Source organism: Miscanthus floridulus, chromosome 8 (genome assembly GCF_019320115.1).
Source record: "Miscanthus floridulus cultivar M001 chromosome 8, ASM1932011v1, whole genome shotgun sequence".
Taxonomy (NCBI): Eukaryota; Viridiplantae; Streptophyta; class Magnoliopsida; order Poales; family Poaceae; genus Miscanthus; species Miscanthus floridulus.
The window spans coordinates 180,961,743-181,033,831 of NC_089587.1; the positions used below are offsets into that span (position 1 = coordinate 180,961,743).

Below are 72,089 nucleotides of genomic sequence, written 5' to 3' on the forward strand. Positions count from 1 at the left end.
TTAAATGAAAGGGGAACTAAAATACAATAGCACTGTCGGCCCAGGGTGATCCACTGATGCAAAACACGGGCTGCGCAGGAAACCATGTGTGCCTACGGTGATTGCAATCTTATCATCAGCCGGCGAGACAACCTTTTGATCCACTCGGCGGCGTCGGCGGGGGCAGCCGGCCGGGCAGGCATTCCAGCGAGAGCTGACTAGCGAGCGGATCAGGTCGTCCGGCCGGCCCCGAAGAGCGAAGAGATGCCCGTGCCCCGGTCCCGGTCTTTCCACTTGCGGTTGGCTGCGCGAGCACCTACCCTAGGTAGCGCGGGCGCCGGGCGGGGCGGTCCCCCCGCGGCACCCCGCCGCACGCCCCGAGAACCAATCACGGCGCCCGCCTGCCTGGCTGCTCACCCCCCACCCGCTCTTTTAAGCCCACCACGCCCACTTGCAGCAGCGGCAGCACCACCAGTCCACCACCACGGCAGCACCCCAGTTGCCGGAGTTATTACGCGTGAACGCACGCGCGCATCTGCCAAAACCCACGTCCCTCCCGGCCACCGCGCGCGCGTGCCTCGTAGTCGTCCTACCTCATCCTCCCTCGCTCAGCTGACGACCTCCCTCTCCCCTTCCCTTCAATTCCCGGCGGGCGGACCCTTTTCACGCGGGGGCGCCTGCACTGCTACCCTCCCAGTCCCAGCTAGCAGCCCAAGTTCGTGCACACGGCCGGCCGCCGGGACGACTTATCCCGGAGTGATAGAGAGAGGTAGGGGTTGTTGTCGGCATCATGAGGCGCTTCCTGCCGGTCGGCGGCGGCGGCGGGGAGCCGTCCTCCTCCTCCTCGTCGGGCGGTCACCACCACCAGCAAGGCGGGCTTGCGGGCCAGAGGGCGGCGGCGGGCCTGCGGTACCGAGGAGGCGACATCTCGCTGGGGCACGAGAACGACGACGGACACCGTCGCCATGATAGGCAGACCACCGATGGGTCCATGGACATGCTGGCGCGGCACAGCAGCTCGCCGGTGGGCTTCTTCTCCAACCTCATGGTGGACAACGGTGAGTGAGATAGATACCACAGTTAATTACTACGCCGGCGTTCAATCGCCTTCATCAATTTCCATGTGCTTTTAGCGATTTGGGGGGGGCATGTTTTTCCGCCACGAATTGGTCCTTCATCATGATTTTAGTTTGTCACGCATCACACGGGAAGGAACGAACAATTTGGCTAGTAATGCCTAATAATGGCGACATTCATCCACCCAACTCTTTCGAGAAATGGCCAGTTTCCTTCCCCTATGTGGATAATGAAGAAGCAGGCCGAACCGGCGAAGGCGCATGTGGGTTTTGTTGCATTCATGATAGGCGCCGGCCGCCGCAAAGGAAATCTACTGGCCATAGTGCACCGGCCACTAGCTAACCAGTTGCTGCAACTTGTTCCGTGTCGTGCACTGCCCAACTTTACCTGCCGGTTTTGGTTGATTAAAGCGGAGAGCAGGTACCGAAATTTTGCTAGATGAGGCCAAGCCGGTTTTGCACAAACAGATGCGCGCGCGGCTTTTTGCTGGCTGCTGCTGCCCCTTGCAATGGCCCATGGCCCATGGAGGAGAGGGCAGTGGCGGCATCTTTTACAGTTTCATCGACTTGTCATAGTAGTTACTTTAATCTGTCTTGCATGCATTTAAGATGCCTTAGATTTCGGTCACATGTACTCTCTCACATGGTGGTTAATATGGATTAGCTTTTGTTCAGCATGAAATTACAGACCCTTAGCTACTGAACAGTAGAACAAAGTTTGCATCAAATCTCAAATCGTAGTATGCATATAACATGAAAACAACATGTTTAACCCTCATATGTTACCCTATTATACACATGGCCTTTTCTATATAGACCCCGGCCCTACTAACAACTTGCTAGGGGATAGAGAACTAAAGAGTTATATAACGGTGCGGTGGTTTTCTCTATTGGCGTCTCCTCGATAGTGAAATGTGGGGTCTGATATTTTGAAAGTCACACTTTTATTCTTTTTACATGTACTTTTGTATTCACATGTCTACAGTTGCCTCATTGTCTAATCCTAGTAACTCATTTTTAATTAAAGGTCTGTTTGCCACTTGCACACTATGCCGATGTGTTTTGCGTCCTTGCCTTCCATTTATATATCCATTCATTAATTTAGATCAGTTGTTGCAAAGTCATTATGCATGTACAATATGTCCTTTGGTAGAGAATACTATACACATATAATCTTGAATACATACTGGCCAGCTAATTAAGAAGAGTGTGAGTTGGTCAAGAGAGGTTAACTCTAATTTCTTTCGTCCATTGGCTTGTTTCTGCACTGGAGGATAAGAAAACCATCCATTTAATTTGCTGTTTTTTTAGAGTCAAACATATAAATACCTTGCAGGTTCTGCCAACCTACCACGTACAATTGTCCTTATTATACTAATGCCTATATGCTAATATTCATTTCACCTTAGTTGCTACTGAGCAATCTATACAAATATAGTATGATGGGAAATGCTACACTGTACATCATCCTAGCTTAACTAGAGTACTATATGTGGAAATAAAAAATAAATAAATATGTGATAGTGGAGGAGCACGACTTGATGTTGACATGGCCCCCTTTTGGCAGATTAGAAACAATCCACGATTCATTTGACGCCGGCCAAACAACTGCAATTTATACCCCTCAATATATATATATATATATATATATATAGGGAGAGGCTATTCAGCAGCCGGCTACAAAATAAGTTATTCTGTAGCCACCTCTATTTACCATAATTTTATATACTAATTTACCATAATGTCAATACATATTTACGATAGTTGGGTTACTATAACACATGGGAATATTTACCATAACGTTATAGTAAACCACTTAGTAAGGAGTTACTGTAAATCTCGTAAATTAACATAGTAATTATCGTAACTCAAAGTGGCTACAGAATAAGTTATTCTGCAGCCAGCTATAGGATAGTAGTTCTATATATATATATATATATATATATATATATATATATATATATATATATATATATATATATAGGGAGAGGCTATTCAGTAGCCAGCTACAGAATAAGTTATTCTGTAGCCACCTCCATTTACCATAATTTTATATACTAATTTACGATAATGTCAATATATATTTACTATAGTTGGGTTACTATAATACACGGGGATATTTACCATAACGTTGTAGTAAATCACTTAGTAAGGAGTTACTATAATCTCATAAATTAACATAGTAATTATCGTAACTCAAAGTGGCTACAGAATAAGTTATTTTGTAGCCAGCTATAGGATAGTAGTTCTATATATATATATATATATATATATATATATATATATATATATATATATATATATATATATATATATATACTATCCTGTAGTTGGCTGCAGAATAACTTATTCTGTAGCCACTTTGAGTTATGATAATTACTATGTTAATTTACGAGATTATAATAACACCATACTAAATGGTTTACTATAACATTATGGTAAATACCTCCATGTGTTATAGTAACCCAACTATCGTAAATATATATTGACATTATCATAAATTAGTATATAAAATTATCGTAAATGGAGGTGGCTACAGAATAACTTATTTTGTAGCCGGCTACTGCCGGCTACAAAATAAGTTATTCTGTAGCCACCTCCATTTACTATAATTTTATATACTAATTTACGATAATATTAATATATATTTACGATAGTTGGGTTACTATAATACATGGAGATATTTACTATAACGTTATATTAAACCACTTAGTAAGGAGTTACTATAATCTCGTAAATTAACATAGTAATTATCGTAACTCAAAGTGGCTACAAAATAAGTTATTTTGTAGCCAAGTACAGGATAGTAGTTTTTATATATATATATATATATATATATATATATATATATATATATATATATATATATATATAAAAGTGGTTTACTATAACGTTATGGTAAATATCTCCATGTGTTATAGTAACCCAACTATCGTAAATATGTATTGACATTATCGTAAATTAGTATATAAAATTATCGTAAATGGAGGTGGCTATGAAATAACTTATTTTATAGCTAACTACCGAATATACTCTCCCTATATATATATATATATATATATATATATATATATATATATATATATACACACACACACACACTCACATGTACTTAATTAGTTGGATTGGCTTATGCAACTTCAGTTTTTTTTCATATCACTTAAACTATCCTAGGAACACCTTATATATACTATTTGGGACATGGAGAATAATTTTCAAGAGAAAGAGAGAAACAAAACTTACATTTAAACTCTACGATGCAAATAGTAAAGATGTTTGAGGCGAAAACCGTCACACCATATATATGTGTCAATAGAATTTGTGTCCTCTAAATTGAAAAGCAGAATTTGCTGTCTATAACGAGAAATGGATGATGGTAGACATTGCTTCAGCTATCTCTTAGGGAAAGTAAGAGACTCATCCAGTATAGTATATATATAGATTGGCTGTATATATTTTAGGTGCCTGTAGCCATGTACACAACCTACATTAGTTGTCTACTAGAAAGAGATACTCCTAAATAAGAAACGACTTGTATTCTGTCTTTGTAGCAGTAAGATTTTGCTTTTGCGGATATGACTACGCTATTGGTGCGAGAGTGAGACAGCCAAGGTGGATTGGATGGCATCACCTACGGTACATGCCCTACCGATGCTTCTTTCAAACCGGTCAATGCTATTGCTACCCAAATGCGTCCCACATGGCAGGGTTGGCTGCTGCTATCTCTTTTTTTTCGCAAGCGCGTCCTAGCGACACGTATTTCATTAAACAGAAGCAGAGTTTGATTGGTTACAATTACAACATCCCCAAGTAATCCATAAATTACCATGGAAGGATAGAAGTAACACGAACCAAATAAACCTAACTTACTGCTATCTCTCGAGGGGCAAGTTGAACAAACACTCTAGATTCTGGTCTAGCTAGATTGGCCGGCAGTTGTGAATTATATGAGGCTTACACTAATTAATGGGGGTGTTATTAATTAGTGGCTCAAACCCTAACCAAGGCGGCCACTTGTCTTAATCAAAAGTAGGACCACAAAGGAACGCCCACTTGGCTGCGGTGGGCCCGGCGCTGTCTGCAGTCCAGGTTCAGCTGACGGCTCCACCGTGACGTCACCGCCGTTTTGCCAAAAATAGTAGCCTATATGCAAGTTGCAAAGTGGATTGGCGCTTTGTGCGCTCCGGCCTCCTAACGTCCACGCCGTATATCTGGCCGACGTCTTCCATTATTCTGGTCTCAGCTCCGTGTTTAGTTTGAACTTTGAAGAGCTAGCTCCGTGTTGCATATATAAAAGGGTTAATTGGATTCATGCCGTTACAAATTCTGCGTTTCTGAAAAATACCGTTACTATTTGTCTATGTGGAAAGATGTCATTATAATTCGTTGTCTACTTGAACCATGCCATTTTATACACTCGGGACGAAGTTGGGTCCACCCGCAGGTCACCATACTCTAGTATTGCCCAAAGTAACCCTTTCTTCTTCCTCTCTTCTCTGCTGACAGTGGGCCCCACCCGTCAGATCCATCTTCTTTCTCTCTGTTCTCTCCCGTGCACACTCTGCCCATGGCTTGCTCGCCGATGTGGGCTCAGAGTTGAGCTGGGGGCCACGGGATACGCTGGGGAGAGATGCAAACGGAGAAGGAGCTCACCACGACGCCGATGGTGGGCTTCTTATCGTCGAATGCTGACCGGAGAGGGAGGGAGCCGAGGCGAGGCGGACGACAACTCTGGCGAGCTCGCGGCGAAGGTGTTGCTAGCGTGGGTTGATGCGAAGGAGCAGTTTCACGGACTCGTAGTGCCTCTGCGAACTCGACGGAGGAGGAAATGAGGTCGGAGACGGTCATAGCGCGGAGAACAGCGAGCTCAAATAGAGCTCGGCAATGGCGGCTGTGCCGGCGGAAATGGGTGCTGGAGAGTGGGAAAGGGCTCGGGTAGTGGTGGAGCGGTGGAGGCGTGTGCTCACAGTGCCGAGGCCCAGCTTATATAGGGCAGAGAGGGAGCGAAGAGGAGCCGGTCGCGAGCTCAGAGGCATGCCGCCCATGGCGGCTGCGATTGGCGCGCCCGAGGTGTGCGGATGGCGCTGCGACTGCTACCAGGGTAGAGCGGGGGACGCGGAAGGAAGGGAGGGGGCCTGGTCCTCGCGGCGGGCGCGCTTGGTCGCGGCAGGAGCGGGAGGGGATGGGTTCCGCCATAGCCATGCCATGGGAGAAAGAGGAAGATGGATCTGACAGGTGGGGCCCACTGTCAGCAGAGACGAGAGAAAGAAGAAAGGGTTACTTTGGGCAATACTAGAATATGGTGACCTACAGGTGGACCCAACTTTGTCTCGAGTGTATAAAATGGCATGGTTTAAGTAGACAACGAATTATAATGGCATCTTTCCAAATAGATAAATAGTAATGGTATTTTTCAGAAACGCAAAATTTGTAATGGCATGAATCCAATTAACCCTATATAAAAATAGCTAGTTGCCCACTGGTTCAGATCATTCATTAACCATCTTGGCAAGTGGACAGTTTTTTAATCTCTCGAAAAAGTTGACAGTTTTTTAAACAATGCGCGGCTGGTTGGAATAAACTACTATACGCAGGGACAGCGTATCCACGCTCGAATAAAGCCGGAGGCAGTGGTGGCGGCGAAGGTCAGCGTGATCCTTCAACGGCCAACAATAGTAGTGGCAGCAGCGGCGGCCGGAAGATGAAGCCGTCGTCCGAGTTCAACTTCACCGGCGGGGCGCAGCAGGGCCAGCAGGGCGCCGCCGTGGGCCTGCACCGCTCTCGGATCTCCGAGGACGGCGGCGCCTTCCCGGGCGGCCTGATGGGCGACCGGGCGGCGGGTGGCCGCGGCTCTGGCGAGAGCAGCAGCGGTGGTGCCACGGCGGCGCGCTCGTACTCCGGCGGGTTCTCCATTGTTGGGCCGTGGGAAGAGTCCAGGGACATCATTACCACCCTCGGCGCATACGACCCTCAGGTATGGAAGACTACACATTTACGCATACCACAGCTATATATATATGTATGTTGCAATGCACGTTCTAGCTAGTAAGCTGCTTTGATTTTCTTTGCCACCAGTGAGTGTTGTTGTCGTCCCGTTCTTTGTGTTTGACGGATCTGCGTGAATAATATGCAGTTTAGCGGCGCCATGGCGGATACGGCGCTGGAGATGGCGGGCATTGACAGGTACATGCAGCTGCAGCAGGACCAGGTGCCATTCAAAGTGCGCGCCAAGCGCGGGTGCGCCACGCACCCCAGGAGCATCGCCGAGAGGGTGCGTTCGTAATTTCGTATATATGCGCAAACACGGACTTATATGAATCCCAAGATTCCTCTATCAGGTTTTTTGCAGCAGGAGCGATTATATTCACCGTGATTTACATATGGTGCAGGAGAGGAGGACGAGGATCAGCGAGAAGCTCAGGAAGCTCCAGGACCTCGTGCCCAACATGGACAAGGTAACTACGAGTTGTTGTTGATCTATGAACTGTGACGCCACAACTTACTTACATTTTCTTACATACATTTTACCACTCAGATAGATAGAATGATGACCATTGTGCAAAGCAGTTTCTCGATCCCTTAGGTATAGTTTGTGTATATATATATACCTGCACGAGGCAGCAATATGTATATAATAACTAGATTACTGAACACTACGGAGAAAGAATATTTAACTGATCAGTGATCTTGCTTATATATATATATATATGTGTGTGTTGATGCCACAGCAAACGAGCACCGCGGACATGTTGGACCTTGCAGTTGAGCACATCAAGGGCCTGCAGAGCGAACTGCAGGTAATTTACATTCCTGTGCATGTATACAAATATGTTACTGTATGCTTTTTCTATAGAGAATGCAATGATCTGAAGACGAATGCGTTTCAGTTTCTACTGATCACAGGCTGGTATTCTTGACAGCACACAAATTAAAGGCCATTTAATTTGATATCTTTCTTGATCGATCGTCAGGAATTACGTACATACTGACCATAGCTCCTATCCGCAGGCTCTGAAACACGAGCAGGAGAAGTGCACCTGCTGCCGAAAGCGATAGCGATTCACTACAGGGGGGCAAGAACAGAAACGCGTCCATCTTTAACGGTTGATACCTTCAGTTCCCTTGATGTGAGGAATTGCACATGGATGAAGCCATCTTCTTGTTCTAAAGATAACGTCTTGATTGTTGAGAGTCCTAATTTTAGTTATTAGCACACAATGGGAGTGCATTCGGCGCGGCCCATGGATGGAGCGTGCATAGTGTTCTACCATTTCCAAAGCAGTAATGATCCACATATAGCCGTGGTCAACTAGCTATAAGAAGTGCGAAAATAGGCAACCCTTCTGTTCTGATACTTTGGTTTCTTTGTTCTGGTTGATGTTCGACTTGAACTTTAGATTTCCTTTTAGGATATATCCGTAAACAATTTTGCTATTATTGTTTATACATGTCGCCTGATGTTACTTTGTGTTCTTAAGAAGAGGACATTGCTTTTATGCAGAAAATGATGTAATTCTAGTTCCATCTCTATAGTTAAACTATCTAATGTTTGACCAAGTTTATATAAAAAGTATCAATATTTATGACACAAAATAGATATAGTATGTCGGTATTTTGTGAACCGGCCAGTAAATTTAGCGCTGCGCTGCTCAAGGGAAATCGATGGTGGCACTTGAGACACAAGGAATTATATTGGTTCAGGACGCGAAGCCCTACGTCCAGTCTCAGAGATATTCGAGTTTGTGTTCCTCGGCTCAAGTGCTCCAAAGGCTTACAATGGGGGGTTCGTAAGCTAAGGTTCTACGGTGAGGAGGTTCGAGGTAGGAGAATTCGATCGTTCTGAATGAAGGCCGGCTCCCCTTATATAGTCTTGGGAGCCGGGTGACAATCGAGAGAGAGGGTTTTCCCCCGACCTGAGTGGTCAAGAGCCTGAAGGAGGGGGAAGCTGGCGAGCTTGGTCGGTGGGCCCTCCACGTCTTGTCCTTGCTTCTGTAGACATGTCCGAGTATGGTCACGGGCTTCTTGCTTCTCACATCAAGGCATGGTGCACCATGGTGGCACAGTGCGGGTCGTGGTTGTTCACCTACTGCCCTGTGCAGCATGTGAGCACAGCGTGAGTCATAGCCTTCGTCCTGGCACCCGTTATCCGCGGGGGGGGGGGGGGGGGGGGGGGGTGTAGTTGGAGTGGGCCACACCGTGAAGGAGTAAGTTTGTGTTCTTTGGAGAGCTCCTCTAACCGATGTTCTTCCGGTGGATATTAAATCTCGTTATCAGCGACGATTGTCTTTTGTGGTCTTCAAAACCTTGTTTGATGAGGGTGTACGCATGTGTCGCTTTTCTTTGTTGTCTTTTCAGTCCAATGGGCAGTGGACGATGAGAGGAAGAAGACAGCTGATTTGGTCTTTGACCTACTCTTATTTTTTTAGAGATCATTTTGTATCTTGTTGTTTATCTTTTATACTATCCTTTGGTTTCCTTGAGATATATTAGATCCGAAGCACTCTTTTGAGTGTCTATAAAAAAAAGTGACAATACCTTTTTATAAGATAGCGCAAGTTTTGCCGTGAGATTTACAGAACTAGAAAAAAAACAAATGATGGTTTAAGGAGACCGAAGTACAAAACCCAAACAACATGGAGAGCAGTCGAAAAATGTTACACACCCTAGCACCCACACCACCATGACTACCACTACTCAGAAAAACAACTAGCGCCAAAACACTCCTACACTTCCTACAACAATTAGCACTACTACAAAAAAAAACTTAATCGAGGCATTTTGCAAAGGGGCTCCGAGGCGGGGGGGGGGGGGGGGGGGGGGGGTGTTGAACCGCCTCGGTTAATGCCTAGGATTAACCGAGGCAGGCATTTTTATTTTTTATTAACCGAGGCGGTCACAATCATCCACCTCGCAAAATCGATTTACGAAGGCGGTTAAAAAATAACCACCTCCAAAAATCTATTAACCGAGGCCAAAAAATATCCCCATTTTCAGTGGCAGGCCTCTTATAAGGCCCGTCTCAGTTAATATGGTTGAGCCCACTAGGAAGCCCACTTGGCCCAAAACTCGGGCACAGTATATAATTAGTCGAAACCCTAGCCCTCTTAGTCTTCTCTCCCTCACTCTTCTCCTCAGCGCCGCGCGCTCCTCCCGCTGCTCGGCCTCACATGCCGCGCGCACCTCACCGGCTTCACTCTCTCTTCTCTCCCTCAATAGCCTCACTCTCTCCCTCTCTCTCTCTCTCTCTCTCTCTCTCTCTCTCTCTCTCTCTCTCTCTCTCTCTCTCTCTCCTCTCCCTCACCTCTCTTCTCACACGGAGTGGCGATGGCTCAGAGGCGGGGCTCGACAAGTGCGTGTTGGCGGAGCAGCGGCGCGGCCACCCGTCGTGGGAGGGGTGGTAGATCCGGCCATGGGCTCAGCCTCCTCCAGCGGCCTCTCTCCCTGGCTTGGATCCGGTCATGGGTGCGGCCTATCTCGTGATGGTGGCGGGCGGAGCAGCAACAGCAGTGGCCCGGGCGACGGTGGCTCTTGGCGGCATGGATCCACGGCGTCCGAGCTCCTCGGCGGCAGATCCATGCCGTTCGCGTGCCCCGGCGACGGATCCAGGCCGACCGAGCTCCTCAGCGGCGAATCTAGGCCGACCGAGCTCCCCGGCGGCTGTAACACCCCTGGTGTTACGAGCTTGCTTAGTGCCAAGATTAAGACCTAAGAAAGATTAGCAAAACAAGTTCGTTGGGTTTAAGAGTTTAAAACTTACCTGAAATGATAAACAAATTCTATGTGACTCACTTTTGTGGTTGAGAAAAATCAAAATAAATATTGTTAACTAGTGCTCTTGAGAGCCCAAAAATCAAATTTGAAGTTAAGATAAGCACTTTTCGTTAAGACGGCAAACACTTGAACTTACGTTTAAAGTACTATTTTTGGCGATTTCTTGTGGGCAAAATAATTAATTAATGCTTAAATATTTTGTTTCTATGGGTTAGTATGAAGTATGGACCATTGCATGAAATACTTGTGGGTTGGAGTTAATAGGGTTTAGGCCTTTTAAAATTTGTAACAAAAGTGTTAATGATTGTTAGTTCGAACTGAACCTTAACTTTTCTATGTATGGGAAAAGTAGTAAGACAATGCTATCTTGACATTTAATTTCTAACAAAAATGTTTAAACACTAGCTGCATGTTTAGGTATTGTTGATTGCATCAAAGTGAGTACTTGAGCATGGCATAGGTGGTTGTTGTGCTGGGTGTCACGTTGCTCTCGTAAAAATTGCCCAAACTTCGTTAAAACACGCTGTGAACTATGTCGTTGACGTTCTGTTCATGAACTGGCACTTCGGGATTAAACTCAGGTTGGCATTCGTTTATCTCCCTCCCTAACTGCTCTTTGATCTTGATGATTGCTTCGTTAGATAATCGGTAGTGTGGACTTTAGAGTAGTGAAATTGGTTTGAGTTACAGATGTGAGGATCAACGACTCTTGAGTCGCTTTAAAATGCGTACGTGACACCGGTGGCGGTCGATCAGCCCGAGTCCGCAATCACCACGCGCACACGTTGCCGATGCCTGGCCACTCTTGGCCACGATCGTGCTCGTGGTCGGCCTTGCTGGCTGTCGGCCACGCGTCGGGCTGGGGGTTGGTTGCGGTCACCTTCTGCGGCGTCAAGCTGCTGCTACGCAGCCGTCGCGTGCGCGCTGTCGTCCAGGACGTGCGTGGGCCAGACCGATGTCACGGCGGCCTTCGTCTAGCCGATGTGGCACTCTTTCCACTGCTCAAACCACCTACTCGCCGAGCCACTGCCTGCCTCCGTAGTCACGTCGCACTAATGTCCTTGTCGCGGTGTCACTACCCTCCCTCGCGTCGTTTTGTTGCACCGGCCCTATGAGACGGCCCCGAGCGCGATCGCTGCTTCACTTCCGCCGCCCGCGTCCCGCCATGGCTGAGCCGTCCCATCACGGCGCTCCACGACGCTCTCTCTCTAAGTCTTCCCCGTGCAGATGCCTCGCTTCATTAATGCAGGCTTGACCGAAGTAGGTACAGCCTTGAAGAGCTGTTGCCCCCGCCTGCCCTTGTCGTCGACAGAATTGCCCCTCTTCACACGACAAATACGTGCAGTTCGGGGCACCACACCTCAATTCGGCATTCCAGCAGTTAGACAGGAAAGCCAGCTAGCAGCCCGACCCTCACCTTGGTGCAACCGAGCAATACTGGCCACCAATTTGGCATTTTTCTCGCCTCCTCTAGGTGCGCCGTCGTGCTAGTGAAATTGGGGTAAGGTCCAAATGGGTTCAATTGTTTGTATCCACGAGCTCGCTTTGACCTCCTCTATCTGGTGCTCGTGCCATTTGACTAGGGCGCTTGCCGAAGATGTGGTGACGCATGGGTGTCCATCCCAGAGCACCTCCGCCCCGGTGGCTCGCACATGGCCAGGCCACCTCGGCACTCCTTCGCCTCAACCGTCACCGCAGCATGAATTCTAGTGAGCTACTGGTGCTTACCTGCTATCTCTACCACCCCGATAGTATCTTAGGCCGTCGGAACAGTCACGCCGCCGCACGGTTCTGCCCATCGTCAAGACCAGGCCTCGGTAGTGCACCGTTAAGCTCCCAACCGCCACCATCCTTGCGCGTTTGGCCATAGAGCTCAGTTGACCCCTTGGTCTCACCAGAGCGCCACTAGGTTGCCCGGCGTCACCGTTGTATGCCGTCGGTGAGCCATGCCATCGCGCGCACGGGCCTAGGGGCATGCCATTGCAGAGACGAGTTTTTATAGGGTGTTAGGTGCGAAGCGTGTCTCTTCTGCAATAGTGTGCATAGTGCCGCGTAATAACTTGTTAGACTAAGGACTCTTTTGCAAATGCGTCGGAGCGCTCGCGTAGCGGGCCAGTTGGGCTGGTTTGCTAGCGTGCAGCCACACTCCACACGGGTCGCAATGGGCTGCTGGGCCGAATGCTTGCCATCGGCCCATTTGTTTTCTAAAGCATTTTTCTAATTTAGTTTCTAAGCAAACTTGTAATTTCAATATCAATTTATGTACCTATCCAAAAAATTTTGAAACTAATTTGTTAGGTTTCTAAAATTATGATCTATCTGCTAGTATGTCTTGTTCACATAGTTTCATAGTATTTTTAGGGGTTATCTAATTAAATTAGAATGCTTAATATTATTAAGATATAAACTTGTAGGAATTTTTGTGATAAATTGGTAATAGTATTCGCTCTGAACCTTTTACAGTGAATTCCTACCATTATTAGGTGCTCACTATAATTTTTTGTAGCTCCATAATAATTAGTTTGCTAAGGTAGCTAAATGAGCCCTAGTTTATATATATATATATATATATATATATATATATATATATATATATATATATATATATATATATATATATATATATAATCAATAAAATACCAAAACACCTTAGGGTTGTAAAACTAAAACATTTTCCCGAAAATGAAGCCTTACTTGACAACGCGGATACGTAGCCTAGTATGTTAGTCATTAGAGCTAGCTCATTAGCTTGCGAAGCGTAATAGTGTTTTTAGAGTTGCGGGTGCCATTGGTTAATTACGTTTTCTATGCTGCATCTGCGAATACCATAATAGGAAAACGATGGATCTGGAGTCAATCGGAGTAGCAGGAGGATGATGCCTTGGTGATCGTGTCGCCACGGTAGAATGTAAATTCTTGGTTATATCTTGCTCAAGCAAGCTCCGGTGCATGAACCCTATTATTCTGCACTTTATTTTATGCTTGTGTATTAAGTTTTAAGAAGTTGAATGAAAACCACTTGCATATATATATATATATCCTACTAGTATGGCAGGATCGTGTAGATTGCTATGCTAAAGGATTTCGGTAGAAGTCGAGTGATTACCTGTCACTCGCGAGAGATAGAAAATATATTATTGTTCTTATTATCATATAACTATCACATGGAATATATATGGATGATAATTGGAGATCGAACAGGACTGTGCTTTGGATTTAGATTTGGGCTTGGTTAGGCAACTGAGCGAGGCTTCGGTTGCATTTGTCCCACCTGTGTCGATTGATGATAGTCCGTTGCTGTGGATGGTAGTTAGGTCACAAACTTATTATCCTAAGCATATACTTGCTTATGGGAGCGGAAAGACTTGTTACTCTCTTGTCACGGGTTCTGGCTCTTTCTAGACTGGCTTTTAGAGGTGGGTATTAGGTGGAGGTCTAAGCACCATACTGAGACTGGGTCTCAGGTGCTTAGAGTCCAAGTTTGGATGAGGACCTGGACCCCTTGATAGGAGTGGAATGGGTTGGTCTTATTTGTGCCTAGGTACAAACGAGGTGTGTGTTTCGGGGTGCACAGCTGGGATACATTGATTCACGAATTGTTATTTCTGTGAGACAGTACGACTTGTCTATGGTCTAGCACCGTAGTAAGAACTAAAATATGAAAGATAGTAAAATGGTTTTGATTGCTTACCACCTACTTAAAAAAGTAGCATAGGTGCTTACATAGAATGGTTAGCTAATGAACTAATGATGATTACTAATAAAATTGAATATAAGGATACATGTTTAGTAATGCTTCCTGCATATGCAATAATCCACAAGCCAGATAGCCTTTCATATCCTTGGATTTTTTTTATTTTCTTCCAGTCGGGTAAGTCTTGCTGAGTACAATCGAGTACACAGGGTTTTATTCCTCCTGTTGCAGATGATAGGTGGATGCTAGAGCTGACTCTTGTGTGTGGAAACCTCCTAGTGGACTCAGAAAGGATTCCTTTTACACTACGATCGTAGTGTTTATTTATAATCCTCACTAAAAGTTTTTAGAAGAAAAGTTTTATGATCTACCACCATAACTGCTTTATAAATATTCACTATGTTAAGGATTTACCATTAATCTTTATTTTCGATGTAACTCTGATCATATGTTGTTCTCTGCTGCAAGATAAAAATGTGAACCTAAAATATATAAACTCTTTTACATTTAAAACTATCTTAATTCTACTATTGCATTCAACTTGTTTAAGTACTCTAATGTTGTAATAAAGTAATGTAAGAAATTATTAAGAATGTTGTAAGCTTTATTCTCTTATTTATGATACTGATGGAAAAATATGGATTTTTGAGTTCTCCCTTAGGGTGTGTTCGACCGAACGACACGATTTAGTGTACTCTCTTGGGTACTTAGTATCTAATGAAAGATAAGTACTCTTAGGAGGACATTAGATTAGACGGTTCTGCCACAACGGCGGATCCATGTCGGTCGAGCGCCCCGGCGGCGGATCCAGGCCGGCCGAGCGCGGTTCTACCACAGCGGCGGATCCTTGTCGGTCGAGAGCCCCGGCGGCGGATCCAGACCGGTCGAGCTCCAAAGCAGTCGCTACTGTGGTGGTAGATCCAGGAGGCTACGAGGACGGCGAGGACAGCGGCGGCGCACCGGGTGCGGGGCTGCGGCAGTGGTGGCATTGGGCTTGGCGGGCCCATCGATGGGCTCAATGGGCTCGTCCATGGGTTTTTTTATTTTATTTTTTCTGATTTATTTGTGGAGACGGACAAGCAACCGTCTCCATTAAGACCTGATTAACCATGATCTTTGGTCGGAGGCGTTTGACTTGCCTTGAAAAATTGTTTTTGCCTGTCTGGAAAAAGATTTCTGCAGTAGTGCAGGTCGCTGATTGAGAGAGCAGATTGAGCACGACTATAGAACACTCCGCTGGACAAATCACGAGCAACTCTCGCTCAGATTAATTAGGACCCTGAGCACAACCAGGCGTCCTCTCTAGATAGCGCCCAAGACCGAGTTCGAGTACTGTAAGTTGTAGACGCGAGGAGGGACACACCGTTTACCTTTTTACTGTTTATTACTACTCTGACTACTGAGCACTCTATCCACTTGTTACGACTGTGTCTGAATCCTGGACTAAAGTTTTGTCATTGTCACGTCCAATATTTGGACCGTAACTAAAATGATTAGACATGAGCTAATTATAAAACTAATTACAGAAGCCCTAGGTTAATTTGCGAGACGAATCTATTAAGCCTATTTAATCCATCATTATCAAATGTTTATTGTAGCACCACATTCTTAAATTATGGACTAATTAGACTTAATAGATTCGTCTCGCAAATTAGTCTTCATCTGTGTAATTAGTTTTATAATTAATCTATGTGTAATACTTCTAATTTATATCTGAAAATTCGATGCGATAGGATTAAACTTTAGCCTGCTGGAAACAAACGTGTTAGGCTGAGAGCATGTGCAGTCGCCACCTCTTGGACTCGCACGCGCGACTGCACCTGATCTGATCTCTGTTCCAAATAGCATGATGCCTTAAAGCTGCCAAGTTGGAGGTCCGTCGGTTTGCTTGAACTGGGCAGGCTGATGGTTTGCATGCTCTTGGCCTCCTGCGCTGGCGAACCGGTCCAGCGCACCATGCAGCGTAGTCATCAGCGCACCATGCAGCGTAGTATAGAGCCGTAGAGTTGTTGACCAGGAGCGCGCGCCTGCTTGCACCCTGTGCGCTGTAGTTTCCGGATAGAAGTGGCCGGCTAGGGTAAATGGACCGGCACGTGGACCTTCTCAACTTAGTAAAAGAAAAGAAAAAGTTCATTTTGCCTTCTTTGACTATCACAAAAGTCAGTTTTTTCTCATTCAACTCAAAAACCGAAAACAGCTCCCCCCTCGTCTCTCAAAACCAGTCACTTGACCCATGGCCGTTTTTATGTTGGTTTTTCTTTTTTTTCTTTTATGTTTATTTTGGCTGAATTTTTAAAAATCATTGTAAATCACGGAAAAACTATAACATGTAAAACCTAATTGTGTTGCACTCCACATGAATACATCTACACAGTGAACATATATATGATAAGGTGTGTTTTAGTATAAAGTTTTTGTTGTAACTTTAGATCTATAATTTTCTATAATTAATTCAGAGTTATAGTTTCTCCTATCCAATTGTGGTTACATTTATATGGTAGGCTAATCATTGCGTGCTTGATCTGTAGTTAAAATTTCATGTTCATTAGACCATGTATGATTGAGTTATAGATTTATCTAGGTTTATGTTTGTTAAATTAGTTTTTAAATGAAATTAAATCTATAACTTAAACATACATGGTCTGATGAGCATGGAATTTTTGTTGGACTCTGATCTACATAGTGAACATATGATATGGTATGCTTTGGTGCAAAAATTCTTTATATCATTAGATATATGTTTTCTGTAATTAATTCATAGGTGAAATTTTCGTGGTTCAATTAAGACAAAATTTTTATGGTGGGCTAATCATTGCATGATTGAGATCGACAAAAATTTCATGATAATTGGATCATATATGACTGAGTTATAGTTTTATCTAGATAAACATAGATAAATCAATAGATAAACCTAGATAAATCTATAACTCACTTATATATGATTCAATGAGCATGAAATATTTACTATACCTCAAGCATGAAATTATTAGCCCAACATAAAAATTTCACCACAATTGGACAAGAGAAAGTGTATCTATGAATTAAGAGTTAAATACACCAGATATCCATTAACTTGTGAGGAGGTTTCAGTTAGGTCCATCATCTTTCAAAGTGGCTTTTTGGGTCCATAAACTTAGTATCGTGTATCACTTAGGTCCATAGCTGTCCACATTGGCTTCTCGTGCTGACGTGGCCTGCTGACTTATCCTTCTAAAACAACTATTGACGCTTCATTTCGTCAAACATGCTGTGGGCGCGCGAGCAGGTGAGCGAGGGGACGTGGAGAAGACGCTGGACGAAGCCGACGCGTCGGTGGAGGTGGCCTCCGCGTGCGCGCCGCCGGTAGCAGTGGCGGTGGTGGCAGCAGGGCATCGAATCGCTGTCTCCTTCATGTTCCTCAACCTGATGGCGTTAGAGCGGCTGCACGTCGGCGCCGACAACGACGTAACCGCGTACGTCTTCTTCATGGACAACATCATCGACTCCGCCAAGGACGTGGCGTTGCCCAGCACCAGCGGCATCATCCAGAACGCCATCGGCAGCGACAAGGCGGTGGCGCAGCTGTTCAACAGCATCTCCAAGGACGTCGTGCTCGAGCCGCAGAGCTCGCTGGATGCTGTGCAGCGGGAGGTGAACGCCTACTGCGGGAAGCCGTGGAACTTGTGGCGCGCCAACCTGGTCCACACCTACTTCCGGAGCCGTTGGGCGTTCATCGGGCCTGATCTGCCTGACGAGTTCTACCTCTCGGTCTCCCTCACCATCGGTAGTAGCTCATTATCACAGGAAGATCGAGATCATCGTAACGTGACATTTACAGGGCTGGTTCTTGGGCCGAAGGAGCTGGCCATGTCGGTGCTGAACGAGAGGTTCCCAGAGGTGGGCCTCACCGAGTCCGAGGTGTTGGAGATGAGCTGGGTCGAGTCGGCAGCACGGCTCGCCGGGCTGAGCTCGGTGGACGAGCTCACCAGCAGGGTGTCCAAGACCAAGTACTACGGCAATAACAAGTCCGACTACGTGCAGCAGCCCATCTCGATCGAGGGACTCCTTGGCGGCGATGCTCTGGTACCTCTCCAATGGGCCGCCGGGGGGGGGGGGGGGGGGGGGGGGGGGGGTACGTGACCATGGACCCCTACGGCGGCGCCATGGCACGCCTGAGCGCCACGGCGACGAATTTCCCGCACCGCGCGGGCAACCTGTACGCCCTTCAGTACGACGTCACCTGGGACTGGGACGCCGACGAGGCCGGCGGCGTCATAGAATGGCTCCGGTCATTTGTACTATGGGTACATGACGCCGCACGTGTCCTCCAACCCACGCCGCGCGTACGTGAACTACATTGACATCGACCTCATGGGCTGGGACGAGAGCCTCGGCCCGGTCAGGTTGGCGTCGTCAGTGAGCCATGCACAGCAGCAGCAGGACTACCTGTCGATGCTCGCGTTGCAGCACCACCAGCAAGGGAACCTGCAGGGGCTAGGGTTCGGCCTCTACTCCTCTGGAGTGAACCTGGATTTTGCAAACTCCCATGTCACTGCTTCGTCGATGAACCACTGCTATGTCAATGGCGGCATGGCCTCCTCACATGAGCAGCACCAGCACCATCAGCAGCTGCAGGATCAGCAGCAGCAGTGTGAGAATGAGACGCAACAGCTGCTCCTCCCTACCATTCGCCACACCAATTGCTTTCAATGGGTCCTATGAAAGCTCCATGAGGTCCTGCCAATGTCTTCTACAATGCCCAGAGCATACCATTGCATTAGAAAAAGACGGGGCTGAAATTTATTTACGTACGTACAGATGGATCATATTCGTACGTGACGACGACGATATCGATGGCGCCGACGACGATGACCGTGCCGCCGCCGGCGAGATCAGCGAGGCTGCTAGCAGTGGCGGGGCACGTGCGTTCGGCGAGCGTGCCGTGCCACACGCACCCGCTGCTGGCGGACGTGGACGACCAGCTCCTGGCGCTGTGGTCATGGACGCGTTGTCGCCGTTGTCCTTCTGCTTGCCGCCGGCTCCCCAGCTGCCGCCGCCGCCGCCGCGGATGGCCCAGAACACGTCCTCGCCCATGGCTCTGCGGTCCAGGACCCTGCCCACCGCGTCGACGAGGAGCGCGTCCAGCACGTTGTCAGCCGCGAGCATGAACTTTCGGGACAGCGGCCCGAAGCCGCCGCCGGAGATGTGTCCGCCCAAACCGATCGTGGAGCATGACGCGGCGGTGACCGCCAACGACCGGTTCGAGTTCGACGACGATGCGAGTGCCACCGCGTGATAGACCTCGCCTAGCGTCGCGCCGGACTCCGCCCACTCCGTGGCCGACGCGGCGTGGACACGGACCTTGTTCAGGTTCATGAGGTCGATCACGACGAAGGGCGCTTTGCCGTCCAGCACGACGCCGGAGACGGTGTAGGACTGACCCTCGTAGCTGTGCCCGCCGCTGCGCACGCAGATGGCTAGCGACGCACTACGCCCGCAGAGGACCGCGCGCTGGAGGCCGCGCCAGGAGGTGGGCAGCACGACGGCCTCCGGCTTGCGAAACTCCGGGGCTACAAAGCGGAGGTTCTGGATGGAGAAGTTGAAGATGGTGGCGTAGCCTGGAGACCCGGCCATGGAGAAGTTACAGACGTCGGAGGCCCGTAGGCAGGACGACATGGACCTGGCGCGCACGCCATTGTCGCGCGGAGATAGCGATTCAATGCCCTACTGCCGCCACCGCCACCGCCACTGCTACCGGCGGCGCGCACGCGGAGGCCACCTCCACCGACGCGTCGGCTTCGTCCAGCATCTTCTCCACGTCCCCTCGCTCACCTGCTCGCGCGCCCACGGGATGTTTGACGAAATGAAACGTAATAGTTGCTTTAGAAGGACAAGTCGGCAGGTCACATCAGCACGAGAAGCCAATGTGGACAGCTATGGACCTAAGTGATACACCATACTAAGTTTATGGATTTAAAAAGCCACTTTGAAAGTTGATGGATCTAACTGAAACATGCTCACAAGTTAATGGATCTCTAGTACATTTAACTCATGAATTAATTATACAAAAGCATAAATCTAAAATTACAATAAAAACTTTGTACTAAAACATACTATATCATATGTTTTTTTTAGAATACTATATCATATGTTCATTGTGCAGATGTACGGTCTATTCGTTTGTTGGTTTCAGTCAGGGCTTATCAGTCAGTCAATAGTATTTTTTTCTCATAACAAGCTAGCACCAGCCGGGCTTATCAGCCCAGAAACTAATCAGCGAACAGTCCGGTAGTCATGTGGAGTCTAACACAATTGAATTTTCTATTTTATAATTTTTTTTTATTTACTATGTTTTCTCAAAGATTTGGCCGAAATAAACATAAAAGAAAAAAGAAAAACCACGGAGGGAAACAGCCATGGGAGGTCAAGTGACCAGTTTTAGAAGATAAGGGAGGAGTTATTTTTTATTTTAGCGTTGAGGAAAAAAAACTGACTTTTGCGATATTTAAGAAGGTAAAATGAATTGTTTCCTAAAGGAAACAGCTAATAATAACCCTGGGCCTTGTCGCGGGCGTCGGTCTGGGCCTCGGCCACGCCGCAGATACGTTGGGGGCATTCCGTGTTGCCGGTGTCCAGCTGGAACGAGCTCTCTTCATGCATGTTCCTGCGTCTTCTGCAGTCTGCTCGGCTCCCGGCCACAAGTGCATGTCAACTATAGTCCTGTTTGATACAGATCAGAGCATCTCCAAGAGTTTTCAAAACTCACTTTCAATTTTGATTTTTCGGTAAGATAAAAAAAACTACTCTCCAACAACTGTCAATCATTACGCACTTGAAAAAATCAATCCAATCATGTGGACGCACACGTATCGTTGGGCCAACTTGAGGTGGAGGGCGTGAAGAACAATAAGAAGTAGGATATGATTTCTAATGTAAATATACAAGTAAGAAATAAAGTATAAAATTTGTTGGGTGAAGAACAATAAGAAGTAGGAGTGAAATTTTGATATTTGTTGGAGGACTAAACAAATATGCTTTCAATTTTTTAGCCACTTGGAAAACTAATTGATTTACCAATTTTTTAGAACCATTGGAGATACTCTTATTTGGTAAATACTCTCTGGGTTTCAAAATAAACACACTTTTAGCATTTAAAATTTATCCCACAATAAGTGCAGTTCTAGGCATAGACCACCTAGGACTAGTACTTTTTGCTATTTTCTCTATTCGCAACGTGCAATTATTACATGTTACCTTACCTTTTTTAGGTAGGATATATATGTAATTTTATAGTGGTATTAGTTTCTCCCCTCAATTCAATTCTAGAAGTACACTTATTTTGAGATGGAATGGGTACTTCTTAAGTAAGCTATACAAATAAAGTGAAAACATGATAAAAAAAAAGTTGGGTTTTTGTTTTTTATATAAATGAGGGTAGTGTGAACAAGCGTGTCCAAGCTATAAAAAATTGTATCATTTGGCTATTGGTTTCAGTTTAATTTAGCTATATGTAGTTTATATAAGTTGTATCGAGCAAGCCCTACGTCTACAACGTCAGCTTTTTTTGAAGGTAAGGGGACTAATATTAAATCTTGGCACAGTATATCCCCAAATTACACATGACAAAATATAAAATAAAAGATACATAATATTATATCCAGATTCTTCCATCGTCTTCTTCCCTGACGGCTTTCCTCGAACGCAGGAGCCAAAGTGCAGTCCTTATGCCGAATCCAGTGGCCAACCCCAAAACATTGGACATGCCGCAAGATCCAACGCTTCAGAACCAGTTCAAAGCGCATCTAAATCGCTGAAAGAATATTGACAGTTGCACCGTCGGGTACGACATAGTATGTAGATTCATCACCTTGAGACCTTGATTTTCTCTCCGTGACCATCGACGATGAGATCGATGACCCGAAGTCGCTATCCTCGTAGGGGCTCCCAGAAGCACCCCTCCTCTTGCAAATAAAGGCCACAAATTGGCCGCCTGCTGATGAAATCACCGCCTGCAACGACGATCTCATCGTGGCAATCACCGAATTCATCCCAGGACACACGATCCTGGCCGAAAATCACCGAAATTTCATTTAGACTCAATTCTAAGACACTAGAAAACTTGGGGAAAAGGATGGGTGCCCTCCCTTCTTGTCTCCGGCTGACGCGCCGGAGAGGAAGAAAGAGAGGAGCCTTGGACGCGACGGCGGCGGTGGAGCGAGGAGCGGGCAGGCGGCGGCGGCTCTACCCAGCGGCCTGCAACGACAGTTCCTTCTACATGCAGCGCCCCTCTGCTATTCCGTGTAATTCTTTATGAGATAAGAGCATCTCCAAGAGACTATCCATATCCTTCCTAAATGCTATGAATAGAGATTTTGATGAAAAACTGCCCTCCAATAGCTTATCTCAATGGTTATCCAAATATAGCCATCTTCTATTCCGTATTTTTCGCTAGCAAAAAATAGAAGACAAGAATGACTCTCTATAGTGCGCATGAGATATAGAAGAACCGTTGGAGAAGAAAAAGATGTAAAAAGCGATTTTTACGCAAATGACTTTCCAAATAATTATTTAGATAGTGAGATTTAGAAAGGCTCTCGAAGATGCTCTGAGAATGTCAATTCTATCCCTATCCCATGCATGCATACAAAATCTACATGATGCACTACTTTTTGAGAGGATAATTTATCTGCTCGATTGTGAAAGTTTTGCGGTGCTGGTGTCAAACTAGCAGCGTGATTCCAAAGAAAAAAAATCTCAATCGAGTATAACTATATATGCATGTGTGGATAGCGTATATATGTTCCATCGACAATACCAACAGGGATTGGATGGGTCCCCATCGACGCTGACTAGGAGCATTCGATCACGCGTGACCGTTCCAAGCTGCTGAACTCCGTAGAAGGTAGCCGGACGAAATGGGCTATCCAGATGCCGCATGGAAATGGAAGGGGCTAACGGGGTTGGGCGGTTTGGCCCGTTGGCCGTGTCGCCTTTGGTTTAACCGGCGCAACACGACGTCGTCTTGGCATAGCCGGAACATATGAAGAAGAATCGACACTGCGAAATTCACCGTCCCTTTGGTCCAACATGTCGTCGGCCTTCACCGCGAAGGTGTCGTCCCCTGCCATTGTAAGTCCCTGTCGCACAGACGAGCAACCCCAGTGGGAAATATATACGGATACGGGGTTGCGTGCGACCGTGCATCGCTCACGTCGTCCGGTGCAATGCAACATTCTCACCGTTCCGTCGCGTGAGTCCGTGACATTTTCCCAAAATGTCTTGGCTGGCTGGATCTGCCGAGGCCTAGCTAGCCGTTGCTGTCTTGCTGACTTCCTGTCTGTTTCCCCGCTATCGGCAACATTTGGCACGCAGCCGCCGCGTTGGCTGCTTGCTTGCACAGCGTGGCCGCCCGCGGAGGCCCCCGGACCCGAGCGCCAGAAGCTTCTCGTTTTCCCCGCCGCAGCCCGCACCCGCAAAGATCGGATAGGAACACGCGTGCGGCCGCGCTGTCGATCCCAGCCGGTAGCGGCCATGCAAGGGGCAGCTTTGTTCCGCTGGCAATTCGCCGTGATCCAAAACGTGCAAAGGGCCGGCCGCTGTCGCCGCGAGTTCCCCAACCAACCGCGTCTCCCCTCTTCGATATAACCCAGCCCCGTGCGCGGCCACCACAGAACGGTCAAATCCGGAAGCACAGCACACACACTTCGTTCTCCCCTCGCAGTCGCAGCTCACACCAGCTCGATCATCTGCTTCTCGCTTCGCGGTCGCGGCGCTCTTCGTTGCTTCCTTCCAACCCCTGCCTCTCTCGTGCGTGAGCCAGCCGCGGGCGGTGTTCAAATGGCCGTCGGAGCAGGAGTGCGCGTCTCGCCGTCGCCGTCGTCGATGGAGGTGTGGGGGAGGAGGAGGAGGAGGACGGGTACGGTGACGGCGAGGCGCGGCGCGGCGGTGGCCATCAGATGCAGCTTCGTGGGCGAGGCGGGGGTGGGCGCGGCCGGGGGCCTGGCGGAGGAGCACTACCGGACGCTGCGGCTGCGCCCGGGGTCCACCCGGAACGAGGTCAAGAAGGCCTTCCGCCGCCTCGCGCTAGTGGTGCGTCGTCTATAACCATAACCTCCGTACTCTCCATTGATCCAGCGATCAATCAATTGCCATATCCACGCCGAAACAGCTGATTGCGTGTTCCTCTGTCTGACGAGTTCGTTCGTCTCCCCTGTGCCCGTGCAGTACCATCCGGACGTTTGCAAGGACAGCGACCGCGACACCGGCGTCGAATTCCAGAAGATCAACATCGCGTATCACGTACGTGAGCTTACTACTACTACTCCTACTAAACATTTTTTTGGTTTTTTGTTTCTGTTTCTTGACCTCACGGCTGACGCAATCCGTCATTGGGTGCAGATACTGATGAACAACATGAGAGAGGCCGAGGAGCGGCTCGAGTACTGGCGGCTCAAGTACGGCCTCACCGACCAGGATCTCGACAGGTACAGGTACTTCCTCAACGAAGACGACGACGACGACTGGCTCGACATGTGAAGAAAACTGACGATCGATCGATCGATAGACACGGATTTTTATACGAAGCGTGTTTATCCACATTGACCTTAGTGGCTTACCATACCATCGATTAATTCTTGTTGCCATGGCAGAGGCAGCAGCTAGCACTGTATGTATGTATATATATTGAAGCGTTGTGATGATGTGTACTTCTCCCGTGTTTTATAGTGGGTGAAGGGATACACATATAGACCAAAAGTGTAGTGACACTAGTGTTATATATATACGAAGATTTGTGCCAAGAGTTATGTTGGTAAAGAGGATTTCTAGTTTGGTGTATGTTCAGTATGATAACATATATACTACTCCATATATTATAAATTATAGTTGTTCTGACTTCTAAAAATATATTGATTTTACTATATGCTACCTAGACTATCTTATATACATAATAAAAAAACTATGTATTTAGAAAAGTTAAAACGACTTATAATTTAGAATGGAAAGTATATAAACATGAAATACAAATTGTTTAGCATCTCCAAATATTACCTAAAATCAATTCCCAAAACTATTGAAAACAAACAGAAGTCGTGTGCTCCAATAGTAACCTAAAATCATTCGTAAAATTCCCACGTGCCCAATCCATCTGTCATCACTCACATATTTGCTGGTTCTCAATGCACCCAATAATCCTGAGCATAAAACTATTAAAAAGTTGAGTAATTAGTAACCTATATGTTTTACCTTAAATATTAATGTACACAAAGTTAATATGATTATTGATATATAATTAATTTGACAATTAGTATGACTATATAGGTTTATTATTATTCATTATATATGTATAATAGAAGTTAGTATGTTTATTATATCATATTTCAATATCTTATTATATAATTTGTTTTTAAAAACTATTGGATAGACATTTATACTTAACAAAACTAAATGGATATTCAAATCCGTATCGGACAAAAAATAAGGTAATGATGACATTTACATATGCAATTCTATACGTATTTGATTCGTTTCCGTCCAGGGGTGTTCCATGCCGACGCCCCGCGCCTCTTTTATGGATCACGCATGCAACAAAATGAAGTGGCACAATTTTTAAGTTTTTGGCAACCAATAACGGAACTGTACGTGTTCGAGGACATTTTTTTCTTCTTAATAAACTATTTGGCTAGCTTCCAGAATCAGCCTTTTTATGTGCAGATTCTTCCCTTCCTCCGACATCTGTTTTTTTCCCCTCTAAAAGGCCATTTGGCTAGCTTCCAAAAACAGCCCTTTTATGTGCAGATTCTTCCCTTCCTCGGACATCCTTTGATGCCTTCTTCTCTTGATACTGTTTGCTTGCATTGCGACGGATCATGGCCGCCCTTGCCGCTGCCGTTCACTCCTTCGCCGGCGGCGCCCCTCGTCGCGCCGCGCCTGCCCCTTCTGACGCTAGTGTGCGCGCGTCTGGGAAGAAGCCGCGGCGCGTCGTTGCTCCCGCACGAGACACGTCGGTTTGCCACGCCGGGGTCGACAAGTTGTACGTGCCCAGCCAGAAGCGCAAGATGACCTGCAACCGCAACAACGTCGAGACCGCCGCCGCCGACACGAAGGTCTTAACCGTCGGCGGCGAGATGTCAGCTCGGGAGCTCCTACAGAAGCGCCTGGCGTGCGAGCTCGATGTCTTGAGCGGTCTCCTAAAGAAAGCAGAGCTTATATCCCGGCGTGGGGCATGCAAGGGCGGCGCAACAACTGCCGGCAAGAAGGAGCGGTTCTTGGCCTCCAAACAGCGACCGGAGCCGTTGGTGGATGGTGGAGGCAATTCGCCTTCGGTGAAGAGGAGGAAGATTTCAACTCTGGTGGAGCAGAAGCAGATACGGGCGCCGTGGATGTCGCAAGAAGAGAGGAATCAGCTTGCTGGTCGCCTGTCCTCGCTGTCTGAGGAACTGCCAGGGCACATCTTGGAGTTCCTGCTGAAGCACTTCGGCGATGCCGATACCCGTGGTGAGATCGAGATTGACATTGACTCTGTGGAAGACTCTGTACTGTTCGAGCTAAAGACACAGCTCGACAAGTTCGCCCAGGAACGCCCCATCGTCGTGGATGTCCTCCCGGAGGAAAAGGATGAGAAGCTCGCTGAGGAGAGCAAAAGCAAAGGCAGCAGGCCAAGCTCAAGAAGCAGCAGTGGTTCAGACACGGGCAGTTACTCTGATCGCAAAAGCGACTCCGATGAGTTCCCAGCTCTACGGGGAGCTCTCCCCGAGCAGATCACTGTGACGTCTGCGCAGCCACCGTCGGAGCCGGCATCAGGGACGGCGCAGAGTGGTGAAGCAAAGAAGGTCAAAGACGTCCAGCGTGCCGCGCCCAAGACTGTTTCCCTGGCCGGTCTGATCTACAGGGCGAAGGTTCGCCGAGGGCTGATGGAGATGGAGAAGGCGGTGCTGCCCGACGAGAGCATCCACCCGCGGGACCTGCAGCTTCTCGGCATCGCCGAGTATGGCCATCCCAGCATCATGCGACAGCTCGGGCTCTTCCTCAAGGCCGACGACGCGTAGCGCGCGGCGAGCAGAAGGAGAGGCACGGTAGCTGTAGATCGTAGAGCGTAGATGGCGTCATACTGTCATGCACTGATGGCATGTATTTTGTCTGTGTCAAGTAACCTAAATAAAAAAAGGGTAAAGTACACTTTCCAACCTCTAACTTGCACTGAAGTTCGATTTTCAACCTTCAACTATGAAACCGGGTAACAAACACCCTCCAACTATCAAAACCGGACAAATTTGGTCCTCGGCTGGTTTCAAAAGCGGTTTTCTATTTTCGGGAGGCGCCGAAATTTTATATAATTTTTTGGAGCCTCTTAACGTCCTCAAATGAAAAAACTCAAAACTACAAAGTTGTAGATCTCATTGAGAGCTACAACTTTGGTATAAAAAGTATCTTCATTTGACTCCATACAAAAAATATATTATTTTTCTAATGCGGCAAGCACTATTATGATGCTGAAATTTTATATTATTTTTTGAGCGACTTAACGTCCTCAAATTAAAAAACTTAAAACTAGAAAGTTGTAGATATCATCGAGATCGACAATTTTTATATAAAAATCATCTTCATCCGACGTCGTATTAGTCCATTTTTATATAAAAATTATCTTCTCACATGACAAAACAACTTTCGAAAATGAAAAAGCTTGTTTTATATATAAATGAACTAATACGACGTCGGATGAAGATGATTTTTATATAAAAATTGTATATCTCGATGATATCTACAACTTTCTAGTTTTAAGTTTTTTAATTTGAGGACGTTAAGTTGCTCAAAAAATAATATAAAATTTCAGCATCATAATAACGCTTGCCGCATTAGAAAAATAATATATTTTTTGTATGGAGTCAAACAAAGATACTTTTTATACGAAAGTTGTAGCTCTCAATGAGATCTAAAAAATATCTTCGGTCAGGCAATGTGCTTAAGTGGCTGACCAAGGCATTTTTAGTTGTTTTCAGCAGTCACACTGAACACTTCCAGAAAAATATTAAAAAAAAAAAAAAAGGTTATCCACCTGATCACTCGCGCCTGATTGCCGCCTGCAGAGAATCAGCTAAGCAATGGAGGTGCCGCCTACCCCGAAACGACGCAACTCTTTCTTTTATCTGGTGTAATAATCGGTTTCACACCGGCATCTGTGGCATTAATATATCAGGCGGGGTTATTTAAAACCCCCCGTCGTTGATCTCAAAAAAAAAAAAACAGATCACTGACATGCAACTAACCACAACAGCTAGCAAGCTTCCATCAAGAGACCGAGGCTTGATTCATCTGCCATGAAACAGCTTCGACAGGCACTTGTGATTCCCTCGCCTTCAAGCAATCCCTCTGCGTGCTGTTTTCAAGTTCATCAAAAATAGATCAGAAACACCTGAGCAATAGTTTGACAGGAGAATGTCTAGGAGCACGCTGGACTGCCCAAATCTTGGTACGTTGTGTCAGGTACGGGGTGGTTATTTATCACTGCAGATCTGTTTGGCCTGAAGCCGACTGCAACGGTTGCCATCCGATGCTATGAAAGTAGCGAGGGAACAAAATAGCAGCCGAGCATCCCCATTCAGGTAGGTTTTCTGCAATATCTCACGTTCAATTGATGGCTCTGGTAAACCAAAGTGTTACTAGTTTTACAGATGATCACTAGTTAAGCCAACTGACTCACCAACCAGAGTCGGTTTTAACAAGCACATAACAAATCTATACCAGAAGGGACAGAGCAAATTGGTTTCACAAACCAAACAAGAATGGCAATTAGCAGAAATACTAGCATAATCTTATTTTTTTTACACCTTGATGGATGATAGGATTCTTCTAATATGTATATTGTATCTGCTTCATCGGGGGTGCTGCAGACTTGCCGTCACCCAAAATTTCCAATTTATTTCTCAAATCTCAATAGATGTACAAAATGTGTAGGGATGATGTACAGTGTATGCTCAGTTACTGCATTGTGTGTTTCGCTTTACAAAATATAAACTACAGACTAGGCTACAGGCTACTACAGCCTACAGCCCTACTCCTCGGCAGGAGGATCCACCCATCGGCCATGGTCCTTGATCAGCTGGATCAAAGCGTCAGTGGCACCTTCCATAGCAATGCCGCGCTGCACAACAGTCTGCAGAAACAAAGATGCATTGTTTTTAGCAGGATGGGAACAGCAGCTTCGGGTATCGGGACAAGTAACTGCAGATCAAAAAAGCATTGTTCTATCACGGGCTCAGCCGCATTTGTGTGCCCTCGGAGTGCTAACTGGGCCAGGCAGCTCTGGCCAGTAGCAAACCTGTTTGGCCCAAGTGTTTCTGAGACCAGCGAACAAACAAATCCGAATGCACAGCTACTGCTCAACAACATAGTAAAACTTTCCATTTCATATACATGATTTTGGCAACCAAGCAATGGAATTGTTACCTTGCCAACATAAAGGTCGATCTTTCCAGGAGCGCCTCCAACGTACCCGAAATCGGCATCGGCCATCTCTCCTGGACCATTGACAATACAACCCATGATAGCGATCTGCCAGGCAAACATGTATATGGTTGATCAGTATAATTGATAGAAAAGAAGGAAACACATATATAGTTTATCTTTTTTTTTTTTGAAAGAGCCATATACAGTTGATAAGACCATATATATTTGAATCAGAAAACTTACCGAGACACCTGGCAGATGAGAGGTCTTTTCTCTAATCTGAGCGCTGATTTCCTGAAGGTCAAAGAGTGTTCGGCCACACGAAGGACAAGACACATATTCCTACAGCATTCATAGTCAGAAAATCACTTTTCACAAAATCTATTCTCATCTCAGAGAGAAACATCAACAGTTATTTTTTGTTTGGCTGTTTCTTTTCCCTTTTTTCTCTTTTTTTTTACTACAACTCTGCAAGTAGTGGTATATGCTGTCCACTGGATATACAGACAGAGATAGCCATATCATTAAACCAAAAAGAAAACATGAACGTACAGTTTTTGTGTTGCGCATCCTGCAACCCTGGAGCAAGTTGAAAGATGTGTCCCTCAGGAACTCAAATTCCTGGTCAGCAGCTTCAAGAAGTACACCATCACCAAGACCATCGACTAGGAGAGCACCAACGTTGGCCCCAGCACCAATGACAAGACCATCTCTGCACATAGTGGGATTAGAATAAACAAGAAAGCCACGACTCACAATTCCAAGGGGAAGAAAATACGAATATTGACAGTCACCTGTCAATGGCTTTAGGGAAATCTATGTGATGAATTACAGGGAAGTTCAAGCCATTGGCCTGTAAGTACTCAAATAACCTGCAAGACATGAAAAATATTAAATATGTTAAACCTCAAAGGACAAAATAGACTCACAGTGCTGTTGAGCATGATGGATAAATAAATCCTAAAAATCTCTCGTTTCATAGCACATCTTAATCGACCACTGTGTTTTTTTACCTCCTAGCAGCATGCACCCTGCCTGTCTTCTCCACACCATATGGAACATTATGTAACAACATTGTTATATCATCAACATCCTTAAGAATATCTAGCTGCTCGTATGATTCATCACCATGAAGAGTGACAGCTAGTCTAGTGCCTATACACACCATAAAAAAGGACAATTGATGAGATTAGGCAAAACAACATACTCCCTTCGTTCCTGAAATGTAGGTTGTTTTAGTTTTATCGTAAGTCAAAACTCCTCTAACTTTGACCAAGTTTATAAGAAAAATAAATTAACATCTACAGAACCAAACTGAATTATCAAGATATATTTCATGGTGGATTTAATGAAACTAACTTGATGTTGTAGATGTTTGGTGCATTGTTCTATGAACTTCGTCAAAGTTAGAAAAGTTTGACGTAGGACAAACTAGAAACAATCTTTATTTTGGAACAGAGGGAGTACCTTTTCTTCTAATCTGAACTAGAAAGTTCATTTTCTATGATTCTGTCTTCGCAGTGAAATATTTGTCCTTAAATTATTAGCAAAGAAACAATAATGTCATGGTCTAATTCAAATAACTACCTTCTGGCAAAAGTTTGTGTGCACCACTTGACAATTCGTACGAGGTTGACAAGTACAATTGCATGTGGGAGTGGCTTTGTCAACTGCTCCGATAAGGGGGTCAGCACGCCCATGCTGATGTCAACTAATCTTTTCAGTGCAAGCCTCTGTACACATTCACAAAAGGAATAAAACGATTAACATATGCACTTGAGAGAGGGATAGAAATGTAGCTGTAACTCACAGCTTCAGCATCTTCTACAGGGGGGAGCTCCCTCAAAAGAATGGAATCTACAGTAGCCAGATCCTGATAGCCATAGGAGAAATAATTAACTTCAACTAAAATCCATCTAAAATTAGTCGTGTACTAGCACATAAAAACCATAGAACAGACCTTGAAAGGCATGCCAACCACAAGCTTTGCTGCAAGAGACCTATAAAGGAGCTCAGGAGCCTGGCAAATAAAGGGAGCATTCATCACTACAGAGCACATTTATTCAGATGGCTAATCAATAAAGAGTGGACGAGTGGTCACTGCAACGTTTATTTGGAGTAACAACCAATTTTTAATAGAAAAATGCATGGAAAACAACTGGTACTGCTGAACAACTACTAGGTGTGGATCCTAAATCAAAAACCCCGTGCTGAAATCCCTTTTAGTTTGTTATGTTATGTATTCCTGAAAATTCAACAAAAAAGAGAAGAAAAGGTGCAGATTACCTTTAATTGATCCAGGGAAACTGACATCAGTACAGAACCATCACGATGCAGGACATTTCTGTAGTCAACATCCTCACCCTGTCATAAGAGCATGAGCAACCGATAAGAAATATAGCATTAGTAGTTTTTATGATCATACTGTGGAATTATTTTTAACAAACCTCCTTCTGCAAAGGCAATTGACCACTCCTACGCTGGAAATCGAAATAACGCCTGTGCTTTTCTTCAAACGGGGCCTGATAAAACAATACAAAATCCAAGAGAGTTAAATAAATGCTTGAGGGAAAACACAAATAGTAAGGACTTGTATTTACTATATGGTAAGTGGTAACTGGAAAGTATGGAAAGTGAAAGTTCATTACCACCCCAATTTGAAGGTTTGCAGCCTGTGCCCCAAGATTTGCCAACCTTTGGCAAGGATCAATCTCTTCTTCTGGTGGTTCTGTGAGGGAGACACGGATTGTATCACCCAAGCCATCCTGTAATAGAAGACACAGAAGATATAGTCCATGTTTTTCGTAGAACTTGCCAGTTTCCATAATTCAATTGATTTACAGGAAACTGCTAGTCTTGTACTTTATTATGTGTCGTAGCATGGCAAATGTCCCAATCAGTTAATCCACAAGAAAAGTTTAATAATCTTAAACACATATTTTTTCCAGTCAGCTATTTGATTGTAGGTTTTTTTGTTAATTTGGCATCATAACATATCATGCTGTGGAACTGACAAAATTTATTTTAAAAATATTCATCCTCAAAGCTTCCAGCTATAAGCTCCAAGAGAAGCAAGTATTCTTCATCCCGAGAAGAGGCTACCATTTCCATGTCATTTACGTCGTTTCCAGATTAAACATTTGAAAGAGATTTAATTTCATACAACATAAACAAGTAGTGAAGCAATTACCATTAGCAGTGTCCCAATGCCAATAGCAGACTTCATCCTTCCATCTTCACCCTCTCCAGCTTCTGTAACACCCAAGTGCAAGGGATAATCCCATCCAAGGTTATACATTTCTGCCACAAGCAGGCGATATGCTTGGACCATGATAACAGGGTTACTAGCTTTCATCGAAAATACAAAGTTGTGGAAGTTCAACTTCCGACATATCCTAGCAAATTCCAAAGCAGACTCAACCTGCAACATTGTGCAGAAGATGTCAAACTTTTATATACTACTATTTAAATATATCCTCAGAATTGAGATAATCACCATTCCCCGTGGAGAATCACCATAGTAGCTCATTATGCGGTCAGAAAGACTGCCATGATTTGTTCCTATACGCATTGCTCTCCCATACTGCTTGCATTTCTCAACTAATGGAGAAAACACCTGAGACAAAATTAATATGGCTCTGTAAGATAACATGCCATATGTTCACATTGATTGAAACAGAACTAAGAGTGACAATTTTTCAACCTTCTCAATATGCTCGAGCTCTTTTTGGTAGTCATCATCAGTATATTCCAGCTTTTCGAATTGAGCACGACGATCAGCTGCCAGTACAGTTCTCAGCATTTCACAATAATAAAAACACGACAGACTAAAATGAGGGATGTCAAGATTTCACTCACCAAAATTTCCTGGGTTCACACGAATTTTGTCAAAGCATTCTGCCACCCTTAGAGCTACTGTAGGAGCAAAATGAATATCGGCCACTAGTGGAATGTTGTAACTATACAAACACAGTGAAAAGGGTGAGGACGCATGCATGCGAACTCAGTGAATGTGAAGAAAATGACACCTTACTTCTTCTGAACCAGAGTGTTCTTGATCTCAAAGCAGGCATCAGCTTCCTTCCTACCCTGGACGGTTATTCTAACAATATCAGCTCCTTTATCTGCTATCCTCATCACCTGAAATGGTGGAAGTGATATGTTAATTAGCTAAATGCACACAAAATAGAAATCATCTGAAAAAGGCTGAGTAAAATCTCCCGCATTCAAACTCTGTAGAGAATACTAAGAACAATCAACATGAATTTCAGATGGGATGCACCTCCTCTACTGTTTTTGCAACATCCTTGGTATCAGAAGTCGTCATGGTTTGAATCCTTATGGGATGATCACTGCCAAGTGGCACATTCCCCACCATCACGGTTCGAGTTTTCCTCCTCCTCGTCTGGTGTATTGATTCACAGTACTTTTGCCTGGGTACTGAAGGACGCAGAAAGGATAGTTCATTCAGTTAGGAAAAGAGTGCATAGATTAAATCTGGGACAGATCCCTTGCCTTGAAAAATACACGTGCAAGGACACAAGAGCATGCAAATTATACCTAAAAGTGGGCTTCCTTCTGAAGATGGCTCGAGCTCCATGGTCTCCGAACCAGTACTTGAGCTCTTCGCCACGAGTGCCCTGCCTCTGGAGGAGCTTGTCCTCATCGTGCCAGCGCTGGGAGCAGACAAGACCTTCGCAAAGTCGACGCTTCCTGGTGAACCCGACGCCACCATCACGCACTCTGACATGTGGGAGAGGAGCTGGAGCCACACCGGTGGCCATGGCTGTCCTCAAGCAGCAGGAGCTCACCTACGCAATCCTATAAACACCTGCAAAGCAACCAACACAAGTGGTGACTGGTGAGGTGAGCAGTGGCTGCTGATCCTGGTGGCCTTTAATCGGCACAAGTGGAATATACCCTATCGCTGGAGGAGGGAGAACAGGACAAATACGGTGTGTCAGTGTGTGCTACTAAACCAGAGCATTTAACAATTCGTGCAACGAAATTGACAACATAACTCATGCAGTGAAATTGACAACATGGTTTGCATAATAAACCACATAAAAAATTCAACAAACTCGAATCAACCGCCGTTCCCAGGGTGAAGGAAACAAGGAGGGGGAAAGTAAATCCGAAGACGAAAACGGCCTAGATCCTTATTGGCAAACGAACGGGAGAAATGGCCGGCTCAATATCGTCCTAACCCAAAAGAGGATTCTACTGAAATCGATGAAGCTGCAACCTGACAGATCGACTGTGGCAAATCCTCCCATCGACACAACACAAATTCCCCAAACCAAATCCAAGCAAGCATCCACAGAACCAGCTAGTGTCCACCTCTGGCTCAGGCGTTCAGCAACATGCCCAGGCTGAACGGGAGAATAATCCAGCTAAACCAAGCACGAATCCCGCCCCAGCCACATAGCACGACGAACGCGATCGGACATGGGAGGCAGGCAGCAAGCTAGAAATTCTCACCGAACCTCGCAGCTCCGTGTGGGCGACACCTCGCCCGCGTCCCCTCCCTTTCGGTGACCGAACGGAGCGCGCGAGTGCGCGAGTTGTCTCTCTCTTTTTTCCTTTTTCCAATTAGCGGGGGGCCGAAGAAGAGGAGCTCGTGGCAGTGGCGCGCTAGTTCGTGGTGGGTTTTCTACTGGATAGCCTTTTATCTCCGAGCCGCAGGGGCCGCCCGTGCCGCCACGTGCACCAGGTCTATGTACGCCGCTGGGTCCTTGTGGCACTGACGCTTCGGCCTACGACTCACGGGTTGTGTGGACCGGGTGCGGGGAGGCGCGGCTGCTGAGGGGTGGGAGGTGTGGAAGTGGAAGGGTGCGTTTATGGATTCTCATACGGCTTCAGGTGCTATCTGAGAGCTCCAAATCCAAACGGCCTGCCAACCAACAGCTCCTCGCACGTAGTCCCCGATTTTTTTTTTGTTTTTCAGTCCTTTAAAAAAAAGATTTTCATAAATACACTCTAACAGTATCTTTCAAAAAAATAGACTCTGATCTCGGCGCCGTGACAATTGGAGCCGAGCTTACATGTAGGTCTAGGGTCATTTTCTGCGTGTCGTTGACGTGGCGTGAACATGGCATGAGTTCGGCGCCGAGCTCGACGCCAATTACTACGGCGCCGAGCTATGTAAATTGATAAATTTTAATTTTTACCATGACTTAGAATTGAGAAATATGGCTAACTCTAGATTTTTTACAGTGACTTGTTGTTTAATCATTTAAAACAGTCTAGAAATACTTAAGATAAAAAATGATCTAGGGTTTATGTTCATGAACTAGCCTAAAAATATTTTTAAGTGTTGGATCAATAGCTAACTCTTTTTTTCATGATGCTGTTTTGACCAAGGTAAAACTATAGTTTCTTTTCTAAATATGAAGTTTGACCTTTAATAGAAGTTGTAGTTTTAGTTGAGCACAACAAACTTTGCTTTTGGACCTAAACCTAAATCAGTCTTTAATATTGTCGAATTGTAACGTTGTTTTGGTCTCTCCAAATCTTTCTAATTCCCTTATCGCCGGCGACATTTTATCTTCTAAATTTGTATATTTCCAATAGTTGCATGTAAGTTTGTGGTGCAAACAATTTCAAAGACATCAAGTCGTAACCCAACGAACTTTAGCTCATCATTAATGCATATACGGAGCGCATCATCTTGAACTGGTTTGATACAGAGACGTTTATGGGCCCATTGGTACGATGTACTAAATGATCCTAGGATGACCTGTATAGTCATGTTGTTCCTGTAAGGTTACCTCAAGGTCCAAGTTTTGGACGTTCGACAAACTCCTTGATCCAGCTGCATGATAGGTAGTATGCTTATATGCCCGTGCAGCTTAAAGCAATAATTGAGGGTCTTTGGCTGGCCGAGCAATTGTATCATCTAGAGAAGGGAAACAGACCATCCATGTTCTTATTGAGTCGCACTGACAATGACTCCAGATGGTTGAGACACGAGATGGCACAAAAGAACTCCCACGAGATGGCAGAAAAGAACTCATGGATGTTATCCAGGTTGGATATTGAGAAATGTAGGCTAATACTAGAGTTTTTACGATGACTTGCTGTTTAATCACTTAAAACAATCTAGAAATACTTAAGATAAAAAATTTGCTTGACCAAATGGAACTACAGCACGTCGGGCGACACAGTACAGAGCTCGGCTCCTGCACTACGGCGGGGCGATGTAGGGTTCGGCTCTATGCGTCTATTGTATTGCTAATCGGAGATGCATCAGGTGCATGCAACGAAACCGTACGTGCATGTGTAGGCATGCAAGCACGGACGCAACACACCTCACCCGGAAGCACGTCATGACCTGTAAGCACGTGGAAATATGGCTAAATCTAGAATTTATGACCAGTGGCTAAGTCTGATTTTTTACCGTGACTAAGTCCAAACTTGACGAAATTTGTTTTGTTGTTATCTCCTCAAAGAGTATTCAAACTCGTAGTATGACATCAAATTGAGTTGCTATATAAATTTGGAAAATAAAATATCACAAACATGTCAATTCACTACCAACGATAAGGGAATTAGAAAGATTTAGAGGGGCCTAAAACAACGTCACAATTCGGCCATGTTAAAACTGATTTAGGTTTAGATCCAAAAGCAAAGTTTGTTGTACTCAACTCAAACTATCACTTCTATTAAAGGTCAAACTTCATATCTAGAAAAGAAACTATAGTTTTACCCTGCTCAAAATAGTATCATGAAAAAAAGGAGTTAACTATTGATCTAACATTTATAAGCATTTTTAGGCTAGTTCATGAACATAAACCCTAGATTATTTTTTATCTTAAGTATTTCTAGACTGTTTTAAAGTGATCAAACAACAAGTCACTGTAAAAAATCTAGAGTTGGCCACATTTCTCAATATCCAAGTCATGGTAAAATTAAAACTTATCAATTTCCATAGCTCGGCGCCAAGATCTATGGCGCCGAGCTCATGCCACGTCCGCACCACGCAAGCAGCCAGGTCAACGACCCGAAGAAAATGACCCTAGGACCTCGGCGCCAAAGCAATTGGCGTCGAGACGTGTAAGCTCGGCGCCAAGCAATTGGCGTCGTATCACGGCGCCGAGGTCAGGGTGTATTTTTTGAAAGGATACTGTCAGAGGCGTATTTGTGAAAATCTTTCAAAAGGGTTGAAAAACAAAAAATTCCGGCACGTAGTCCCGTGATTTGCAGCTGACTGGAGCCGATTTGAGCGACGGGAGCCGAAAAATCGAACTTCACCCGACTCCTCCTCGTCTCTATGGACCCATCACATGGCTATGGTCCACTTTACCCTAGGGCACGAGGAGAAGGGCCTCCAGGGCGGCAATGGCGAACGCTAGCGCGGTGAGGGGCGTAGGCAGCACGGGGAAGGGAGGGGCGAAGGCGGCCGGCGTGGGGAGGAGTGGAGGCAGCGCGGCGTTGAGGAGGTGCGGCGCCGGCGTGGCGTTGGGAGGAGCGAAGGCGGCTGCCGTTGCGTGGAGGAGCGACGGCCGTGCGGCTTTGGTCGTACGGCTCGAGAAGATGACAATGAGAGATGCGTGCGGTGGGGATTGAGCGGATAAGGTTAAGGAGTGAAAAAGAAAAGAAAAAGAAAAAATAAAGGCATTGTTGACATTTCATCCTTTTGGACTACCAGATAAAGTTATTTTACCAAATGGTCTAAAAAACTGTTTTAGCTCTTTGAGTGAATCTACTTCTAAGACAAAACTATAACTAAATCTGTTTTAACCGGAGCCAGAGCTTTGAGTTCCGCCTCGCCCAGCCCGCCATGATTTAATCGTGTCCGTCGTTTTCCCATGCGACACGAGCCATTATTTTTACGAAGAAGAAAAAAAAACTCTCTCCTCCTACACAGGAATGCGATGGAACCTTGTTTTTATCGTGTCCGTTATTCGCTCGCTGCTCTTGGTAGATGCAGATGGAATCTTGTTTTTCTTTTCTGGAGTATTGAATTTGCTTTGTTCAGGCTTTGATTTTCAGATTATTTCTGCGTCTAGATTTATTTTTTGTTTAATTTTTCAATTTTACAAGATTTTGTGGCGGTAACTCGAGAATTACCTACTCTAAACTAAATAATCCTAGTACTGCTTCGGTTGCGTCACGGCTAGCAACAGTTGCGCTCGTGTGGTCAGCTGTCAAGCCCACATGTTCAAGGTAAAGAAGAACGTGCGCCACTAGTCATCCGGTCACCCCCATCGAAGTATCGAATGGGCCATGGCGCTACAGCCTACGGCAGGTGTCGTCTGCAGCTGTACGCCGGACGGAGACCAGAAGTTGCCTCGGCGAGTCACGCCACATGTGTGGACCCAACAAAGGTCAAAAACACGTTACGTGTTGTCACCTGTCCCGTCCAAACCACCGATCGCATGTGGGAGAAGATTTTTGAACACATGTTTCGCAATTGGGACTTCCAGGACACGAGCAAAGACTGACCATGTATATTCCGAGTACTGAAGTCGGTCCTCGTCCTATGGCATGGGCGCAAAAGAGCCATGTTTTTTCTTCCCTCAAAGCTTCAAGGACATGTCTGGGTATCTGTGAAAATTAACCTGTGATCAGTTTGGTATAGTCCACGTTTAGTCCAAGTTTAGACGCCTACTCAGGATGTTCTTTGCCTCCGAAAGAACACAAAACAGTACAAGAAATCGCCTCCTGGTTGCATCACTCGGGAGTCAGCAGGCAGAGCTTTATAGGACGATGATATCGATACCATGACAGTGATACTTCATGGAGCGGTGGAGCTGCCTGCAGAAGTGCAAGTGCAGATATTACTACTGTGAGAAGATGGGCTTGGGGTTGGGCCAATTATGGCCTAGTGGCGTGCATTCCATCCCAAGTAGGGCGAGCATGAACCCACAGATGAATGCAGCCCATACTCCTCGCATACAGGCCAGGGCCAGGCTACGAAGCAGCAGCGAGGAAAAAGTCTCTTCTGCGGTTCTACCACTTGAACTATCACCACTAGTCCAGTCGCACGGTTTAGATTTTTTCCGTATAGGCTAACTTTGTGATACTTAAGCAATAGAAAACCATGTTTAATATATATTTAAATAAAAACTACTTCATTCAATTTACCTGAAATGATAAGAACTTACTAGGTTTCCTAGAAATAATAGTGAAGCTGAATTATTTATCTACATCATCTCTGAATTGTTGATATGTGCACCAAAGAAAATATAACATAAGATGATGCTTTTTATGGAGTACTTCTTTGGCAAAAGTTCCATCACTGTCTAAAAGTTCCATCACTATCTGAGTTATTTTCTACTTCGTTTAAATTAAAACAAACAAAATGAAGTTAGGTTAGTTTTATTACATTGCTACAGGGAGTTAAGTCAAATAAATGGGTTTAAAAAAAGAGGAATACAATAAAGTATAATATTTGTTGGGGGCGCGCCCCGCCGGTGGGCACCCTATATGGCTCGATAGCTGCCCCGACTTCTCGCAGGAGCGAAATAGCGAGAGTTGGGCTCCGGCGCACGTTGCATTTCGCTATAGCAACAAGCAAAAGGGCTGGCCATGTGTGGAAAAGGATGCGCCCGGCCCCCTTCTCGCCTCAGCAAAGTGAAGGCGGCACTTGCCGTCCCGTTCTTAGACATTCCTTTTCGCCATAGCGAAAAGGTGGATTCTGCGGCCAGAACCGGACTGGGCCAAGCTCTTTTCCTTTCGCACTAACGACTGGCTCACTGACGCTCTCAGCTATTCGCTCAGGCGAATAGTTTTTAACGATTTGGTTAGTAGTTGTTGCAGGTTCCATCAAACGAGGGCGCGTAGTCGGTCTTGGCTATTCGCTATGGTGAATAGTTTTTAACGATTTGGCTGACAGTTCTTGTAGGTTTCATCAAAGGAGGAATCGACTGCATTCGTGTGGCAGAACCGTCTAATCCAATGCCTCCCAGGAGTACTTGTCTTCCATTAGACACTAAGTACTCAAGAGAGGATACTAAACTACGCAGTCCCGTCGAGCACACCCGAAGGAAAAACTCAAAAATCTATATTTTTCAATCAGGATCATATATGAGATAATAAAGTTTACAACATTCTTAAGTCATTTCTTACACCACTTTATTACAGTACCAGAATATTATCTCAATTTATTATAACAGCGGAATATAACAATGTTATCAGAGTTATAGAGGAAACATGATTAATTTAATGACATGGTGGAGTATTAACATAACGAACATTTATATACAAGAGATGCTAACAGATTTTTACATCTTTTCTTATAAAAACCTTTCGTGAGGGTTATAAATAAACACTATGGTCGTAGCGCGAAAGAAATCCCCGTTGAGCCCACCAGGAGGTTTCCCCACACAAGGGTCAGCTCTAAGTATCCTCCGATCACCTGCAACAAGGGTAATAAAACCCTAAGTACTCGATTGTACTCAACAAGACTAACCTAACAGAAGAAAAATAAGAGACTCCAAGGATACACAAGGCTTATTTGGCTTGTGGGTTATTGCATCTGCGGAAGCATTACTAAACGTCCATCCTTATATTTAATTTTATTAGCAGTCATCATTAGTTCATTAATTAACCATTCTATGTAAGCACCTATGCTACTTTCAAGCAGGTGGTAAGCAATTAGAATCATTTAATCACCTTTCGAGTTCCAGTTCCTACTACGATGCTAGGCCATAGCCAAGTCGAACTGTATCACACGGCGATTCGCGAACCGATGTATCCCAGTTGGGTATCCCGAAACACATGCCTCGCTTGTACCCTAGGCACAAGCAAGACCAACCCACCACTCTCCAGCCAAGGGGTCCAGGTCCCCTATCCAAACTTGGACTCTAAGCCCCCACTCCTGAGTCCCGGACTCAGTGTGGTGTTTAGACCTCCACCATCCTTGTCTCTAATCAGTCGGTTCGGAAAGAACCGGAACCCACGACAAGAGAGAAACAAGTCCTTCCCGCTCCCATAAGCAAGTGTGTGCTTAGGATAATAAGTCTGTGACCTGACTACCATCCATAACAACGGACGGTCCTCAATCGACACAGGCGGAACAAAGTGCAATCCGAACCTCGCTCGAATGCCTAACCAAGTATAGATCCAAAGTACCATTCCGCCCGGTCTCCAATTATCATTTATATATAATCCATGTGATAGTAATATAATAACAACAATAATATCTTTCCTATCTCTCGCGAGTGACAGGTAATCACTCAACTTCTATCGGGTCCTATAGCATAGCAATCTACATGATCCTGACATACTAGTAGGACTCATAGGATAATGATATATATATATATGCAAGTGGGTTTCATTCAACTCCTTAAAACTTAATGCACAAGCATAAGATAAAGTGCAGAATAATAGGGGTTATGCACCGGGGCTTGCCTGGGTAAGATATAACAAAAAATTAGCATTCCATCATGGTGACACGATCATCAAGGCATCATCATTTTTGCTACCTCGATCGACTCCATGATCCATCGTTGTTCCTATTATGATATACGTGGATGCAACGCAGAGATGTAAATAATCAACGGCAACTACAACTCTAAATACGATTACGCTCCGCAAGCTAACGAGCTAGCTTTAATGACTAAATACTATGCCTACATATCCACGTTGTTGAATAAGGCTTTGTTTCCTAGAAAATATTCTAGTTTTAAAATCCCAAGGTATTTCGGCATTTTATTGCTTAAACGCATATTTTTGAACTAGGGCTCATTTAGTTACCTTAGCAAACAAATTATTATGGAGCTACGAAAATTACAGTGAACACCTAATAATGTTAGAAATTTACTGTGAAAGTTTCAGAGCCAACACTATCATCAATTTATCACAACAATTCATACAAGTTTATATTTTGACAATATTAAGTATCTCAATTTAATTATATAACTCCTAAGAATATTATAAAACTATGTGAACAAAATATACTAGTAGATAGATCATGATTTTAGGAACCTAACAAAATTGGTTTCATAATTTTTGGTTAACTACATAATTTTATACAGAATTTACAAGTTTACCTTAGAAACTAACTTAGAAAATGCATAGAAAAGGAAAAGGGTCGGTGGCGACCATTCAGCCCGATAGCCCAGCGCGGCGCAGCTGTGCGCGTGCATCGTGGCGGCCCAGCACGGCCCAAGGTCGGGGTCATGCGCGCTCGCGTCTTGCAAAAGAGGGCTCGGGTTTTTGAATAATCACGCGGAGCAACGGAACACTATTACTATAGACTCACACTTTGCATTAAAGACCCTAGAATGTGTTGCCTTTGCAATGGGGCGGTCCTCGGCATACCGGCGCGCGGCGGCGCGGCACACCGCTGGCAACGGCGGTTACACCGGGCAAACTAGGCTTGCTACGACGGCATTATGGGGCTGACCACCATCTACAACTAAATGTGCAAGGATGGGTGGCAGTTATGGACTCGGAGGCGCACTGTCGTGGCTGCAGCGGCGAGCGACTATCCGTGGTTGTGGCGCGACTGTTCCGATGAACGTACATATGCTTGGCAGAGTAGACGTGGCAGATAAGCATCAGTGGCGCACCGTGGTATACGCCCTACTGATGGTTCAAGCAGGGGAGCATTACGACGGTCTGGCTACATGCGACTGAGAGAGGCGGCGGTGCTCTACGATGGACATTGTCGCGTCACCCCACCGACGATGAGCACCCTGACAAAATAGTGTGAGCACCGAATAGAGGGAGTCAAGGCGAGCTTAGGGTTATGAGCAATTAAACTGCTACCACTCCTACTTGCCTTACCCCCAACCCTCGAGTCACGGATGGTGCACATGACCAGCGGCGAGGAGAAACCGAAATTGATCATTGGTAGACCATGGCTAGGCTCGATGAGAATGCGACACCTAGCTAACTTGCTAAGCTACCCACTGGTACAAGGAATTGGACTAGGAAGCCTCGGACTGGTGATTAAGAAAGGGAGAGGAACAACGGTGCACTGCCACTATCACATCAGCGGGAAGCAGTCCCGATAGAGATGGCTCAGCCACAACCCGATGAGACATGGCAACGTGGGGATATGATCGCTCAAGCGAAAGGAATAGGCGAGCGTGTTAGTTAGCGCTAGATGAAGCCAAGAGGTGTGCCCACGTGCGGCCACGCTCACTGTAGCAGCACAACGTTGCGATGCAATAACTACTGTACGACGTCGAGCTCGGGTTCGGTAGGTGGGTTGTGTGGTTGAGGGCGAGCGCTGCAGCAATCAAAACAATAAGAGGACACTGACGTAGCCCTGCAAGGTGCGCTTGGACAGCGCCACGTCGGACAGCGTCCCATGCACAGCGGAGCATGGCTGTGGCCACGCCTGGCCCAATGGGCAGACGACGCCACTCGGCTGGTCAGCGGGACAGCGACCACGGCCATAGACTACGCCAATCAACGCGCAGCGTAGCACGTGCAACAACAAGCCGTCAGCGGTGTAGGTAGCCCATGACTGGCATGACATCGGATGCGGTGACCGTGTCCTCAGGGCCCGAACAGGCCGAACCACGTGTGAAGCATGAATTTTAAAGCTTCAAAATCAACCGCTTAGAGCCTAGTTGAGATTAAAACAAGAGTTCAAGATTCTAGTAGCCTACTAAGTGCTTCTCGTCTGAGCAACGAGCATGGTCGAAGAGTGAGCATCGAGGGAGATAGAGAGGTGTCAATAGGAGCTCATCGCGCTGAACACTAGTTCACGAACCGAGCACCGAATTAGGGTTCACATCGCGTTCTAGTGAAGTTAGGGCAATTTTTGAGCGGACAACGTGACATCCAACACAATTTCGACCTATGCCATGCTCAAGCACTCACTTTGATGCAATCAACAATATCAAAACATGCAACAAGTGTTTAAACATTTTAGCTAGAATTTAAATGTCAAGATAGCATTGTCTTACTACTTTTCCATACTTAGGAAAGTTAAGGATTTCAACTGAGGCTAAGTACCCATTAACTCTTTTGACGTAATTTTTAATAGATCTAAACCTGGTTAACTTCAACCAACAAATACTTCATGCAATAGTCCATACCTTATACTAACCCATAGGAGCAAAATATTTAAGCACCATTTAACTATTTTGCTCAATATAATTCACCAAAAATAGTATTTTAACAATAGTTTAAGTGTTTGCCAACTTAACGAAAAGAGCATATCTTAACGTCAAATTTGATTTTTGAGCTCCCAAAACACTAGTTAACAACATCTATTTTCCAAAAGTTAAAGTCGCATTTCCATCTGCTAAACTTGTACTTTAATTTTTATTGAAGTACTAAATACAAGTTATGTTTGATCCTTGTTCCTAGAAATTGTTTTTTCGCCTCACGTGCGTTATAAATTTTTAAAACCTAGAAACTTGTTAGGCTAATCCTTCTCGGACCTAAATTTTGGTGCTAAGCAAGCTCGTAACACCAGGGGTGTAATTCGCATGGTCAACCCGCCTGGTCGGTCGAGCAGGCGACATAAGGCAGAGCCGGTCAGGCCTCTCCAAGCCGGCGTTGACTAAGGCTGGCAGGGTACTCCAAATGGCTGAACGAGCCCAAAGTAGCGAGGAATATTCCCCGAATTTATAGTAGTTGAGAGGGCATTTACGTCCTATGAACAGCCTGCGGCCGTGTATAAATAGCCCCGATTGAGGGAATGTAAAGGAAGGGAACAATTTTTGAAGAGAATCATTCTCCTCATTTTGTTCAGATCTCGCTCTACCCATATTGCGTGCTCGATTTCGCTTGTGCAACAACCTGTGTTCGACGACCTTGGCCTAGAACCACATTAGCGCCCACTGTGGTTGTTGCTCGAGCTTATTATGACACCAAAGAAGCAAAAGATGGATAAAGCAGGAACATCTGCGGGTGCAACCGTTGCGGTGGCAGCAGAAGCAGCCGCGCGAGATGACAGTAGCAGTAGCTATTGGAACCACCTACGCTGCAGTCGTAGATGGTTAATACCGCAACACTAGAATAGCGAGAGCAAACGCTAGAAGGTGATCTCCAAGAATTCGAGATCAACTAAAATGGCAATGAGGTCACAGAAGACAAAGACAACGAAATCACCGAGCAAGCAAGAAATATGAAGACACTAAATCAGTACCAGCAAGACATCATCAGACTCTAGAATGAGAAGGAGCAGCTACTCAGGAAGGCCACCACCCGTAACAGAGCCGAACAGACGTAGAGGGCAATCAGGGAAGCTAAAATCCATAAGCACAGATTGGTGAGAGAGATTCAAGGACTATAGGGAGTAGGAGCAGGAGGTGACATTCGCGCTGGCGAAATCATTGCAATACCAGCTGATAACCTTCTAGAAGAATACAAAAGTGCGTATGATCCCACCTCACCTTTATCGAAAGAACTTCAGCTATATCCGTGGCTGGTTGGCTACAAGCCTCATATTCCGATTTTTGATGGAAAGGCAAACCTGAGGAAGTTCCTTATGAGCTACGAAACAGCGGTAACTTTAGCCGGAGGAGACGTCCAAATCCTCGACAAGTCACTCATCATGGCGGTCAAGGACATCGCACATGACTAGTATACCTCGTTGAAGCCCTTATCCATTAGGTCCTGGGGCCAAGTCAAAGCAGAGCTAATGTCCACCTTCCAAAGATATCATCCGAGAACAAAAACAATGAGAGACTTGCTAAATTGCATTCAGTGAGACGATGAATCTATGTTTGAGTTTTTGGAAAGATTCATTCAGACCAAAGCTCAGGTGCCAAACATGCAAGAGGAGACGGTCATAGCAACAGCCATGGAAGGGTTGGCCATAGGCTAGTGTGTAGCTCATTTCACCAGAAATTACCCTACCTCCGTAAGGGAGCTGTTCGAGGTAATGAGACAATACGCAAGATCAGATGATGACTTGAAAAAGTGAAATACGATAAGGAATTCATGGAGGTAAGTAGGCAAGGCCCCTAGGCCACCACCAACCCTAGGCCAGCGAAATATGAGACCATTCCATGCAATCAATATTCTACAAGAGTAGCTAGAGCACAACTCGGTGGAACCAAGTCTCCAAGGGCCATCGCCTAACCAACAATACAGAAGTTTTCATCAGTCTCCACATGGCGGGAAAGGAGGATGAACTTCCTATGGTAGACACGAAGGTAGAGGGAGGGGACGAGCCCCAAGAACACCCTATTGTGTCATTTGTGGCGAAAACAAAGGATATTTTCACAAAAGACTGCAAATACAATAAAATGGCCAGAGAACTTAAGGAGAAAGACGAGGCTGCATGAAGTAGTGAAACATCTAATAACATGTTCCACAACACTAGTCACAAAACAGTAAACAACTAGGGTTACAATAGTCACTATTCACTAACAAACAATAACGCTTTCCAGCACCCTACCTTTTCACACGGATACAACCAGCATCCATACATCTGGCAGTTGCCATCATTTCTAGTATACCAGCATTTTGCCTAGCTACTAAGGTAGTTGGTAGTTGCATCCTCGCCAATTCAACAAGAGCAGCAACATTCAAGTTAGCCTTAGCCTGCAAAGCAAGAAAATACCCAAGAACATCAAGTCATAAACAATATCTTACCATTACAAGGCCATATATTTGTAATCACTGGTGGATCAAACCAAGAGCATGAAAACAAGAGAGCCATAAGAGAATTTGAAAGAAGAGTGCATACCGTCTCGCCTAGGGTATCGCTCAATAGGCCAGTGTGGTCCATGGTGCCCATCACTTTTGACGAAAATGACTTTTAAGTGCGGGATTTTCCACACACAGACGCTTTTGGAGCAACAACAAATATAGCTAGGTTCACTATACATAACATCCTTACTGACAATGGAAGCTCTACCGACATCTTATTCATCATGCCTTTCAAGCAGACAAACCTTAACAAGTGAACATTGGAACCAGCCGGGAACTCGCTGTTTGGGTTTGGCAGGAAAAAGATAGACGCCTTGGAAAAGAAGGCAATACCGGTCTCTTTTACAGAAGGCGAAAAGGTCCGCACAGAAACTATAATCTTTGACATAGTCAACATGGATTATTCGTATATCACAATTTTTGGCAGAGGAGTCCTAAGTAGATTCGAAATCATAATAAAGCAAAGCTACTTGTGCATGAAGATGCCATCCCCTTTTGGCATTATCACAGTACATGGAGATCAGGCTGCATCTAGGCGAATCGAGGGCAAACCAATCCTAGGCTATAGCATCATCAACAAAGTTTCCAAAAAATCGCCTAATGAAGAAGCAAACAGTGAAAGCAAAGTTAAACCAAGGGCAGTAGAAGCCGAAGATACTCAAAAGGCCCCATTGTCAAAACTAGCACCAGAAAAATATGTCCACGTAGGCTCCGATCTTGTAGAGGATGAGAAAGATAGGCTGTTGGCTTTTTTACATGAGAATTAGGACATATTCGCCTGGTCGGCAAAAGACCTACAAGGTCTCAGCCGTGACCTCACGCAGCACAACCTGAACATGGCAAAAGGGGCGAAACCCAAAAAGCAAAAACCGAGGAAAATGTCCGCAGAGAGAGCGGATGCAGCGAAAGCAGAAGTACAAAGATTACTCGATGCTGGCGTCATTAGGCCAGTTCAGTGCCCAGAATGGCTAGCCAACATTGTAATAATGTGTGTTGATTTCACCGACTTAAACAAGTGTTACCCAAAAGACCCATATCCACTCCCAAGAATTGACAAGTTAGTTGATATCGCCGCTGGGTGTGAAGTGATGAATCTGTTAGACTGCTTCTCTAGGTATCACCAAATCTGGTTGAACCCGGATGACGAAGAGAAAACAAGTTTCATCACCCCGGGAGGAACTTATTGCTACCAACGAATGCCGAAGGTACTATGAAACGCAGGGCCCACTTTCTCTAGGATGGCAGATGATGTTTTTAACAAACAGAAAGGCAAAAATCTCATCACATATGTCGACGACATCATGGTCAAGAGCGATAAGAAGGAAACCCATATTCAGGACCTTCAGGAAACATTCAAAAACCTAAGAAAGGCTGGCCTCAGGCTGATCCTAGACAAATGCATATTCAACATCAAGAAAGACAAACTGCTTGGTTGTCTAGTATCGGCGAGGGGCATCGAAGCAAATCCTAAAAAAATAGCAGCGATAGTAAACATGAAACCACCAGCAAGCAAGCAGCAGGTACAAAAACTTATGGGAAGACTAGTAGCATCGAACATATTCATCTTGAGATCAGATGAAAGGGGCGTACCCTTTTTAAGAATTCTTTGAAGCTCAAACCATTTCGAATGGGAGCCTAAGTAGCAGTAGGCTTTTGACAAACTCAAAGCATACTTGACCAAATTGGCAACATTGTCTAAGCCATCGCCATCGCCATCTACAACATTGATGTTATATCTAGCAGCATCACCAACAATCGTCAGTGCGGTGCTAGTCGAAGAAAAGGAACATGAAAACAAGATGAAGCAGTTCTTAGTATACTTTGTATCAGAAGCCCTATCAGGAGCAAAGCTCAATTAGTCTGAACTAGAAAAAATAGCATGCACTGTGGTCATGGCATCAAGAAAGCTAAAACATTATTTCAAAGCCCATCGCATCAAAGTCCTTTTAGCGCAACCGCTGGAAGTGTTATTTCGCAACAGTGAAGCCATCGGCAGAATCAGAAAATGGGCCACCGAGTTAAATGAATTCATAGTGGATTTCGAGCACAAATTTGCCGTCAAGTCTCAAGCACTCATAGATTTCATCATAGACTAGACCCCAGCAGCTTACGACACAACAATACAATTTGAAGAACCAATTTGGACTATGCATTGTGACGGAGCATGGGGAATGAACGATGCAGGAATAGCAGCGATATTAACGCCGCCAAAAGGCCCCAAACTTCGGTATGCAGCAAGACTCGAATTCCTCACAACCAACAATATAGCCAAATATGAGACAGTACTCCTAGGGTTGTGAAAGCTCAGAGCTCTAGGAGTTAGAAGGTGTATAGTCAGATCAGATTCTCAGATAATAGTGGGACATGTCAAAAAAGAGTTCACTACGAAGGAACCAGAATTGATCAAGTACTTGGCAGCGGTAAGAAGGATGGAGAAGCATTTCACCGGCTTCACCTTTCGCCACATTCCAAGAAGCGAGAATGCGGAAGCTGATGAGTTGGCAAAAGCAGCTACGCAGAAAACACCAATACTAGCATATGTTTTTATCAAGAGCTATCAATCAAAGCAATACGAGAAGAAGAGGAAAGGCCCAGCACCGTGCATGTCATCGCAAGTAAGGACCAAAGATCGCATATATTCACTTACCTCAATGGAACTTATGAGCCGCATAGCAAACATGAGATAGATAGACTGAATTCTAGGATGAAACAATACTCCATCATAGCAGGAGAGCTGTACAAGAGTAGAATAGTCGCACCAATACTAAACTGCATAAGCAGAGAACAAGGAATCAAATTGCTAGGCGAAATGCATGCCAGAATGTGCGGAGCTCATAGGGGACCACATGAAATTGCTCATAGAGCGATGAGGCAAGGATTCTATTGGTAGACAGCAGCAGATGATGCAAAAGAACTAGTCCATAGTTGTGAAAGCTGCCAGATGTTTGCAAAAAAGCAAAAAGCCCTAGCTAACCCAACCACGTCAATCATCCCAACATGGCCTCTACAGAGATGGGGAGTCGACATTGTGGGGCCATTACCAACTACGCCTGACAACTTACGTTTTGTAGCAATAGCTCTAGAGTATTTCACCAAGTGGATTGAGGCTAAGACACTGGCGAAAATCACTTCAGGTACCTTAACCAGTTTCGTGTGGCAAAAGATCATTTGCTGTTTTGGGGTCCCATCTTACATTATAGTCAACAATAGAAAACAATTCGACTGCATGGAGTTTAGAAATTTTTGCAGCGAGTTGGAGATCAAACTAGCATTCACTTCTGTAAACCACCCAGAGAGCAATGGAGTAGTCAAAAGGGCAAATGCCTTGATCTTTAGTGCAGTATCAAAAGCACTATTTGACCTCCCGGAAGGAAAATGGGCCCAGGAATTAGTCACTTATGTTTGGGGTCACAACATCTCACGCACCAGAACTATGGGGTTCACTCCATTTCGTCTCTTGTATGACGAAGAAGCCATCACACTAGAAGAGCTCAAGTTAGGGTCTTTTCGCACATAAATCGCAGCAACCACTCCAATACAGCGATATGTGGAGCTTGAAATAGCAGAAAACACCAGGTTGAAAGCCGTGTCTAACCTGGATAGTTACCATCAAGAAACAAAGACCTAGAGACACAAGAAAGTATTACGAAGGAACATCAACCTAGGTGACATGGTACTAATCCGTCATCCTAACAAGCAAGGCAAACTGTAGTCACAGTGGTATGGACCTTTCATAGTGGCGAGCATGGTCAAGCCAGGAGTCTACAAACTACTAAACAAAGAAGGAATCAAAACAAGTCACACGTGGAATGCAGACAATCTACGACGCTTTTACCCATAACTTCTTCGCCCCTTGAGCGTTGTTATCTTTGGATTCTATTTTTGGTTATGTAAACATTAAACAAGGATTCACGCTCTTTTTCCTCATAGGGGAAGCCTTTGCGAAAAGGCATGAGGTTTTTTAATGAGGCGATCCTATGCACCCTTTCTAAAATTAAATCGAACCTTTCCCCACACAAGGTCTCAAAACTAGACGTCGAAACAAAACCTGACCTCGGCAGGATATGAATATCGACAAAGGGCAGCCCCATTGTAGGTTGTGCCACTCTACATTCATGCGAAACATCACGACCGGAGACTCTGCATCCCTAAGCAAGCCTATAGGCTGCAACAACCTCTCGCCTCACCAAAAAGGAGTGAGCGAAGGGAAAAAGGCCGAGAAGCCTAAACAGTGCTATGCCACACCAAAAAGGAGTGTGGGCGGAAGCAAAGGCCGAATAGGCCATAAAATAATCAACACCACCAAAAAGGAGTGATGGCGGAAGCAAAAGCCCAATAGGTCATAAAACAATCTACACCACCAAAAAGGAGTGATGGCGGAAAGAAAAGGCTCAAAAGCCACAAAATGATGCACAACACAAATTTGACCCCAAACGAGTTCCAACAACCCAATGTATGAGAAAGGACAGAAGCATTAACCCAGTAGAAGTTTAATAAGCAACCTACAACACCACTCAAAATTTAAGACCCTGATGGGCAACCGACACTATATAAGCAAGAAGAGGCCGCCCACTCGGGCCATAAGCCGATGGGCAAGATAGGAAGCATAGACACTCCAACTCAAGAGCAAGAAAGTAGAGCGCTGGAGGGAAGAGCCTTTATGCATTTTGCGCAAAGGCAAAGCCCTGTAGCTTTGGGAGAGCAGCAGGAAGCACGCGAAAAGAGAAAAAAGTGTGATATGAAAAGTTAAAAATGCAAAAGGAGAGAGGTTGCACAACCAAAGGCCCCGATATCCTTGGAATAAGAAGCATCAGGATTTCACCGCATTCCAGGGCAGCAAGCCACGCCTTAGACTAGAGATGGCTAGCTACACAAGCCACTAATGGGGACATTGACTACTTTTTGGGCTACAACCAATCTAAGAGCGAATGTGTTCAAAAACACTTCAGCTTCTTAGAATCACCATCTTCCACAGTCCTCAGTGGCCATTGCCCTATTGTTTGCAACTTTCCAGCCCTGAATAGCAAAAGTAGACATTCAGGTCTCGGTCATCAGTGGGGCAAGCCCGAGCTGCTCTGAACAACTTAGCTAATTCGCCCTATTGCTTCCAACTTTCTAGTGTCATGTCGAAAGCAGACATCTGGGGAAAGGGCAAGCAATGCAAACTAGTGCAACCAAGAAAACACATGAAAACACCAAATAGTGATTAATCTTGGCAAACGAAGCCTGGTCCAACACCACCCTTAGTAATAAAATGAAAAATTTGATAGGCAAAGCATTTCACGCGTGAATCATTCTGAAGCGGCCTTATCATTCTCGCTCATGCGATACACCGAGGGGCTAGCAGAGGAGCCGCTCAGGTGTCATCACCTTCCCCTATCCCCTTGCCCTATAAGGATGGGGGGACGATGTTTCTTCATTCGCCTATGCGACATGCTGAGGGCTAGCAAAGCAGCCGCTCAAGCGTTATCACCTTTTCCTATCCCCTCGCCTTAAAAGGTTGGGGGGGACGGCGTTTCTCCATTCACCTATGCAATATGCCAAGGGGCTAGCAGAGGAGCCGCTCGGGTGCCATCACCTTCTCCTACCCCCTCACCCTAAAAGGTTGGGGGACGGTGTTTCTTCATTCACCTATGCGACATGCCGAGGGGCTAGCAAAGAAGCCTCTCGAGCGTTATCGCCTTTTCCTATCCCCTCGCTCTAAAAGGTTGGGGGACGGTGTTTCTTCATTCGCCTATGCAACATGCCAAGGGGCTAGCAAAGCAGCCGCTCGGGCGTTATTGCATTTTCCTTTCCCCTCGCCTTAAAAGATGGGGGACGATGTTTCTCTATTTGCCTATGCGATATGCCGAGAGGCTAGCAAACTAGCCGCTCAGGCGTCTTCGCCTTTTCCTATCCCCTCACCTTAAAAGGTTGGGGGGACAACGTTTCTCCATTCACCTATACGATATGCCAAGGGGCTAGCAAAGTAGTAGCTCGGGCATCATCGCTCTAGCCTAAATGTCAGGGGACGGCGTTTCTCTTTCGTCCATAACAATACACCGACAGATTAACAAGAATACTCCACGAATGCTCGAAAGCATGATGCAGTAAAAAATGAGACCTAGAAATAAGGTAAAAACACTATATACACAATCTGTTTTACAATACATCTCGAGCTAAAATACAAAATGCGGTGCATCGCACTCACTCATAACAACCTACACTTCACCCCCTCTAGGGCGAAGATAAAAACTATACTGGCGGTTTTCTAGGTCCAAGGTCATATCTTTGACTGGTTCCTCTTTCAGATCTTTAAGGCCAGACGTCGAGGGTCGCTCGCCGACGCCTTTAGATCACTTGCAGCGAAATTTTCGCTCTTCCAAAACACTCGGATCAAACTCCGAAGAGAAGAACCTATTAAGAAACTCATGTCTCCTAAAGTACCACCAAAATCGAGACCTCAAAAAACCAGTCATGCTGGATCCTAGGAACCTCTCATGCTGGCGAGACTATGAGGTGCCTCCAATATAAAAATCGTTGCAGTTAATCATTAATGGGTAAACATCCACGGGTTGCGCAGGCTCCGCATCAGGAACCTTCGCGCCAAAATCATAATAGTTTAAAACAAAATTTTACATCAGTTTTCCAACCAAACACAATTGTTCCAAAAGTCACAAACAACAATCTCCTAGTTGTCTACCCTGTCTTGGGCCACGTTGTTGGCAGGAGCACCAGTGTCATCGCCAATCGGGACTTCAGTAGTAGGAGTAGCAGGAGTTTCCGTGTTGCTAGAGCCCCTACCAGCTACGCCTTCCCGAGCATTTCGCTCCACAATGTACTTCTTTACTTTCTCTTGGATCATCGTGCACTCCTTGACAGACTACACAACACACCCAAAACTCATAAAAACCTCATAATCATAGAAAGGAAAGGCAACATATCATAGAAAGGAAAGCAAAGCGAAAGCCAAACAATTTTGAATTAGAAGCAAACCTTGCCACGACTCATGGCAGCCCTAAGGAGAGCAAGATCGTGGCCCCTAGGATGCCAAAACCCTTCGAAGAACCTTTGTCCTACCTCATGGGCGTGACTAGGTGCATTCCAGTAAGCTTGCGGGTCCTTGATCTTGAATTTATTGAGATGATCACAACCCGCACTCCTCCAAGGCCTAAGCAAAGGCACGAAGCAAAATGAAAGAGGTGTACTCCCGCTCGATGGTCATGTAGTCGCTCATGGTGGCCAGCTCATTCGCCAACCACTCCATGAAATTAACAACAGGAGCATCATGGGGAGCTTCTGACTCTTCACCTATGCTCTCAATGAGATCCTTGTACATATTCGCCACCCACTGGGCGCCAGCAACAAGCTTGCTCTGCTCTTCAAGTTTCCTCTTCTTATACCCCTTGAAGTCCTAGCACATCTTTTCAACCTGCTCCTCCGCAGTCTTGCGGGCGGATGCATTCTCTTCGGGCAATTTCTTGGCCGCCTCCAGCTCCTTCTCGAGGGCTCGGATCCTTGCATCCTTGGCCACAAGATCTTTCTCTAGGCCCTGGCAAAAAGCTTGCCCTTGATGCTAAAGCCCCCAAGCCAGTAGCATGGCCTATGAAAAGTCAAAAGTGTTACATGGAACCACCGAAAGGCGAAAACCACACAACAAAAGCAAACGCAAATAAACACGACCACTTACACTGGCAGCGTGCAAGTTCATAGCATCCACAAGGGACAAATTAGGAACTTTTAAAAGATCCATCTCTAGCTCTGGAGCTGAAAATGAGCCGGCACATGCATCGGCAAAGCTGGCTGCACCTGGGTTCAGCAAGAAACCAATCGTGCGGTAGTCCACGTTGGCAATGACCTGGGAACTCCACATGGCCCCTAAAGAACGAGCAATCTGATAAGTCTCCTCCTTTGCGGAATTCATTTCGCCAGAAGAGTTTGACCCTAAATAAACCCGCATTTCACCATAATCCTTAGGGCGAGAACTTAGCTACAGCGCCCCATGACCGAAGAGCTATCCACGGACCAAATCATCGCTCAAGCGAATATACTCCGCATAAAATCTAGACTTACCCTACAACTGAGAGCCCGAAATGTCAGGAGACACCATGGGACTAGGGACCGGGCGAGCAGAAGCCACCTCTTCGGTAGAAGTCATTCTTGCCTTTTTCACGTCGGTTTCCTTGGGAGGTCGTCAGCCTTCCACGAATACTTCTTAGCCTTCTTTGTAAAAAGGTCTTCGACAGACATGGTATCCATAAGACCGAATGCGTCATTTACATTGGCAACCTTGGCCTTGCCAGCCATTCCATTAGAACTCAAAGATGCCTAAGACAACAAAGGTGGCATAGCATTAGCAAACAGATAAAACAGCGATGAGCAAAATTCAAACCAAAAGTAACGATAGGAAAAGTACACGATGAAAGCCACATTACTACCATTTTGGTCCAAACTTGGCCGAAACGGTGAGTCTGCCCAATCACCACTTTTTTGCTATTGCCCACCTTGCCCGCCATTTCCCTTCTGATGCGAATATCGGCAGGTTCAGTAATGCCGCGACCTCGCCCAACACACTGCCACTTGCAAGACTCCAAGGCGGTAGTGTTCGCCTCATGGCCTATGGTTACCTTCCTCGCACGCCTTCAGCGACCATGGCCATGACCACCGCAGCTGTGAGGAGCAACATCATCATCCGAGAGGCTGGTCGAAGGGCCCGCCCGGTCAGCATAGCTCAAACCGATCGCGTCAAAGACGCGGTTTAACCACCTCTTGCCAGCCAAGGATGCATTTCGGCCCTTGTGCTCTTGGCCACCATAAAATCCAATGATTTCCTCAGCCTTGTGCTCAATCAAATCCACAAAGCTAAAGTCGGTGGTAAAAGCATCCGACAGAGCAACGTTAAGGCGCAGCAAGACGTATCCGTCCCTCTGCTCTATATTAGAAAACTGAGTCTCACTACTCAGTGGGGGGCTATAGCAGGCTATCCATTCCTCCACTAGGTCTCGGCTAATCTGCTAGTACAATGTCAAAGCAAAGGAATCTGCTGCATCGGTATCCCGTGGCCCATCAGCCAAGATCTTGGCCAAGCGAAACCCCTCCATCGGTGTCATCTTAGACACAAGTATGTGCGCCTTTGGCAAGTCATTCGTCAGAGCTTCTGTGACATCCTCGTTAGAGCACATGTGATGATAGAACCAATAATCGGTCCAGCGCAACCATTTGTTCCGATAAGCCGGCACAATCTGCACGGTGCCTTTCGTCTTCTTCAGGACAAAGTTATATGAGCCATAGTGAGCCACCATCTCCATCTTGGTTTGCTTGTCCTTGACCACCTTCTTATGCAGATGAGTTTCATAGTATCACGCAAAGTATTCACGCTTAGGGTGCACACTGCCATTTGTAGCGCCATAGCGAATACGCTCAATCGAGCAAAGGCGTTGGGAGTCAGGTAGTGGATCTACAAAATTGAAGCATTGCAGAACTTCACCCACAAAGTCCTCGCATGGAAATCAAAGTCTAGCTTGAAAGAAATCTTGAAAGACTATAGCCTCTTAAGGCTCTAGGCGGGGCACCTCTTCTTGCCCTAGAGCGTGGCATAAGCCGCGAAGTGTAGATTTTAAAAGCCCCTGCTCAACATACTTGTCGAGATCTACCTCCGTAACACGAGATCGACCTATCCGATAGGTCGTAGGCATCAAACCAGACTAGCCTTGGACGGCGGTTGGCACTGGCCCAGCGCTTTCGCCTTCCTCACCCTCCTCCACAATCTCGACATCGACATCGGTCCCTTCATCGGCCTCAACGCGTGAAGGGCCCTGGACGCTACCAGCGGGAGCTACCGATGCCGCATTGTCATCCTGAGTATTCGGCATTTGAGCCTCCATTCTTTCAAGCGCGCATTGCGAGTTCATGCGGGACTCCGAACTAGAACTGTCAGATGAGCTCCCGCTATGCGAACCGGCGCCAGACGATGACTCACTCGATATCTATCTAAGTGAATTCCATATGGAAACCCAAAAATAGGAAACAGTAAAGAAACAAAAAGAGCAAAAACACAAATAATACAAAGCAAATAGAGTAGTGCAAAAATGACCAGGGCAAAACGAATACATACCCACGAAAAAGCTCGGCGAAGGCTGGAGTCCTGGCGAAAGCAACCACGCAAGCAAAAACCCAAGCGAGAAGCCAAAAAGCGAACGCTCGGTTCTCAATTGAAGGCTGAAGGTGAGACAAGCGTGCACGCTTCCACTGGCTCGGGGGTTTATATAGGCACCCGCTTGGCCTGGCGCGCGAATCGAGGAAACGACACGACGGTTCGCTTAACCACCGTGATGGTTCGAATTTCGAGAAACAGTTATACGACGCGATAACCGAAAAGTAGTTACATACCTTAAAAAAATGAAATGATGATAAAAATGATAATAGTAATAACAAAATAAAATACATACACACACGTTTAGCAGCAACAGACCTCCACCCTTCGCTCGGGATGGCGTACGAGCCCCACAGCGTGACAGTCCTACAAATTCACGAAGCACGCTTGGATCAATAACCTCCTCGCGCATTTCCAAGGGGCTAATGTGGGGGGCGTACCCCGCCTGTGGGCACCCTATATGGCTCGATAGCCGCCCCGACTTCTCACGGGAGCGAAGTAGCGGGAGTTGGGCTCCGGCGCGCGTTGCCTTTCGCTATAGTAACAAGCAAAAGGGCTGGCCATGTGTGGAAAAGGATGCGTCGGGCCCCCTTCTCGCCTCAGCAAAGTGAAGGCGGCACTTGCCGTCCCGTTGTTAGACATTTCTTTTCGCCATAGCGAAGAGGTGGATTCTACGGCCGAAACCAGACCGGGCCAAGCTCTTTTCCTTTCGCACTAGGGACAGGCTCACTGACGCTCTTAGCTATTCGCTCAGGCAAATAGTTTTTAGCGGTTTGGTTAGTAGTTTCTGCAGGTTCCATCAAACGAGGGCGCGTAGTCGGTCTTGGCTATTCGCAATGGCGAATAGTTTTTAACGATTTGGCTGACAGTTCCTGCAGGTTTCGTCAAAGGAGGAGCCGACCGCATTCGCATGGTCGACAGCTTCTGACGGCCAGGGACCCGCCCGGTCGGCCGAGTAGGCGACATAAGGCGGAGCCGGTCGGGCCTCTCCAAGCCGGCGCTGACTGAGGCTGGCGGGTACTCTAAATGGCGAACGAGCCCAAAGTAGCGAGGAATATTCCCTGAATTTGTAGTAGCTGAGAGGGCATTTACGTCCTATGAATAGCCTGCGGGCGTGTATAAATAGCTCCGATCAAGGGAATATAAATGAAGGGAACAATTTTTGAAGAGAATCGTTCTCATCGTTTCGTTCAGATCTCGCTCTAGAAGCACAATATTCGAGAAGTGTTACCTTTTTTGTATTGGGCGCGTAGGTTGTTGAACTACATTTTTCTTGTCAAAAATAGTCTTGAAACAGTGTAATCAGGTCTCAAACTTGTGAAGTTGTAGTCAGTCAGTCTGAACTGAAAAATCAATGTTTAACCACATATTTCATGGATCTGTTTTGGTACCTCTTTATTGTCATAATTGACCGAGGTGATCAACGAATCTGCTGATTCGCTAATTAGCATATGTGCTTCCTTTTCAAAAAGTACTCAAGTTGCGGTTGATGTTGGATCTCTTACTTGAAGCTTAATTTTGCATGTGTAAACAATATTCTCTTGTTAGTTACAAAAATAGTACAATACAGGATTGGAACTTGCTAAGTCACTGCCGTTCTTTAGGTTCAGCTTTTTTGCCACATTTACTGCAATTGTATTGATCAAACTTTTTATCAAGTTGTTTCTTACAATCACCTGCACTACACGGGATGTAGTACCAGCCAAATTTTGCGTTAATTGCATTTATTGTGGCTTCAACAGTAAATAGCTTATCCTGTAAACACATATACATATCATTCATATAAATGTAAGCTTTTTGAAAGTATTGTATAATGATCAAACATATGCATACCTGATTTGATGAGTCATAAAAAATCAAACCTAATTCTTCTAAAGTTCTTCTATTGTACTACATCTACTCATCCAATGTCCCTTTTAAATGGTCATCAATACGAATCTCTTTGATACTAATAACACTAGAACATAGGCTTTTTTATACAAAGAAATTTCACCATGTTAGAGTGTAAGCTATGAATATAAAACATAACACTGTTTTAATTTTATTTACCTGTTACGTGCAACCATAGCTTCAGGAATTGTTAAATCTACAAAAACTGTTGTTGCATTGGTTGAGGACAAAGCTATGCTGCAAAATAACAATTATTAAATTTCCTTGAAGGCTTGTTGAATGGCAAAAATATTATTGAATTATTGATATTAAATGAAGACTTACTGCCAAATTTTTTTCACCGTTTGTAGCTGCTGTTGCAATCACATGAGATTTTGCCCCCCCCCCCCCCCCCACACACACTGCGCGCGCGAAAATCGAACCTTAACTTCTTGTCCACTGCAAATTTGGAAGTCAAATAATATAATTTAATATGTGCGGAACATTATGAAAAACAATCTAATTTAAGGCGTGCAAAGACATAACAGTAGCATGCATGTAAACATGTCAAATTTGTTAGTTTGTGAATGAAAAAATATCCTACTTGATCAGGAGCACAATATCATGGATTTTGATCACTCCAAAGTATGTCCTAGTTTCTTCTATCGGCTCAATGTGTGCTACAACTCTTATGATATCAATTATACATAAATATTAGTTCTTATCAAAAAGTGATCAAATGAGAGGAATATCATAAAAATTATAATGTTAGCAGTAGCTTACCTGAGAGGTACATGTCCATATTTACTCTGCTAGAAACCATGTATGTATGGAAGAACCAAAAACTATACTTTGGAATGTCTTATCTTTTATCTTCTTTATATTAGTTGTGGGCGAGAAGTTGAGTACCTTATCATTCTCCACTGTAGGATATTTTTGTGCAGCTGATGTGACTTACTTTTGCAATGATGTAAACTTTACCTTCTTTGATCAATGGTTTGAATTTTTCCATATATGCCTTATTGATAAATCGATGAATTATGGTCACCTATATTTTATTGTTATCGTTATCAGGTAAACTGGAAGTAATTTAAGGCCATTACAAACACAGTGAAAAAGTATTATACCTGATGGTCAATACGGATCATATATCAAGACTGATTTGTTCACCACTACTGAGAAAGATTGCATCCTACATTAAAGTGACCCGTGCTTTGATTTTCCACAATTCCTTTCCTGCTCTAATCTCACTTAATGTTTTGGTGACCATTGCAACTTGTCTTTTTTTATGTAGATCGTAGGAGATAGATTAGATCGTAAATGGATTCAGCAAGACGGCCATACCTTTGGTTGATGATTGATGATGAAAACAATAGGATGGACAATGAATAGATGGATATCTGATTGTGTCGTGGTTGACAAATATAGAAAGGATAAAATGACCAACGGTGAATACGTGGTTGACAAAATACATAAATTAAAGGCAGTCTGGGACTGCGTACCTTAGTTGTTCGAAGATGAAGAGACGAACGGTGAATAGATCGGCTAGATGGCTTTTCATTTAGTACGTGGTTGACAAACCGGCAGACGTGTATCTATTTTAATCTCCTACAACTAAAAAGAATAAAGCGTGGACACTTTTTAGTGCGATATTTGTTTTGGGTCTGCCTCTCTGTTTTGGTGCGACAAAAGCTTCGCCTCACCTTCTTACCGCCCGTGCAAAAAAAAATTCTTTCCCGCGACAATCGTCCTCTCACCTCGTCGGTCCGCCCCCAGCGATCCCTGTCTGTTTTCACCTCGCTTCCTTCGTGCGATAGCTAGCCCGGAAAAGGAAACCACCACCCCGTCGCTCCGCCGCGATTCGTCTGTGAGACCTGCTCCTGCGACCCATCTCCTCCAATCACTCTCTATCTCCTCCCAGGATCCCGCTCCAATCACGCAGGGCCGCCACCGCGCACGCCGCTACCCATCCCCGCAATCTGCGGCCGCACATGCTGCCGCTCCCCGTCACCGCACCCTGTGTCCCTGCCGCAACACCATCCCCATTGCTCCTCGCCCAGGTCCAAATCCCACGGCTTGCCTTGCCGTGGATCCTGGTGGAACTAAGCGGCAGCAGCGGAGGACGCACGTGGTGCGTGCTTGGTGGCCTCCATCTCGCCACACTTCTCGATGTTGGTAGTGAAGCGAAAGCATCGCTTAGGGTTCTTGACGACGCTGCAGAAGTAGTGCCGGCGACGGAGCCTCCTTGCAGGAGTTCTTAACCTGCAAGCCCCCGAACCACATCTCTAGGTGGCTCTCCATCCTCCTCTCCGTCCTGCAGGTTCTCGGGGTCCTCCCTCTGCTCCGCCTCAGGTCATCCGATCAAGCACCAATCAGGCGTGCTCGTGTGGTGTACGACTGACTTGTAGCTGAGCCTTTTTCAACATCGTTGTATGTATTAGGCATTTTATATTCAGATCTATTTATGTGTGAACAAATGATTGCTGTGGAGTCTAGAAAATTAAATAACAATTATTTCTTGGATCTGCTTTGGTTAAACACTATGAACATCTAATTTTTTTTGTAGATTGACATAATGAATTTGATGTTGATAAAAAATCATTGATAAAAATGTACTGTACATTTTTAAATGTTTGCTAATTATTTCGGAGTCAGACATTCTTGTTTCTAGTTATGTACTATGCAATGATTCAATGGTTCGTCTCATCCATATTATATTCCTACTGCGTAGAACCAAAGAGAGTGGTTTCAGTAGACATTTTTTATTGGACTATACTTGTGCTCTACATTTTTTCTTTTAGTATTGTAAAGTATTTTTAGTGGCATTTACGCCTACAGTTTCCTTTCTTTTTTTGTGAACTGCCTGCAGTTTCCTTTCATGCTTGTCATGTTCTTAAGGTAATTATAAATTGAATCACTGATGGTGTTATTAGGCATCCCAATGCAGTATTGCTCATTGAATTATCAAAGAAAGAAAATAATTGTGAGGGAGTTATCATATGATTTTAAGTAGCCTGTTTGATGTGCAGGGTCGGACTATTGTTAATGGGCGTGTTGAACAGGTAGCAATTAAAACTGGTGAAGATGTTGAGATCTTGGGTTTGACACATGTTAGATCTTAATTTTTTAATGCCTGAGATCGAATTTATGATACTATTAAATTGTTGCATGTTTATCCTACTTTCTAATGTTTGAAGTATGAGATCTTAATTTCTTTAATTGAATGAGTTGTTGGTCTATCAAATTCAGCATGTTAGTAGTTAACATGGACCAAGATGTCTTAAATTCTAGAGCTGCCTAGGTCACTGTTTTGGTTAATGGTCATGGCCCTCATGGTGCAAGTGCAAGACATGGAGCTCCAACTTAGTATACAACCCACTTTTTCTTGACTGTTTAGTTTTTTGGGTGATTTATTTGTAAATGTTAGACAATAACTAAGCACAAGACCAGTGCTATTATTAGTTCCAACTTAGTATACAACCCACTTTTTCCTTGACTATTTAATTTTTGGGGGATTTATTTGTAAATGAAACCCATAGCTAAGCATAAGAGCAGAAAGTTCTAATTTTCTATTTTTCGTTTTTGTGATTTAGTACCCACTGCAACGACATGTTGTGATGAAATTTATTCTTGGTCGCATAGTGGTCCCTGAAGACTACAAATTACAATGGTGGAGATGTTCAAAAAGATACTAGACCGTGGAGGTCCCTAAAGACTACAGTTACCTACAAAAGAGATGTTCAAAAACATACTAGACCATGGAGAGATAATGATGGTGAAAGGAGATTGTGCCAGGTTTTTTGTTGATCTAGAGTATCATACATGCAACTTGTGTGCAGACTGGTAACACCATTGGTCTTCTTCTTCATGGTCTTAAGCATGGTGATGTCGAGCGTGGCCAAGTTAGAATTCCTGACTTTTTTTTTGATAAACAACATTCCTAACTTCAAAGTGCTCTGAGAAGTTTTAGAAATATCCATTTGTTTGGAAACTGCCTTGCATCATGGTACATGGTTGCATGATCACCAAAAGATCTGTAAAATTCTTTTATTCATGATCTTTAGTCTTTGTTACACAATTTCTAGGTCTATGTCGATGTTTTACCACCGGCAACCCGTCACGGGGTACCCGGGACGGTGATTTGTTCGGAGGGGTATCGGCGTTTGCAGGAACTCGATGGTAAACGCAGGGAGACAGCGATTTATACTGGTTTGGCATGCCGGAAAGTCACGGCGCCCTACGTCTAGTCTGGTGTGGATAGTATATTGTGCCCTACGCTATTTGTTGTGTTGCGAGGTATGTTGTGGTTGTGAGTTCTATCGGTTATGTGTGTACGTGCCGATCTAGGGACCCCTGCCCTCCTTTATATAGTCCAGGAGAGGCAGGAGTCCTAGTCGGTTACAAAGTAGAGATCCTAGTAGGATTACGTGTAACTAGTCCTAGTAGGATTACATGTAGGGAATCCTAGTTGGACTAGGTCTTCTTCTCTCTTCTCCGTGGGAAACCCCATGGGTCCCACATCGACAAGCCCCTGAGCATCTCATGGATGAGCTTCGGAAGCCTTCTTATTCTTCTTGGTCTTCGTTGAGTTGTTGTACATCCGTTCCAGGTTCTTCTAAAGTGAAACCTTGAGATGGTCTTCTTTGTCTTTTCTTCGGCTGATGTGCACTTTTGGACAAAAGTGCACTCAGTGAGTGTAGCCCCCGAGCCTCTTGCTTGTTGGGACAAGAAGCCAGAGGGTCCCTTTAGTCTTCTTGGTTGCTCCGAGTTCTTTTTCGGTGGGTGCAATTTTTCGTAAAAATTGCACTCACTGAGTGTAGCCCCCGAGCCTCTTGCTTTTGCTTGCAAAAGTTGGAGGGTCCAGATTCTTGTCTTCAAAAAATTTTTGGGGTTATGTATCCCGCAGCCCCCGAGCCTTCTCCGAGTACTTTTCTTTAGAATAGAAATCGGATGAAGGGTCTTGATGTGTTGTCGTTTGTTGTAGTCTTGAGTTCTTGTATTCTTGGTCCTTCGTCTTTAAATCCGAGCCCCCGGGCGTAGTTGAAGTGAATGCCGAACCCCCGAGCTTAGTGTTTGACTAAGCCGTGATGTTCTTCTGAGTTGTTTTTATTCATCCAGGTCGTTTCTAGACTTCTCTGGTTCTTGATGTACCTCTTCCAGGTTGTTTGCACTTCGTCCAGGTTCTTTTTGAACTTGTATGTACCTCATCCGGGTTGTTTTCTGGTCACTCTAGGTTCTTTTTTGTCTTGATCTCTGTTCCCAATTTGTCTGGGTTGTTTTTCTTCAATATGGGTTCTTTCTGATCTTGACTTGATCTCTGTCTCTCCTTGTTGGGGTTCTTTTCTGATCAATCCGTGTTCTTTCTAAGCTTGTCTTGGTTCTTGCCGCACCTTGTCGAGGTTCTTTTTTGATCAATCTGGGTTCTTTCTAAGCTTGTCTTGGTTCTTGCCATACCTCATCGGGGTTCTTTTTTGATCAAACCAGGTTGTTTCTTGACTTATCTGAGTAAAGTAGCTCTCAGGAGCGTGTTTTTCCTGATCTCATGGTACAGATGTAGCTTTCCTGCATGTTAAACATAAAAATATGTTGTAAATGACATTCCGGATATAAAGTGGGGAGCATGTCCCATATTTGAATAATCAATCAGGGGCAGGCCCCAGCATTATGAAATGCATATAAACTTTTTGCGTCTTGCTCTTGCTAGGCCATGCAAATTCCTCAGGTAGCGTCCTGTTACGTTTAAGCACTTGAATCTCTGGCGTATGGTTCAGAGGTTCATGACGTGACCATGTAAGCCTAGCACTCGGTTCGTGACTATCCATGTGAGTAGACAAGCTTCACGGATTAAGGCGTGTTCTACCTGAGGAATTCGGCGATCGTTAAGAGAAGACCTAGAGCACTATGTTTGCTCGCATGATGATTTTTTGTATCTTGAGCACTATGTTTGCTCGCATGATGATTTGACTTTAGAGCACTATGTTTGCTCGCATGATGATTTTTGTGTCTTCCCAGAGACATATATGAATAATATCTGAAATATATAAAAAATGATACGTGACTTAGCTTGGTTCGTGGCCGCGTTGTCGATCGCCGCAGCCGAGTAGTCGATTACCACAGCCGGGTTGTCGTTCACCGCAGCTAGGTAGTCGGTCGGCACGGCCGAATAGTTGGCGTAGCATCCGAGTAGTTGTTCGTTGTTACGTCGAGCGTAGGCGGAGTCGCCAAGTTGTTGACACCACAGCAGGGTAGTCAGTTGCCATGGTCGAGTTGTTGTACACCATGACAGAGCAGTGGGTTGCAGTTCGTGCTTGGAGTAGAAATCCAACCGAGAAGGCATTGGCTGCCAGTAAGCACGTGAAGCCTATACATGTTGCATGTATGTACAGGTTGATCACATCTAGGTATATATATGTATGATGTCATCTTGCTTTGATGCGTCATCATATGGTCTTGGTTTGTCGTATCCAGGTAGATCTCCAAAACTCGTCATGTCCAAGTTCTGCTTGGTGTGGGAGCTGACTTCTTGTCCGACTAGAGTTGGCGTACATCTACCAGGCGATTCTGAGTACTTGCCACGATCCGTGTTGAAGCCTTAGACGGAGGCGGTGTTGTAGTCCGACTTGTGCTCGATGATCCCGATGGAGTGGCTTGTGCGGATGTATATTTCTTGATGTATCCGTGGTGATGATGATTAAAGGCATCAGTAGTTGTACTCGTTCGACGTGCATGCGAGATAATGGCTGAAGTTATTGGATTCTTCTTGCCAACCTGCCTCCATGAACGACGCTGATGAAGCTTTGTGAGCATGGCGAGTTGTCTGTCAGTATGCTGAGTTGTTGACGAGGCTGATGAGAGCCGCCGTAAGTTGTCGATGAGGCTGACGAGTGTCGTGATGAGTTGGTCTTGAGGTCTTCTGAGCTGCAGCGAGTTGTCGACGAGAGCCAATGAGTGCCGCGGTGAGTTTTTTTTAGGTCCACCAAGCTCTCGAACGCAAAGCACCGAGAACCCCTACCTGGCACGCCAGCTGTCGATGTTTTACCACCGGCAACCGTCATGGGGTACCCGGGACGGTGATTTGTTCGGAGGGGTATCGGCGTTTGTTGGAACTCGATGGTAAACATAGGGAGACAATAATTTATACTAGTTCAGCACGCCGAAAAGTCACGGCGCCCTACGTCCAGTCTAGTGTGGATAGTATATTGCACCCTACGCTATTTGTTGTGTTGCGAGGTATGTTGTGGTTGTGAGTTCTGTCGGTTATGTGTGTAGGTGCCGATCTAGGGACCCCTGCCCTCCTTTATATAGTCTAGGAGAGGCGGGAGTCCTAGTCGGTTACAAAGTAGAGATCCTAGTAGGATTACGTGTAACTAGTCCTAGTAGGATTACAAGTAGGGAATCCTAGTTGGACTAGGTCTTCTTCTCTCTTCTCCATGGGAAACCCCATGGGTCCCGCATCGATAGTCTCCAATATCGAGATTGAACAATCTCTAATGTTGATGCACTGTCATTTTGTACTGTTTTAGGTGGTGTGCAAACCTGGTAGTCTGAAGACATACAAAAAAAGTTTGAGGCAGAAATATACGTCCTGAGAAAAGGACGAAGGTGGCCGGCACACTTCCATGTATGTTGTAGTTTATCGATGGAATTTTCAAAAAGTCAAAACGTCTTGTAATTTGGAATGGAAGTTGTTGCTTATCACCTGTAACATATAGTTTTTCTTGATTGATGGAGCACACATGTAGCACCATTAACATATGGAAAATTGTTTGATGATGTGAAAATTTCTAAACTGATTTGTGTTAGTTGATGCATATATTATTCAAAAGAGGACATTATGACTTCATTTATTGTAATCTTCTATATTTGTTCACATAAAAAATATGAACTATTATATTATATTCTAATTGTTCATGCTTTGTGAGAACTACTGTAATGTTGATGATTAGCTAGGGTGTTGCGAATATCATGTTCAAAATATTGTTTTTTAATAGTATATCACACATTTAAAATTGAATTATTGTGACATTGTTTTTTCCCGTCACCCGCTAGGATCTTGCGCCATCATCATACTCGCGGGCAATACTCACCGTCATCGCCCTCGCCATTAACGTCCTTCATCTTCCTCACCAGCCGATCCATCCTCTGCCGGCCATCGCGTGCTCAGATCCATGTGAGGTGCGTTGTACGAACCATCGCACCAACAGGGAGGGCGCCACCAGACGCCCAACTCGGCATTGGTTTAGCTTGATCAGGAGGCGCCATGAGTGCTGGTGCATGTCCTGATCCTATTCATCCCATTTCTCAGGTCTTTTCCTAATGCGGTTGTTTAACCGAATCGAATCTTCTAATTAGATTGTTTTTGGAATTGTGAGTTGACAAGGTTCTGAAAGCCATACCCTTCCCTTACGCCATAACCACCTTCAAGTTCGCATCTGGATCACTCATGTGGCTGCTCAATCTGCATATCAAACCGAGACTCCCTCAAACAGGTACTGTGTATAAACAAAAAGGAAGATTACTCACCTTTGTTGTGACCTGCAGCTATAAAGATATTAGATATTAATACAAGATAACTAGACGCTCCAATTGACAAAACTGCACCGATGTAAAACTCGTTCACTCATATAACTGATGCGATGAATTATTATTTATTTTCTAATGCAGTATGCAAAGTTCCTACCTTTGGCTTTGATCTAGATGCTTGGAAATGAAAACAACAAGAAAATTCTTGCTCATAAAGAGGTGAGCTTTTTGCTCTTATAATGTTCCCTAACTGTAGATTCACAACAGTTCAACATAATATATGTTATGCACACTACACCCTAGCACGACTGATTCTTCCTCATCTGCAAGGACCAATTCCGGTTGGAGGCCCACCGACCAATTCCTTGGCCCTAGGACATCACCTCCCTGGAAAGCTGAACTCTCTTCAGGTATTATCCCCTCCCTTCAATGTTTATTCCCATGTAAAGTTGAAAGGATCTAACAATGCCTAGAGGGGGGTGAATAGGCGTATCTAAAAATTAACTGCAAATGCTAAGTTCAAATTTGTCAGTCAATGTCGGAAGTCCCGGCGTTTGGGTCAGAACTTCCGATGTCGTCAGAAGTTCCAGCATAAACGTCAGCAGTCCCGACGCCTACGTGAACGACAAAAATAGTGCCAAATTTAACTTCGTGGATAAATAATCTTGCAACCCCACTTCCTTGTGGTTTGGTGAAGAGGTTGGATCACTCCCTTGATGCCGTAATGCCTCCAAACCGTAGATCGAGTCCAAACCCTAAAATGAAGTTCAAGAGAGAGAGACAAACAAATACAAGCAATCTCTAGCAATCACAACAACAAGCACACGGGACACAAGGATTTATCCTGAGGTTCGGCAACCCCACAAAGGAGCTCCAACATCCTCATTGTTGAGGTGACCACAAAGGTTGGAGTCTATTCCACCTACTTGCCTCTCTCAAAGTGACCACAAAGGTCACTTGAGCTTTCCACTAAGAAATCAAAGGGTAATACAAACTTCTCAAGGCTCTTCCACAAGATGGAAGCTCTTGGGCAATGCCTAGCTAGCTAGGGGCAAAGCCCCAAGAGTAATAGATGCAAAGCCAACTGGCTTGATGAAGAAATCAAGTGCTCAAGCTTGCCGAAGTGATTCTCTCACTTAATCCACTCTCCTTTCACTCAAAACCCTAAGGGAATTGAAGATTGGAGCAAAGGGGGGAGGAGAGGGGTGCCTTCGTTGCTTGGGAGCTGTTAGGATGAAGTTGGGTCAGTTGTGAATGAGTCCGTAATGGTTAGAAGTGGAGGGTTATTTATACTCTAAGTAGAAATCTAACCGTTCAAATCTATGTCGGAGGTTCCGACACAGATCTCGGGACTTCCGACCTTAATAGAAAACACTGTTCACACAGGGTCAGAAAGTCTACACGTGCAAGTCAATGTTAGAACTCCCAACAAATGTCAGGACTTCCGATGGTCGGGACTCCTGACGTACGTCGGGACTTCCGATGTGAGCAGACAGCCAAGCAACCAGCAATGCCCTAGGTGTCGGGATTCCCGACATGGGTTGGGACTTCCGACTATCGGGAGTTCCGACGAACGTCGGGACTTTCGACGGGCGTAGATAGCTGGCCAGCAGTCAGGACTTCCAACTTGGGTTGGGACTTTTGACTGTCAGAAGTTCTGACTCACATCGAGACTTCCGACGGCCACAATCATCGTGTAGGCTAAATGACTAGGTGTCAGGACTTCCGGCATGAGTCATGACTTTTGATGGTCGAGAGTTCTGGCTTATATCGGGACTTCTGACACCAACAGTCATAGAAAAATATTCTATGTGCTCATGGAGTGCTAGAGTGTCTCTCTTATGATTTTATTTTTAGGCTTGAGCACTCTATCTTCCTCAGACCAACTAAGTTTGCATCCCTCTTTATAGTGCGGTGGATCCTAAACTCAAAAACAAAAATAAAAACTTTGGAGAGCATTTTGAGTTCGTCCGCCTTTATAACTTCAAGAATTGAGGGATACCATTTCATCTTTATCAACTCTTTGAATCTTTCATGGGACTAATAGCTGTGACATATCTCATTAAGATCACATTAGTCCCTAATTTGGATGTCATCAATACACCAAAACCCACATAGGGGTCAAATGCACTTTCAATCTCCCCCTTTTTGGTAATTAATGACAACCAACTTAGGCTTTTATAAGAATGAAATAATTTAAAACTTTTGAAACCCAAAATTTATGAAGAGCTCCCCCTTGATGTATGCATGAATTTCAATTTCAATTATAATCATCTATACATGATTTGCATATATTAAGACAAAAGCTCCCCCCTAAATTTTGCTATCCGTGGGGTGCAACAAGTGTGTGTGAACAAATATATATCCATGAAAAGAAATGCAATATGACATGTTATTTCACACAAGTAAAAGAGAATATGATGGCCAAGATTTCAAGGTAAAAACTCAAAGCATCACATGGCCATTCAAAATACATCCACCATCACAAGTAGAGACAAGCACAAGCTAATAAGATAGATAGAAAACCATTACTTGTCCTACAATCATTCATCACAAGCACATATAAATAGTTGTCCATCACAAGCTTGCCACCACACAATATAGTGCATACACGCTAAATGTTTTAAAGTCTTGAAACAGAATGACTAACTAACTTATTACAAGATATAAAAGCCTAACACTCCCCCTTTGTCAACAAGTGCCAAAAGGGGTAGGCCGCATGAAAAACCAACTACTCATCCTCGTAGTCATCATCCTCATCTTGGTCACCATCATCATCACCTCCATCGTCGTCATCATCATCATCATCCTCTATGTATTCCTCATCCTCTTCAGTAGCCTTGCCCTTGCCATGAGGGTGAGAAGCTGCATCATCTTCATATGCCACACAAGCCTCATCATATAAAGCCAATGGATCACGTGGAGGCACAAATGGTGGCGGAGGAGAAAACACAATGCTTGTGTGTTGTTCCAACTGATAGAGCCTCTCTTGCATATCATGCTCACATTGAACACTAGCACAACACTATCCAAACATGTATGTCATGAGGAACATGAACTTGTTGGGCTTCTTACCAGAGGAAGAAGAAGAGAGTGGCTTGGCACTAGAAGAATGGGCAGCAGTAGCAGGTGGTGAAGCACCACGATGAGCATAAGAACCCAAAGCACCTATCCCTTTGGCTTTGGCTACATCACCCTTCATCTTTAGTTCTTTTGCAGCTGTGATCGATGTCTTGTTGGAGATCTTGAGGAGATTGTGCTGAGTGTCTATGGGGAACCAGATGCCGGACACTTGCTCAATCACATGCATGATGTATGGTGCATAGGGAAGCTGCTTCACCGGATCCTCAGTAGCATCATGTATCTTGTTCCAAATGTACCGACTGATTGAAAATTTCTAGAAATCATCTCCAAATCGCTGAAGCACCTTCTGAGAATCATCATGAAGGAAGGTGGAGTCACCTCACTTTGGATACAAGATTTGTCTCATAATGTTATTGAGGACATAATAGTAGGGCTTCAGATACACTGTCTGTCCATCAGCTGTATGTCCATCAAGATACATATGCTTGTACTCCTCCAAAGCCACATCCTCATACTTAGTCAATTCAGGTGCAGTGCGGTCGGCTTGACTTAAACCAAGAAGGTGAGAGAAAGTAATGAAGTCCACCTTATAGTGCTTGCCTTCAGTGGTCCAATGAATAATGTTATTAGCACCGGTAGGGTCTCGCTCATGATGATAGGAAGCATAAAACTGACAAATAAGCTCATTGTTCCAATGCTTCCTAAATTCCAGGCAAGTAGGACAGCCCCATTGAGCATATATCACGAACCATCTTCTCCAGCTTAGGCTCCTTGAACTTACCAAGAGAGTATGCATCAATGCACTTCATCTGAAGGATCGGTGGCTCCCTCTTCTTCAAGAACTTTAGATAGATGATGGAATCATAAAAGTCATAATGGAACGGGTGCCAGAAGTGATACTCAAGTCGGAGATCCTTCTTGTCCTTAGCATAAAGGTTCCTTCCCCTCATGGACCTGATGTCCCTAA

At 45.1% G+C, this 72,089-nt stretch overlaps 3 protein-coding genes across 4 annotated transcripts; 2 read left to right on the plus strand and 1 right to left on the minus strand.

Annotated features, from left to right (window-relative positions):
- Positions 1–208: 208 nt before the first annotated feature.
- Positions 209–8,535, plus strand: LOC136474182 (transcription factor bHLH80-like). Of its 2 annotated transcripts, none has more exons than XM_066471779.1 (6): positions 209–1,037; positions 6,650–7,029; positions 7,189–7,326; positions 7,445–7,510; positions 7,784–7,852; positions 8,027–8,535. In XM_066471779.1, exons 1-6 carry the CDS (start codon positions 770–772, stop codon positions 8,042–8,044), a joined length of 939 nt encoding a protein of 312 aa, XP_066327876.1. In that variant the 5' UTR covers positions 209–769; the 3' UTR covers positions 8,045–8,535. The 2 variants fall into 2 exon arrangements, with proteins under 2 accessions (XP_066327876.1, XP_066327875.1); XM_066471778.1 differs by having other exon boundaries at positions 8,064–8,535.
- Positions 8,536–24,093: 15,558 nt separating this feature from the next.
- LOC136474183 (chaperone protein dnaJ 8, chloroplastic-like) lies at positions 24,094–25,359 on the plus strand. Its single transcript, XM_066471780.1, has 3 exons — positions 24,094–24,588; positions 24,724–24,798; positions 24,898–25,359. Exons 1-3 carry the CDS (start codon positions 24,337–24,339, stop codon positions 25,033–25,035), a joined length of 465 nt encoding a protein of 154 aa, XP_066327877.1. The 5' UTR covers positions 24,094–24,336; the 3' UTR covers positions 25,036–25,359.
- Positions 25,360–29,372: 4,013 nt separating this feature from the next.
- LOC136477648 (4-hydroxy-3-methylbut-2-en-1-yl diphosphate synthase (ferredoxin), chloroplastic-like) lies at positions 29,373–34,742 on the minus strand. The gene is given in 21 exon segments (XM_066475880.1): positions 29,373–29,650; positions 29,944–30,048; positions 30,187–30,285; positions 30,496–30,655; positions 30,738–30,815; positions 30,957–31,098; positions 31,531–31,570; positions 31,572–31,676; positions 31,754–31,816; positions 31,904–31,963; positions 32,230–32,307; positions 32,391–32,465; positions 32,592–32,708; positions 33,134–33,364; positions 33,440–33,559; positions 33,647–33,723; positions 33,802–33,902; positions 33,977–34,083; positions 34,226–34,383; positions 34,504–34,654; positions 34,656–34,742. Coding segments are annotated over 21 exon segments (2,241 nt in total). The 5' UTR covers positions 34,728–34,742; the 3' UTR covers positions 29,373–29,548.
- Positions 34,743–72,089: the final 37,347 nt, after the last annotated feature.

What these genes read in the sequence shown, in the direction of transcription:
- LOC136474182 (XM_066471778.1), top strand. Translation starts at nt 770, where the DNA reads ATGAGGCGCTTCCTGCCGGTCGGCGGCGGCGGCGGGGAGCCGTCCTCC. An exon ending in TCGTGCCCAACATGGACAAG is followed by an intron (nt 7,511 to 7,783) that starts GTAACTACGAGT and finishes TTGATGCCACAG; the next exon opens with CAAACGAGCACCGCGGACAT. An exon ending in GCCTGCAGAGCGAACTGCAG is followed by an intron (nt 7,853 to 8,063) that starts GTAATTTACATT and finishes TCCTATCCGCAG; the next exon opens with GCTCTGAAACACGAGCAGGA.
- LOC136474183 (XM_066471780.1), top strand. Translation starts at nt 24,337, where the DNA reads ATGGCCGTCGGAGCAGGAGTGCGCGTCTCGCCGTCGCCGTCGTCGATG. An exon ending in TCCGCCGCCTCGCGCTAGTG is followed by an intron (nt 24,589 to 24,723) that starts GTGCGTCGTCTA and finishes GTGCCCGTGCAG; the next exon opens with TACCATCCGGACGTTTGCAA. An exon ending in AGATCAACATCGCGTATCAC is followed by an intron (nt 24,799 to 24,897) that starts GTACGTGAGCTT and finishes CATTGGGTGCAG; the next exon opens with ATACTGATGAACAACATGAG.